The following is a 72,089-nucleotide window of genomic DNA, read 5'->3' as shown; positions in this document are numbered from 1 at the left end:
GGCCTAGGTAGCCAAGCACCAAGCAACACGTACCTGCGCTTCGCTCAAATTTACCGCAGTCATATTTTGGACGGCGCCCTCAATACTTCGTTGCCATGCGAAACAGATTTTTACTGGCTTACGAAAAACGAATACGTGTGCGTGACGTATCCGTTTTCGTTATCGTATTCGTAAGATTGCGAAAACTCCCTAATATCTGAATAAATGTTATCTGATTGATTGATTGACATGGGTGACGTCACAAGTTTAAATCTCAAATTAACTTTATCTTCAATATTTTGCAAAAATAATAAATAGCACGCCTAGTTGAGCAGTTAAATATGCAAATGAAATTCTACAATGTGCAAGTCATTTTTGTTCAACCAAATTAGTTTATTAAAAATGATTAATTAAATATTAAATCTAAATAGTCACGATTTTCTAGCAATGTTTTCAAGATATAGCCACTGTGACATACTTAATTGTAGTACATCTAAAATCCATTAACAATCAATCTATTTTTAAAATTAAACTAAGGAAATATCTTATCGTTGGTATTCCTATCTGATTTTATATACTCCGGTTTGATGATATTGTTGCTCTTCACTTTTTATATTTTAATTGTACTTTTTTTATATTATCTTTTATGCATTTGATATGTATTTTTTTATTATGTCTTTCACACTTCCATAATATGTCCTTTTTATGATCCTTGTTCACTTTCACATCTTTGATTTCTCTTGCAATGGACCCCATTGGAAATAAACTGACTTGTTGATTTTATGGGTCGTCCTTGAATCCATTCACTTTGGTTTTATTCAATTTTAATATTCCAATATTTTGTATTATTTTTGTTATGTATTTTAAATGTATTGCTGAATGGATGCTAAATGTATAAATAAACAAAAATAAAATAAATCAATTTATTGTTATTGCTAGAAAATCAAAAGAAATTATATTGTATATTATATACTTCATGAACATCAAAACTATTTTTGGAAGAGTTTCTTTTCTATTAAAACCGTAAAATGCTAACGATTATTAATTAATATCAATTTTAATTTTAATGTAGAAGATGAAGTTACATTTGGAAAAAATAAGTTACTTTTCTGCTGGATTCCTGGTAAGCTGCTTCGTCACATGGCTTAGTAGTCCAATGATGTTTCACAGCGACAAGAACACAACCAGGTAAAACTTTAACAATGCATACAAAAGTCAATAATAATAATTTATCATTTGAATATGAGGAGAATATTGTTACTTAGATTAAAAGATTACCGTTTGATAGCCTCGTGAATTTAGTTTTGCATTGTGTCTTGTTGATCGTTATCCTCGGCCACCCCAAAGAAATTAGGAAATTGTTGGTGGGTCAGGGAAACGCAATAGAAAAAACAATTCCTGTTATTGTATAAAAACCTATAAGCTAAAATCTCTGTGGGCGCTGTTTTCACATTAGTGGGTAATGCGTTTTTACATTTGTGGTTATTTTCACATTTGGTGGGTGATGCGTTTTCACATTTGTGGTGATGCGTTTTCACATTTGTGGGTGATACGTTTTCACATTTGTGGGTGATACGTTTCACATTTGTGGTTGTTTTCACATTTGTGAGAGTTTTCACATTTTTGGGGTTCAACAAGGTACCAAGTGAACTAATTAGATAGGCAGAACAAACGGGCTTTTGAAAGTGCGGCCGTTAACGGAGGTGTCCGCTTACGGAGGTTCAACTGTATAGCCTATTTCCTATAAAATAACTTTCCGCCCTTAAATTGAGTCCCAATATTATTGTCTTTCATTTATTTGCATTGGTCGAATAGGAAGTGTGATATCGTCCTCTACACTATCTTTGTTGTTGTTGTTGTGCGAACAACCAAGCTATTTAAACGCCTTCAGCATCCGATCAAACAATTGACCTACATAATCGTCGCTCCAATTACAAAAACTAATGTAACCTTTCAATTTAAACCACATACTTAATTTAATGTAGTAGCGATATAACTTGTTGCAACTAACTTACAGTTATAATATTTCTAATATACATATGTTTCATCATTTCTACAAATGCGTGATACGAACGATAGTTACATACGATCCACCCTGCTTTCACCTTGATTCAGAGGTTAGGTAAGGTTATTCATAACTATTTAGAGAGCCAATCGTTTTACCGTTCATTATAACAAATAATAAACGGCACTTGATAAAATATTAAACAATCGGACAGAAAGGAAACACTCAGTTGTTATAAATACATTATAGCCATATTAAGTGGTTTTCAATGGTTTAATGATGACGTCACCGGCAAATCATTCTATTATAACAATTTTAAGAGATAATTTCAAATGCTTATAGAATATTGTGATAATGTTTTTGTTCAGATTTCAATTTTATAATACGTCAATTTAAATAACTTCAATGTGCGAAGATCCAATGTATTCTTATAACGCTAATTAAAGTTGAATAGAAGATACTGGAGAAACTTAAATAATCCCAGATTGCTTTATAGCTATTTCGACCAGAAAAAAGGTATTCAAAAAGTATATAGGTATCCATATAATAAATATGTAGTAATTAAATAAATCCGCTGTACGGAAAAATAAGGTGAATAAATATATAATCATTATTTTATTTATGTAATAACTAGAAATGTCGAAGCCGACATAAGGACTCTGACAAACACAATGGATAGTAGGCCTACCACACCTAATAGACAACCTCAGAGAAAGATACTTCTAGATTGTGGCGGTAATGTCGCCTCTACTGTCAAGATGTTTCGTGAGACTTATCCTGGAGGAAAAGATTTCATCATCCATTCTTTCGAAATCGATGACCGTCTCTGCCCTTATTTTAGCCCGTATCATAACAATCATCATCTACACTGTCCTGTCGGGGTATCGGATCATGACGGTAGGTTATCATAATGTAAAACACTTATAGAATTCCCCTATTAAAAATTCGTTTGACTCCTATTAATATTTGTCACATTGACTTGGCGTCTTAATATAATTTTTTGTCTTTACAGTGGGTAAGTACTGTAGGCTCTTATTAAAGAGATTCAAATCTTCCTTGTCCAATAAAGTATGCGTATGTTTTATGGAAGGTTTTGATTTCCGAAGTAGGCTGATATATTTTTGTTTGTCACCTGGACCTAAAATACATAAAGAATGTGGCGCATGTTCTTTGAATGTCCAGGTAACAAGATAGATAAAAAAAATTTAAATATTGATGGTAGTAAAAGCTCTTTTAAAGAGCTCATTCTTGGCAGTGGAAATTGTACAAAAAACCAATTATATACCATCGCTACCTATTCTATTTATAAAATAAAAATATATAATGAATTAAAAAAACCGTTTTGTCAAAATCCATGGGTGGTCTTTAAATCTGTAGTTGATATGACTGCCGTAGGTTTGATTTAAATGTGTTTTATTATATTTATTTTACCATACAATGTAGCATAATTATATGCATGAATTAATTTTAAATATATTCAGTTTATATTACACAACAAAAGAGAAAAAAAAAGAAATGTATTTATTAAAAATAAATATGTAACAAAAATATGAAATAAATGTGAGTGAATCTCACAAAAGAGAAAAAAAGACTGTTTCCAATTCAAAAATTAACCGATAATTAATTGATAATTAACCGATAAACTAGCTGTGGAAACGGGGTTTAACCGATTCCAACGATTAACCTATATATATCTCATTCAAATCGAACACTGTAATTATCGGATAAATGCGATAATGTTTAGCCTTTGACCTGAATGACAAATCGATGCGCTGTGATTGGGCTCTTGGTTGTTCAGTCATGTCTAATCATGCGCAGAGCATTTTTTTAATAATTATCTGATTGGTTAAAAATTAACCGATAATTTTGTTATGGCTGCAGAAACACGCCAAAGGGACACTTTCTCATTCATTCATTCATAATGGTATATTTATTAAAATCATCTTCACAAACAAACTGATTGTGACAAATTTTTAAATTATTTTTATTTATTCATTTCCCAACCAACAGTGAGCTCATGGTTCACCACTTACAGGAGGGAACACAGACAAACACAGACAAACACGAACATATACAATAACAAACATTAAACTAAACTACTAACAATGTTACGAAACTTACGGAAATTATTACTAAAAATATCTAACTCAGGGTAAAAGAGTAAAAGAATTGTAAGTTTGACTTAATCTACTAATAAAACCATTTTTTAAAACATTTACTCTACTAAAAAGGAATATGAAAAGTAGCATTTCTTCTAAGACGACGACTAGGGACTCCAAGATAAAAATTACTAACTAAGTTACAGTCAAATAAAGAATTAATACATTTATACAAAAAAACAAGATCAAAAAAGGTTCTACGAGACTCAGGAGATCGGACATGGAAATGAAAGTCAGGATTCTGGTTGTGGCTGATGTAGCCTAAAAAACGGTTATGCAGACGCTGAATGCGCGTAGACTGAGTTTTCGAAATAGAATTAAAAATAACAGAACTGAAGTTGAGAATGGGATGGATAATTGGAATAATAAAGGTGGATTTTGGTTTGCCTGTCAAAATGTTTACAATTACGCCACATCAGCCCAAGCAGTCTATTGCACTTGCCAACAAGATAATCAATATGAAAAGAAAAACAAAGAGAACTATCAATAAAAACACCAAGATCTTTTTGCGATTGCACCCTATTAATGGGATTGTCATTAATTAAATAATTATAAAATAAAATGTTCTTTTTCAAAGTAATAGTTAAAATATTGCACTTTACTGGATTGAGGGACATACCCATAAAGCAGCCCAATAACATAGCTTGTCCAAATCCACCTGAAGCCTGTCAGCATCCTCAACACTACCAATAATTCTGTATAGCTTAACATCATCAGCAAACATAAGACATCTGGAGTGGGTGAAGAGTTTTGGGGTATCATTGACAAAAAGATTGAAAAGGAGAGGACCAAGAATCGATCCCCGAGGGACACCGGACTGAATAGGAAGCCATTCAGAGGATATACCCTCAATGACCACTCTCTGGAACCTACCATTAATATATTAAAAGGTACTTTAAATATTTTTAAAAGATGGCATAAAATAACATATAAAAAAATGAGAAACATACAATACATCATAAAAAACAATAAAATAAACGAGCACAACATCAAAACTGAATTGACAAAATTACCTAATATATTTTTTGTTATTCTTATTACTTCAAACATAATATTATACAGTGGAATAAAATTATTTCCAATACAGTAGTAACGAAACGAGGCAATATAATGGCTATATAGCACTACAACTATAGCAACCTCTAGGCCTATATTCAGTCGGATAACAACTAGGCCCCTGTTTATGCTTGGTTCTAATTTTAGAGGCGTTACGTTCCAATAATTTGTTTCTATCTTTCTATTTGTTTCCTAAAGCTCACGAACATTTTTTTTCTGTCATTAAAAAGGCAATATGACAGCATTTTGTGATGCAACATGGACGCCTACAAAATCTAACAAAATGCAATGGGGAGGAGGAAGTATGTTTGTCCGTAAATCGGAACGCGCCAATAATATAACTGGAGGTCGAAGACTATATAGTTACCGCAAAACAATCCCAACGATCAATCTTTCAAGATGGATTAAAGAAAATTTAAGAAAAGAAGATTATGTAATTTTTAAAATTGATATCCAAGGTGGTGAATTTTGTGTTCTTGACCAAATGCTGAAAGATGGGACATTTACGTGGATCGATAAGTAAGTAAGGGTAATTCTATTTCAATTCAACCAAAATGAAATTTGAAATCGTTTAAACAATATTAAACAGTTTGGATTGCCACATTTACCATTTTGGACTTTTGGCACACTTTGAAATGATTCTGGCTCACTGGGTATCATTGGTTAAATTCTTTGATCGGATTTTTGTTGACTATATACAGCTGACAATGGAGGTTGGGTGTTAGTGTCAGTCTATCATGTGACCACAACAAAAAACAGTTTTACCTTTGAATGGGACGAAACTAGCAATTCTATGTATTACGAAACCAACCAATCAGGTGTGATTATAATATTTAATTTTTTTGTATTTTCAGATATTATGGAGAATATCATTTAAGTCATCACGTGGGTTATAGCAAACATGAAAAGAAAAGGATTGTTAATGATGTTCGGAATAACATAGACATGGTGTTGTGGGAAGGAGAATTTCGTAACTATGTAGACTTTGATAAATTACATCCAATACAAGTAAGAGCAGTAGGGAAACACAATAATCCTTAGGCGGCAGAAAACACTCGGCATTCCCTATACCTACATTTAAGAAAGAAAAACTCCATAGATATTAAGGGTTAAAGAAACAAAAAATAATTCGAACATTAATAAAACTGCAATCTTTATCCACATAGGCCTAATGCCAAGTTGGTTTAGTTTTTATGTCTATAAAATAATTTTACGAGCCTAAGGCAACGTTTATGGCTTTCGCAAACAATGGATGAAAATAAATAGTTTTGGGGGATGGGTGAGGAAGGGTGGGAAAATAGCTCATAAAAATTCACCACAACTTACTACACTATATTCGTGCAGATAATCCTTTTGTTATTATGATTCGACCATGTGATGTCTTGACGCGATTGTTTTAAATATTGGAATCATCTGCATAAATCCTACCCCCACAGCCAATGGATGCCCCAACAAAATAATAAGCCTAACTACAATAACTTACAATTCCTACTGCTAACTCTAACATATTCATGATTTTGTTTAGATACCAGCATTAGCTGTAGGTAAAGCTGGTTCCACATACAAGAAATGCGTAAAAAATAACGACCTTGCTATTGTAATAACTATTGGGATGTGTAAGAAAGAAGCCGTAAAAGTAATGTCAACTTTAGCATCTTACAAACAAAAAATCCCTGTCACCGTGTTTGTGTACAGCGAGTTTGCTGTGCAATGGCCAGAACTGGTAACATCCTGGGCGAAAGTCGATGACATTGGTCTCCGAGGAACGCATCAGTATCCGCCTGGACATTTTGATCGGTTGCAGAAAGCATGGGTTAGAGAAGCTATCGTTACTGCTGAAATGCGGCTTAATGAAATCGGCATAACGCCAACTTACTTTCTACCAGATGAATTTAAAGAAAAGAGTGCGTTGCATACACAGTTAAGTACTCGAGCATTTAGAATCGTACAGCCAGCTTCGCAGTTCCCTCTCAAGAATGCTGGTAAGTGATGACATTTATTGATATTGTTTATAAATCAAAATCACGCTGGCAACATAAATGATTCGATAAATAAAACTTAATGGAGCATAATATGCGGTTAAGACAGTGGAACCATAATACCTTGCCATATTAACATCGGCAAGGGTTCGAGCCTCACTCTCTCCATGGTTCTGGTGGTAGAACAAGTCTTCTCAGATAAGGACTATAAACCGAAGGTCCAGTGTACACATCTGGCTCATGTGCACTTTAAAGAACCTATTACATCTTTCGAGACGGGTAGGGTGTACTATTATACACAGCCACTGTCACTCATTAAGAGGGCCCCTTGAATGTCATCATATGCTGTTTAGGGTCACCCTCTATAAATAAGGTGTAATAAAAAAAAAGAGATTGCCGGTTTAACAACTTAATGGAGGGAAAGTATGAACCGTCATCGTTTTAATACTACCATGCATTATTACCTTTTTATAACATACCTGATTGTATTCTTCTATTCTATTCAATTGATTGGATAATTGCGCATCACGTGCCGATCTGTATTAGTTCTACCTAACGGAAAAATTTTATCTTATAAATTAATGGGTTCTAAGACACGTTTAGCTTTTTTATACATATTTTGCGATTGTTTTGCCATGTGCTGTCTATAACTATCATACTCGTCCAAAGTTGAAGCACTACATGTCTTTTTGAATGGCCTAGCATGCCGGCAGGCTTATTTTTTTCCTGTTAGGTTAAGGCAGAAACTATAGAGGGCCTGAATCCACACATGAATATTTATGATGTGACGAAAACCCCTGTAAATAGTTGTCACGCGATAATCGAAAATGATCTCTCGTCGTCGCGCTGCTATGGTAGCTGCTGCAAAAAACACCCAAGAACCATGTAGCCGCGCCCTACGTACATATAGTATTAACAATTAAATGTAAATGAAATAATTGATTAAGAATTTGACACTAGTGTTTTAACCCTTCTGAAAAAATTACATACATGTTTTATGTTAGTCTAACATTGTACTTTCAGACATTTGTTTGTGAAATAATTACTTTATTTGACAAACAAAGTACATATATAATGAATTAAATTGATTAATTAAAAAACCACATATAACCTTTAGAATCATCAAGAACGGTTGTTACCTTCCTTTAATCATGGATAGGAGGTATAAACTACATGCTTTAATTGTATTCCACATTCATTGTTTATTATTTATGTTTTACTTTTTAAAATGACCTGCTACACACATGGTAACGAATGTGGTGCAAAATTATGACAATTAATCATGTGTTTTTAATTAGTAAATTTTTTGTTTTTGTGGTAATTAATTTGTATTTAAAAGCTCAATTTCAGGCAATATCATTCTCCAATCTCCAGTGTATACTGTATCACATGTATGTAGCTGATATGATGTGATCTAAGATCCTATGTTTGATGTAAAAGACTTCGTATGCAGATATATATTTTCTGTTCAAACCACATCCTATTTTTTAAGTTTAAAAAAATATCATAAAAAATCTCACCAATGAAATAAAAGATACACATTAGGCCTGGTAAGTAGGCCTATAGGCCTACAGTAGCATATAGTGCAATTGTGATTACACAGGTTTAATTATATTATAGCTAGGCCTACATACATATAAAACTATAAACTTTGTTGGTCTAGGCCTACACCTTATAGTAGTATAGTTAAAATAAAAAAACACCAACAAATTAAGTAATGTAGGATGTGCTATTATATATATTAAATTATGTTAAAATACCTGGAGTAGGCGAGCAAACAACTCAACAATAACATTACAACATGGAGAGAAAAAGAGTAGGTCTACAGTAACTTGCTCCGATCTGCACTACGAACGTGCATCACATCACCTTTCGAAAGGCATTGTAGGATAGAATAGAGCTAATGGGTGGCGCCATTTTGAGCCATGGAGTAGCGCTCCCGCATCAAATTAGAAAGCCAAAATAATAGAGGGATCTGCTAATACTATATGGGGATAGAGCAGAGCCATATATAAAAAGTTTCGACTTTGAATGGAGCAGAAGCCAGGTTTGTGTCCAACTATTCCTATTATATGTAGAGTATGGAGTTGAGTCTTTTGTTTTGAAAATGTATAACGTTCAAAAGGCTTTAACTATCGAATTTAATATCCAAACAATCAATTTGTTTAAAGGTTTTTGTTAAAATAATAAATTACAAAGTTACTGCGAACATGATTATAAACAACAAAAATATAAATTTCGGAACGGCTCTGGTTGTGCGCTTCATGCACGCTCTACGCGTGCGCGTTTAGTTTGTAAAGCGCGATGTTCGCAGTAATTTTATGATTTCATAATTATCTTAACAAAAACCTTTAAACAAATCGATTGTTTTTATATTAAATTCGATATTTAAAGCCTTGTGAATGTTATACATTTTTAAAGCAAATTACTCTTTATATAATTATGGCTCTGGGATAGAGTAATTGACTGAGCCCTCTATAGAAATTAATAGTTTTGACTTCCTAGTTTGGAGAGGGCGCTGCTCCGTGCTGTGAAATGGCGTCGCCCAGTTTGACCTTTAAACCCTGTACTTCCGATACTGTGTTTTGAATGCAAATTGAAGAACAGGAGATTCTTGTGTTATAAGTTATTTGATCACACAGACAGTGTGTGTTTGCAAGTATGACGTCATGAGCTCACGCATGCATCATGAATATCTATGATATATGCACGCCCTCTATAGTTTCTGTCTTAATCTAATTTAATCTCTCTGCATTCTTATACAGCGCCCTCTATAATGTTCCCTATTATGTCATAATTAATCATGAATTATTCATGATTTCTGCCCACGTTCGTCCTGGAAAAAAAATTACGCTTCCCGGCATAGTCTTCTGGATAAATTGAATACAATTTTTTGGAACAGTAGGTGCGTAATAAATGTTTTGTATTGTTGAATTGAGATAATATTCCATTCGAATTTCCTCTCTGTTACTGTAAGCATATTATATTCTAAATTATGCAAATAGGGGATAGGTCCTTAGGCATACGTATCACTAATAATATTGATTTCTTATATTTCCAGGTCTAACTGTAGACAATTATGATAAACTTCCTGATTTTACAAGGGCGGCGAAGGCGCTGGAGTTTATCCACGAACAGCTAGAAACCGAACATGGTGGAATCCTACGTTTGGACACGGACCTACCGGATACTCATATGATCATAGTTTTTTTGTTGGACTATCTGTTAGTCAATTCTGAATATAACATCATAACCTTAGATAAGTGTATTGTGTAATTTTGGTGTGGATTTTCGAAACGTCCAGAAGCAATATACCTATATATATTATATCATTTGCGTGTGTAGGCCTATACTATTATCAGGGACCTGATAACTTATGACGTCATAATGTATTTTCGTGTCGGCCAAAATATTGAACTTTTTGATATTACTACTACAGTATTAATTACTTTAAATATACTTGCCGATTGGCTACTTTGGATAATTTGCAATGTTTTAACAATTCAGTGTGGTGGCGGAAAAAGGGTTGTTGGAATATGTTGTATGTATGTAATTTTTAAATATACTCAATAAATACAATAGAAATTGTTCAGTTGTCGGCTAATAATGATGCATAGAAAGAGTAAATGCATAACAAGAAAGGAGGTGGTTGAAAGAATCAAGGAGGGCGGGGGAATAGATGTTAAAACAAGGCCATATACATGGCTGCACTGGCGTGCTCAAGTTAGTGTTTACCAACCGACCAACATAGTGAGCTGTAGCTCTAGGGATATGGTGGTTGTTAAGGTGAGGTTGATTAGTAGATTGATACTATACTCTGGAAAGAGAAATAATCATGTTAATAACTTACAATTTTTAAATAATGTTGTCACTTATTGTCACACTTTTTCCCTTATGTATTAAAATGCATATACCGTTTTTTTTATGGAAAAAACATTAAAACTATTATAATGAAAGCAGAAATAGGATAACATACTCGCAGAAACGTACGTAAAATGTACTTCCAGTAATAAACGTACTTACAGAAATGGAGAACACAAAGACGTGCACATAACGTATTCGCAGAAATAGCCATCCACTTAAAACGTACAACGCAGTTTTTAACATAATTCTGCAAAAATGTGTTTACAGGTGAACTACTATTTACTTTGTTAGGCAACATTCTCATTTGTAGTCGTTGTAAACGTATACATCGTATGTAGAAATTAAAATAACCGTGATTGCTGCCCCCTATCAATTGCGTGAACAGTTTTCAGAAATTAGCAGCAGCAGATCCAGAATAAGTCCCAATGCAGTATAATGGTCGGCTGGTCCGCCCCCACTCCCCTCCAAAATCCATTGAATCCGCCTATTTCATTATAATATAATAACTCACACACACACACACACAGAGAACAAATAAAGGTATATAAATTATACTTGATTTCGAAAAATCGACGGAAATCCTCAAGCTGATTTATTTAACATTGATAACAACCCCACTTTTCGTCATCGGTAAACAAACGTCGTAAAATAAACCTTAGACTCAGTGAATAAACGAAACTTAAAATTATATCAGCTTTCGTTTATGACGTTACTTAAAAAGTAGAAAGCTACAAAATTTCACTCTGGAACAATATCGAAAACGTTGATATGTTTTAAAGGCTTGCATGTCGAATAACATTACAACTTTCAAAATAAAAAGACATTTGGAATTGGATGATAGACAACAAGTATTTAACTTCCACACCTGGTCGAGACTCATTATTTAAATATTTCCGAAATATGCAAAAGCAAATAAAGAGAAGGCCTAAGGATACGAAAACAAATCATATGATCTTAGTAAAATGGATATAGGCCTAAGAACCAAAACAAAACAAGGTCAGTAGATATACAAGCAGATGTTCGTATTACATACGTATTCTGTTACTAATTTCATTACCTGAAAAAAGTATTATCTTGAGAAAATAATAGGCTTATTCGTACAGTTCTTCCGATAAAATACTATATGACATAATTCTCAGTGCTTTATCTCAACATACGACAATTTTGCCCAGTAGGGATACGATAGTATCGGGTGGATAACATACGTAAAACCTGTTGAGGCAGGTGTGTAAACTTATGACGCCACACATGTCATAAGCTTTTAAAAACATACTACTCTTTGCTATACATTTTATAAAATAATATCTAAATATTGATTGGTAAACACACATTTCACCAATAATGTGAAATAAAACTAAATATTTCTAAAGGAGATATACACGTTTATATATATGGGTCTTCGTATTGACTTATTAAGACAGTTTTATCTATTTCTTCACATAAAATGGATTAATTGTAGGCTTGATCATAATTTCGGACAAATAGTACATTTTGATATCCACAATTATAGGCCTACCAGCATTACGTATAGGTACTGTGCACTGGTAACAACCTCCATCCATCTCTCCTAAAGTCGCAATGCAAGGACGAAAGCGCAACGCAAGTAATCATTGGTCAACTGGCTTGTGTTGCGCTTGCGTTGTGTCCTAGTGGGAACCAAGCTTAAGGGCCTCGTCATTTTTGTCAGCTACCACTAAACAACCGACAGTGACTGACAACATAGGGACTTTCTGAATTTTCGCGTTGACTATTTGACTTCGACATAATTTTGAGAGGTGCGCATGCGCCAGGTCGTCTTCCTTCTCTTCTCCACACGATCTGAATTTCCCTAATATAAACCAGAACACCGTCGTCACCCATACGATTGGTTATAAAGTACACAGGAGTCACGTTTGTACACTAGACTTCCTAGTTTTAAGTTCTTATCCAAGAAGATTCGCCACCAGAAATATGGTCGAGGAGAGCCTTGAACACCGACTATGGTTTACGGTGCCCCTGTCTAACCACCGGCCTAAACCACTCAAATCGAAATAGTTATAGCTTAGTCATAGATTCACCTTCTTTCTTCCTGTGCATGCCATCGCATACTTACATTATTATTGTAAAATATATTTAGGCTCATTTCACTCATCTTCACAATGCATGTTTCATAATTACTAAACATTGTTCAACATCGATAAGGTTTGTATCATGGTCAAATCTGTTGTCGGAAACAATTATGTAGTGTATTTATTGATCTCGATATTGAAATAGCTAAATGAAATAGTTCACCTTCAATATACAACAACATAAGTGTACACAGAGTAGTAGAGTCACATAGTGAATGTGCATCGATCCCTTTAAATTCGCACCAACAAAAGTGTTTAAAAACTCGACGAAATAGAACCAATGTTGTGAAAATGCACATTTTAACCTCGTGAAACTGCGGTTCAACCCGTCCCTTCATTTTCGAAATGTCTATATATAACGGTAACATTTACTAGGCAAATTATACATATATGCCTTTACATTATACACATACCGTTACTGTAAACTCTGTAAACTAAATCTTAAAATAACTATAACATTATGACGTCATTGCAGAATTAAAATGACTTGAATAAAACAGAATAGACAATGAAAATACATTGGAATAAAATATAGAACTTACCCATGAGTTTAATCGATGAAGTTAGAAGCATTTGTCAAAAAGTATTAATGAAGTTTAGCACATCATTTTAAAATCTGGAAGCCGCTAATTTCAAAATCTCGATTCGTCACAGAAGCATTGGAAATGCGACACGTAATAACATAATCTGTTACGGTAAATAAATTGTGAAGAAAACAGGAAAGAAAAGCTCAAGAATATTGGTACTGTAGTACACCATAAAGCGTGGTTCCCACTAGCGACGCAACGCAAGGACGTAACGCAACGCAATTGAATTGACCAATCACAAGCGATGGCTTATTCGCTTGTGATTGCTAACTGTATATAACTTCGCTTGTCATTGGTTAAAACGCTTGCGTTGCGTTTACGTCCTTGCGTTACGTTCTAGTGGGAACCAAGCTTTATGCGTGTTACGTCAGAAATACAATTGTCAGTTAACATGGTGATCATTATTGCTAAATGAACTACACCTGATTTCCGTTCATATGCATATTACATCACTGAATAATGTGTAACTAAGTATATGATATTAATTTCAAAGTCAGAATGTTTTCTTTTGATTGCTCTCACTCTTATTCTAGCTTAGTGTTTTTATTGGTTTTCCACTTTACTGTCTTTTCCAATTAACACTAAAACGAAGCGTCACTTGTATTATTTTTTTAATACAATGTATGCAATTATTTTTGTTACTATTCTTTCTTCATTAAACTATTTAATTTCATCTAATAATTTGATCGTTTATTTGAATAATAATGACGTGCCATTAACTATGCTAAACATCTTATAAACATTTGGCTGGGCGAAACCTGTTGTATTTTATCTATTTCCATGCTTATAGCGAGCGACTCCTATTCTGATGTATGCCAATATTAATCACATGAAAATATTTATGCTTTCTGCCTTAACCTGATAGGAGAAAAAAACATACCGGTAATAATTGAATAATGAAGGGTAATTTAATGAATAAAAAACACACGGTTATGGTATTTCAAATGGGTTTATTAGGTCTCTACATGTTTATAGTATGATACATAACGTGTCATCATTGTCAGAATGATCAACGTTGAACGTAATTTATTTTTCTATTTGACAAACTTACCAACCTTGAGTTGAGCGACCAATGGTCAAACGTAAATGTTCAGGTTACTGTATTACTATTATCTAGAATGTTACCCACAATTATACTTACAGTTAGGTAATATAGACATGTAGCAAGTCTGCATATTGTACGTGACGTCATCCTATCAAATTAGATGTTAGAAGATGTATTGTCCCCCAAATGGATATTGTAACGTTTAATATAGGCCTATCATTAAACGTTAAAAGATCAAATTTCAATTTTTAGTCTATATTTGGTACCAAGGTTATTACAAATGCTTGAACTATATTTCCAAACAAGTTATTACGAAACGTTATTACGGTACATTATGCGTCTTCAATTCATTGCATTACTTGTGTGGTATTAAAAAAAACCACAGTAGGTCTATATTATATACAACACCTGAAATTGGGGAGACCCAATATAAACGGTACACAGTATGAAGCGTTAGCCGTGTCGTCACAAAGTACAGTACACGCGTGTCGTGCGAAATAAGCCTGGTTCATACTCTAGAGCAACGGCTGCGGTTTACGTAGCTATATTAACAAACGTAATCGTTCAGTCTAATTCTATAAAAGAAAACATTTTTTTCTTACATAAGGGATAGTTTATAATCGATTTTAGCTACTATCATGATGTTGAGGAATTGTTAGAACCATGAATCGGAGTATCGTATGAATACCGGGCGTGTCAATCGCAATATTATCTATTACTGTAACATACATCTGCATGTGTGTCGAGTGCAGCTAAACATTGTAAACGGGACAAAACACATGTTAGTTCTAGCACCACGTTTACATTGCATTACAACACGTAGCTTGAGGTCCGTCACAAGTCAGTCCAATACCACGTCAAATAATTGTGTACATTTTTTCAGTCAAATAGTCCAGTCCCTGCATCTGTTGAGGTCATCAAGGTAAAAATGATTTTAAAAAATAACTTCACAGTACCCTATGGAGTACTACTACATGTATGCATTAATTGCACACACTCTCAGATAAACCAATTAATGTATTAATAGGGTTTCACGTATTACTATAAGTTTTAAGATATAACATCTATGGAGTATCACCATTGCTGAAGCACACATACTCTTACTTAGCGTATCCTGTATCAAATACCATTCGCGTAGGCCTATCTGAACAAGCTGAGAATGTTTGAATACATCCTTAACAAAACTAAAGGTGTGTTCACACGTAAGGCTGTCAGTGTAATTAAAGTACTGTGATGATAATATACTGTAATGGCTTACGCCTAGGCCTAATTAACTTATAATTGTCTTTGTGGACACTTGAAATAACGCGTGCTTTGCTCACAGTTGCGACGTCAGTCACCTTAAAAGAACCACTCTGAATTCCTTTAGTCGATATTAAATATAGTGGAACAATGGGGAATGGATGTTTCTGATTTTAAAATATTCCTAATCATCTGTGTGTGATTCTACGTGGTTCGTCGCCTTATTCAATGGATCGTACTTCTTTGCGTTTATGCGTATTGTCGATAAATTTACCGTTTGTGGTGACGTAGTGCTAGGCGTCATCAACCGATTTCGCTTGCTATGAGTGTAGTCCGTTTGCTTGTTTGTCTTTTGATTGGTCAAGCCGAAATACACAGAGATACGTTTCTTTAAATCCGATATGACATTTCCACTGAATGACAGATATACCCATGGGTTTGTACAGCTGTTTAGACTGGCTAGCAGCAAGATTATAACGAACGATGTGCCTGAAAAAACAAAAAAATACACGCACCAAAATATTAAGCAATAAATTCACGAATGTTCATGATTGCATTACTAAGATATAGAGGGCGAGCTACATCCGGTCCTAGTTAAGACACAGGTGGAATAGCACAGTTAGTAGTGTACATCATTAGTGACCCTTGTTAGATTATTCCATATTGATTTTTTCCCCGAAATTGAGTGTCAGAGTGATCTTTAAATTGTTATTCCATATTTATGGCCTATAGAATTGGTTCTCATTACAAATGCGATTATTATTTTACTTATTACTTTTTCGGAACGAACACTCCTTAATATGTAATAAATGATATTATTGAACCTCGATGTTTAAGAACCTGGTCGAATTGATTCATCGGCACAATTTGCTTCCACATGTGTTTGGTATGCCACACAACAGGAGATTAATTATCTACTTTGCAAAATATGTAATTGTAACGTATCGGTATTTGTCGTTAGCGAAACTTAAAGAGTATTTGTGACGTACCCGGTGACCTAGTAACCTTTGGATTGAGACTAATTTTTTAGTAACAGTTTGAAGGATTTAACTTGAAATCACAAGTTTAACTTAACTTCACATGTTTTATGTTTTAAGTTCTGTCTACACTATCAAACTTCACATGTTTTCTGTTTTAAGTTCTTTCTACACTATCAAACTTCACATGTTTTATGTTTTAAGTTCTGTCTACACTATCAAACTTCACATGTTTTATGTTTTAAGTTCTGTCTACACTATCAAACTTCACATGTTTTATGTTTTAAGTTCTGTCTACACTATCAAACTTCACATGTTTTATGTTTTAAGTTCTGTCTACACTATCAAACTTCACATGTTTTATGTTTAAAGTTCTGTTACACTATCAAACTTCACATGTTTTCTGTTTTAAGTTCTGTCTACACTATCAAACTTCACATGTTTTATGTTTTAAGTTCTGTCTACACTATCAAACTTCACATGTTTTATGTTTTAAGTTCTGTCTAGTATCAAACTTCACATGTTTTATGTTTAAAGTTCTGTCTACACTATCAAACTTCACATGTTTTATGTTTTAAGTTCTGTCTACACTATCAAACTTCACATGTTTTATGTTTTAAGTTCTGTCTACACTATCAAACTTCACATGTGTTATGTTTTAAGTTCTGTCTACACTATCAAACTTTATGCGACGAAAACGTGTGACTAGTTTGATAGTGTAGACAGAGCTTTAGTGTGGTTTCAAACAGACGATGTTGATGATAAAGATGTTGATGAGGACGTTGATATGACGTTGATGAAGATAAGAAATTTATGATAGGAAAAAGTAATGAGATACAGTAAGATGATGATACGAATGTTGATAATGATGATGAAAGTTCATGATAAGGGTAATGATGGATGGGAATCATGAGGATGATGAATGTTGATGATGAAGATAATGATAAATGAGAATATAAGCATGACGATGATGATGCTGAAGCTAAGATTATGATGAATATGATGTTGATGATGAGATCATGATGACGTTAGGACGTTATCGATGAGTTGATGATAAAGAGGACGTTAATGATTGTAAGGGGACGTTGATGATGAGACTATAATAAGGAGGACGTTAATGAAGAGGACATGATAAGGAAGGTGCTAATTATTTAATCATGATAAGGATGATAAAATCATGATAAGGAGGATGAGGATGATAAAATTATGATAAGGAGGATGTTAATGACGAAACCATGGTAAGGAGGATGTTGATGATGGGATCATGATAAGGAGGATATGGATGATCGTATCGTGGTAAGAAGGATGTTAAAATGATGAAACCATGGTAAAGAGGATGTTGGTGATGGTATCGAGGATGTTGGTGATGGTATCATGGTAAGAAGGATGTTAATAATTAGACCATGGTAAGGAGTATGTTGATGACGGTATCATGGTAAGAAGGATGTTAATGATGAAACAATGGTAAGGAGGATGTTGGGGATGGTATCATGGTAAGAAGTATGTTAATGATGACACCATAGTAAGGAGGATGGGGGTGATGGTATCTTGGTAAAAAGGATGTTAATGACGAAACCTTGGTAAGGAGTATGTTGATGACGGTATTATGGTAAGAAGGATGTTAATGATAAAACAATGGTAAGGAGGATGTTGGGGATGGTATCATGGTAAGAAGTATGTTAATGATGACACCATGGTAAGGAGAATGTTAGTGATGGTATCGTGGTAAGAAGGATGTTAATGATGGAATCATGGTAAGGAGGATGCTGATGATAGTATCATGGTAAGAAGGATGTTAATGATGAAACCATGGTAAAGAGGATGTTGGTGATGGTATCAAGGTAGGAAGGATGTTAGTGATGAAACCATTGTAAAGAGGATGTTGGTGATGAAACTATGGTAAGGAGGACGTTGATGATGGGATCATGATGTGAATAATGATGATTATGATGATGGCATTATGACGAGAATGAAATTATAACTAAGTTTCTTTCTAAACAGGAAACTCTATCCAAAGTAGTCTCTTCTTTACAGAATGAAACTCCGCAGGGAATTTAAATATTAAAATGAAAAACTATACCCTGTTATTTAATGAATCATATCTTAACAATGTATTGCCTCTAAGATGACATATAATGAAAACATGTATTCCTATATTTACATGTTATGTAGATTATTGATATATTATTATAATTGAAATATATATGTTATCACTGAACATTTTTAAGTAGAGCCCAACGGTATTCCTCTAATTGATTGAACATGACTGATGGTTGCCCGTGGATATAAACGTGCCGCGAACATGTACAAGTAAAATATTATTTACTTACAAAGCACTACCGTATTCATAAGCTATATAAATTGGAAGAGTATTTACATAATAAAAAGGCTGATCACGGAAGAGTGAAATTACAATTAATTGTAATTTCACTATTCTCTGGGCTGATGTTATGTCTATTTTCTGTCATAATCTATTATTATTTTTTAACATGAACATGAAGATAACAGTTTCGGAAGATAATTGTCTGAGCAAGAACATATTACAATTTATGATATTTATGAATATATCTACACGTAGCCCTACACACCATTCTTGTTAAAAGATATTCAGCAGGCAAATATAAATTGAAGTGTTCGATGATGTGTATCCAACTCATAACACAACAGAGCGACAGGCTTCTTGATATTAAATTGCTTTTAAATATTATCCTTTTCAGGGATAGTTTGAAAAATAAAAAGGTAAAAATGAAACACGTGAAGGCAAACTATGTACATAGACATGAAGGACAATGACATTGCTACCTCCCTACCTTTTCAGGTTTCTTTTATTTATAGATAAGTTTTCCGTCTATAGAGGGCGTTTTGACTTGAGATTGGCAAAGATACCAAGTTAATGTAAACTGCAATTTTAAAAATTAGAACTTACTATTAATCGGTGCATTTTCTGGATCTAAAGATAACCAAAGTTGGCATACGAATTGGGGAGACCAGCAAATAATGTATAATGCCACAATCACAACGGCCATTTTTACGGTTTTAGTTTTGGCGCGTGAAATCAATCTTCCGGCATTATGTCGTCTGCTGTTCTCCAGACGAACAGAACCAATGTCAAGGCTAGTCTGTTTTGTTTTTCCAATGAAAGGTTTTCTATGTTCTTGCTTTTCTCCACCATCATCGAAATCTTTTTCCTTCATTTCTTTCAAACCAATAACGTTCCTCCAGATGGTAACAGAAATGCAGACGTAACAACAAATTAGAATAATTACTGGAATTAAATAAATGAAAAAAAACACAAAAATCACATAAACCAGTGATCCTTTATCACTTTTAAAGTTGTCTTTACAAATTGTTTTCTCTCCGTTCACTTGTAAATGGAATAGAAAAAATTGTGGTAAAGCAAATACAAACGAAATTGTCCAGGCCAACATGACCATACGACGTGACCTACGCTCGTTGTTTCCACGCAGTGCAGCCATTGGATGACATATGGCAAGATAGCGATCCATCGACATCATAACTAGCATATACGTCGACAAGAACAAGGGAAACACTTGTCCAAACATAACGAAACGACAGACTACATCGGGTGCATTAAAAGACACGGTAACGTCCATTATAATCTGCGGTAAGATGTTGAAAAATGCAACGAGTAAATCGGCCAAACACAAGTGCACAATAAAATAATGCATTCGCGTGAAGTTTCGTCGAAACTGCCAAAGCGCAAGTATAACTGTAGAATTGCCTACTATTGTTAGAACAAATATGACACTCATCATCGCTATTTCGATTCGTGCCAATTTTTCATTCCATATGACGGGAGTGATTTCTGTGCTATTTTCCGCAAAAAATGGCGTTGTAAGCATTGCCTGCGTTGTACCTACCATCTCGACGTTTGGTGTGCTTCTTGCTTTTTTACACAGACCTACTTACACAACCATTCGCACGTTTTATACAACTATTGCAGTGATTTCGCGAAGTATGTTGCGGTATTGTATTCAGTCAGCAGAACGTTCTTTCGATCGTGATGTTTTTTCAAATATAAAGGGCAATGCCCAGATGTCACAGTAAAACTACAATTACATCTTCAGATAAATCACGTATCATGTCGACCCCTGTAAAATTGAATAACACAAATGAAATATTATATTTAATCTTTGAAAAACATAGATATTAATACATTTAGAATGTCACTCTTTCTTGTTAAACAAGACAGAATTATTTCATTCAAAACATTAACAAATATAATTAAAGATAACATAGTAGTAGGATTAACTGGCTCGTCCTGTATTTATTTTGTTTTGTTGTAATTTCTACATTTTAAAAATAAAAACAAACAAATAAACAAGTTTACTTAATAGTTTTACTATTGTTGTTTGTGTTTGAAGTAAAGATACCACACACATCATAATTCAAAATTCATATTCACCATGCTTGGCCACAACATTGCTCATTCTACCACTCTTGAAAATAATGACACCCCTTCGGAACATTCTGAATCGTCTTCGCATAAAGTCGTTCATGGTAGAACACACTGATATAACTAGACCGGAGTCACGGACAATTTCCCCAAACTCAATAACTTAGAAGAAGTACATTACCAATGATAGAATTACAACATATCTCAAAATTAGCTATAAATATTCTAACAAAACGATCACAGATACCGCAAAACAATACATGTTGCGAGCGTCACTGGGGCTGTAATGAGTAGTACGTGATAACGTAAAATATTGCTGTCCAGGTGATTCTCTAATTTGTCAATTTATATTCTTCTGTCGTTTCAGTGATCAATCAAATCGTTCTACAATAAATTTACATTGTTATTACAGAAACATGAATATTATTGATGTGGTGTAGTAATCATGCATATCTCAATGTCTTTAACACACTACGATGAAAAAAGTATTACCAAAATGTACCAACAACATTGCCATTTAAATAATTTTCCAATGTACAAGTCCATTGGGCTTAACTAACGAAAAGTATTTCATCTAAATGTTTCTTGCATTTGAAAAGATCGTATCCTTTTTTAAGAGAAAACCTAACATAGTATTATTTTGTATTGGCATCATTTATTGGCGAAATATAATTTGCACATATACTAAACCTAAATTCTCTAAAGATAGATTTTAGTTCATTCTTTAGTGAGGAAAATGTAATCAAAGATTGCATTATCTTAGCATTCCACTGGGACTACAGAAAATGTCTAATTAGAAGAAATTCTAATTTGGAAAATACTTAATTTTCTCGCAACAGATTACCACATAGATGAAACTTGACAAAATCTACAAGGGAATAAATAACAGTACTCTTTATTAAACAATAATAATGTTATTTAAATAGAAAACAATTTCTGAAGCTCGGTGTGTCACGTGAGAAAAATGTAAAAGGGTTTCATAGACTAGACGATTATCGATAAAGAACAAAACGTATGCCGCCGTTCCGTGATCTGAAGTGTAACACGTTATGACATGCTCATATAAGTACATACATACACAGATCCATCGATATAGAAAGCCTACCTGACTATACTTGGGCATTAAATTAGAATTAATATCATAATACAGGCCTAATTGCCTACAGAAGCAATAGAACAATGTGAGAAGGCAGGATTAGGGATATACATACTTATATTATTTGAAAATGTAAGGCATCCATGCGCCAGACTTATGATAACCATTATTTATAATGTATCGTAAGATGGGAAGAAGAAAATTGGAACGAACTAAGGCTAAGAAGCTAGGACATGCTATCAAAGTATTTTCTGAGTAAGCATGATTTTAAGCCGAGGGAATGGACGATCCTGATAGATTTACAGATGCTACGACGATAGTTGGATTTAAAGTTTAAATCAATAAAAGCACATGTATGTGAATGGTCGAAAAAATGTAATAATTCGCTACATAAAAAGCATTTAAGATAGACTCGAATTGATTTCATATCAGGAGTAATCTAACGCTGGATTTATTTCTAGTTTATGCAGTTTTCTAGTAAACATTACATTCAGGTTTTAAGGTGCATAACGTGTTATGGGTCTCTGGTGAGTTGCACAGATGCATTAGAATATTTGTTATTAGGCTTTATGGATTAGTCGATGAGAAGAGGTTTGCGTAGAAGTATGTATGGAAGGAAAAGGTGTACAAAAATATTTGCTCAAAGGGGTCTACATGAGCAGTAACAAATCGTTTAGGTGATCACTGATTGGTTGTGGAAACATACATTTATTCGTGAAAACGAAAAGTTGATAATAAAATTGTACGTGCAATAGACGCGAACCTGAACTGGAGTCGGAGCCGGAGCGCAGTAGGTAAGTGTGGAGGAATGCAATACAAAAAAGTGGGAACCATCAAAATAAAATGAAGCACTTCAGGAAGAAGAATATTAATCGAAAATATACAATATACAAAATGCTTTGAGCATCACTCAACCCTCCTACACGGTGTAGTGGATGCTATTAAAATAAACTGTGCCAGATCTAAAGGGAATGAAAAATTATCTCGTTTATGAAACTTAATAAATAGAGCACAGAATACACCATTGCTATGCCTCGGTTAAAATGTTGCAGAATCAAAATAATATAAGCACGTTCGTATCAATCATTCATTATTGTTAAGATTTATAACACACCGGAGTGTATCGTTGCCATTTTACGGGTTAATTACGTATTACACGTGCCGTAATGAGTGCAATAGTTCTCCTGAACGAAAATGTCATATTCAATGGTGATATTTAACGGTACTAACGAACGTTCATCTTTTTGCTCATTTCTGAATAGTTAGGTGTGTTATAAAAGGTTATGAACGATGCCTCTGGCAGATAAACGAAACAGCGGTTTTGACCGTTTGTCAGGCCAGTCACTCAACTAGAATCATTTAATATACAAATAATGAATGTTTATGAGTGCAATGGTAAAACTAATTTTATGAGGTAAACAGATGAAAATAGAACATTTTTAACGGGAGGTTAGGCCAATGCCTAAGCTATTCAAGAAAGCAGAAATCCAAAACAATTTACAAATCAAATATGTGATTTAATTACAGAGCTTGTCCATCTTAACGTCATATTCCTTAAATTAAGAAATATTCCACAAACGTACGCATTTTTTATAATAGTCAAATGACACAAAACTGTTGACCTATTCAATGTGTCTCTATTATTATCCTTTCGGATTCACACAAAGTCATTAAGATTAATTAAGTAGGTAATTGAATAATGGGTTTCGTATAAACAGATTAATTTTGCAGACAAATAAGATAATAAATAATAAAATAAAATAACACTTTTGATTCTTAGAGCACAATGGCTCCTTTTGTCTAATTTACAAACGTCAACCTCTGTGTTACATATTCAAGGATTTTAATACGTCTACCCGATAAAATTTACTCAAACTGGCATACTTAAAGATTTGTGACGTAATTAATATTAGTTTAATTAGTTTGTTGTTAAATGAGAACTTTCTACAGATTTAAAAAAAATGATATTTTTTAACTTAGATTGAATTTACGTGTACGTATACATACCAGTGGCGTAACGGCTACGAGCGCTCACTGGCTAAACCCAGGGGCCCGGAGCTCAAGGCGCCCCTAAAAGCAGTGCCCAGAGGAGAAAAAAAAAACAGACATTAAAATATGTCGAAAAAGGCTAAAAACACCCAAGGTTTCCAGCGTTGGAGGACCACTTATAGTTCCTAAACCAGGGGCCTCAGGCCTCTGCGTTACGCCACTGATACATACTATAGTTGTATTTCATACTCAAGTATCTGGAACGATTCTATCTGTGTAACCTCTTTAGCCTATGATAAGAGAAATCAACCAAGACCTATTCAAAACTATTGAATTTGACACAATGGAATCTATATATAAATTATGGTTAATTCTGACATAGGCGAGCACAATGCAAAAACTTCGGTCGGTAGAAGTAATTTCCGGGTTCACGGAACGTGTTGGTTTCAACCAGGGAGTTGTAAAACAACTACCTGTTTCAACTAAGTTGGCCGTTGGTGCTTGGTGGCGATAGCCATTTTGTTTTTTTTGTTTATTTTCGGACCGCGCGTGTGAAGGTATAGTAGTACATAAAGATCAAATTAAATACATTCACAAAACATAGGAGTAAATTGTGGGAAATAATTATATAAAATTACATTACATCGAGAGAATTGATGATAAGAGCTTTTGTTTTGAAATCGAATGAAACCCCGATAGCCGAGTTGTTGAATAAGCTGCCAGGTCTTTATGTATACTGTGCGCTATCTGTGTTTCATCAGGACCCTGGGATACTTCTCCCCATGTTGCAAGCCGTCTAAATGTCTTCCTTCTTAGGCCACTGTGTCGCGGAATAATGTATTAATTATACCAATTAGGATGGTATTTATTTGAATAAACGCCCGGAACACCTCCAGAATAAAACATAAATTAAAATAATTATCTCGCTACTCAACCCCCCCCCCCCTCCCCACCCTAAATACATCTAATAAACGCCCATCCACATTTATACACACAATATTGCATTATATTTACAACACAATTATACTATTTTTAGTAGATTTCTTCGGACTGTTTTACAATTTACCAAGCATATCTACAATAAACACTATACGCCTAAAACGCTATTAATCATCTAAGACACTTAGGTTAGTGAGTACGTTTAGTTTTACGAATATCAAAAGCATTTAAATAATGGTAACCAACCGAAATTGTCCAGGCCAGAATGTCCTTCTAAAACTTTTTGCGTCCCGAGTCATTATCATTCCGAGAACCATCATCTACACTTCCTAGAGGGGGAGCGAGCGAAGCGAGCTCACCCTCTAGTAATAATAAATTACTACGGTACAGGTGTAGCCTGACTCTTAAAATCCACTATCCTACTATAACAATGGGCCAAAATCTCTCTAAAACAGAGCACTAGAATCAAGATATAATTAGGCCTAAAGTACCTTACTCAACCTAATGTTTCCAAAAGTCAATTGTGTGCAGACCTCGACATATACCGGGTTTTAAACATCAAAACATGCCATTGAAGTGCATGAAATTTTAGTGCAGAATTATTACCTTTCAATACATAATTTTCATCTACAGGTTTTTTACATAACGGGCAACATTTAAGGTATATTTATTTACTCATTCATCAATTAAAATCATACAAAGTCAAAAGTCTAAAATGCATACAAGAGATACAAACATGGAATAATTATAACTACAATTAGAAAACTAGTAAAAACAAGCAAGGCTAAAACGAGTAAAATATTTACAGAAACAAACAAAAAACACACAATATTATTTAGCGTTACTAAGCATTAAAACACTACGCAGTTTGGTGTGCCAAAGTAATACAATTGTAGATTATGTGGAAAGATTTCTACAGTCGAACGTAAAAAAAGTAAAAATGCTGAGATAATAGCACAGTAAGACAATAAAATATCAATGCCGCAATGTTTCTATGCCGGACTTACTGACTATCATATTTAGGGCATTAGATTAATAAAATTGAATTCACCACTAAATATCAGATTAAGGATTGGATCAAAGGATCGATCAAATTGTTTGATAATACTCTGTCACTTGCTGAATTATATTATATAGAAGTCGTTGACTGGTAATTGCCATACAGTGACAGATTTATTAATATATTACTAGTAAGAGTTGGTTCCGTAAATTGTCTATAAACAAATTTACAAAATATATATTTTTTTCTATTCAGGTCCTATGTATTTATTGAGTTATTTACGGGATTATAACTTAGACAATTAATCACATAAAAATATATTGTCTCTGAGCAGTGACAGAAATTTATTTCTTTTAACAATGATTCTGTGAAATTGCGAAAATCCTATTTCACACAAAGAGGCTGGCACAAAATGCTGTCCAATTGTGACAATCCGTACTGTCACAAAAATACTGTCAAATGATGACAGTTGATACAGAGATACTGATCTTCACAATCCGTACTGAAACGAAGATACTGTCGAAATTGTGACAATCCTACTGAAAAAACAGAGATACTGTGGAGTACAGAAATACTGTCGAATTGTGACAATCTCTACTGACACAACTATACTGTCAAAATTGTGACAATCCTACTCACACAAAGATACAGTCGAATTGTGAAAATCCGTACTGAAACAGAGATACTGTGGAATACAGAAATACTGTAGAATTGTGACAATCCGCACTGACACAAAGATACTGCTGAATTGTGACAATCCGTACTGACACAAATTAATATACTGTCGAATTGTGACAATCCCTAGTAACATACAGAAACTGTGGAGTAAAGCAATACTGTCGAATTGTGACAATCTCTACGACACAAAGATTCTATGAAATCAAACTCACACAAAGAGGCTGTCGATTTGTGAAAATCGGTACTGGCACAAAATGCTGTCCAATTGTGACAATCCGTACTGGCACAAAACATACTGTCAAATGATGACAGTTCACACAAAGATACTGTCGGATTTTCACAATCCGTACTGACATAGAGATACTGTCGAATTGTGACAATCCGTACTGAAACAAAGACACAATCGAATTCTTACAATTCATACTGACATAAATACCATGTCTTATTGTTTACAATTCGTACAGCAGACAAAATTGTTTCAATTCGTATTGACACTGTTGTTTTTTTTAGTGAGTCAAATGGCCGAGCGGTAAAGGCAGGGGCGCCGTTTACCGTACCCGAAAAGCCAACAAGATCGGCAAGGGTTTGAGGCCGACTTGCTCCTAGTTCTGGTGGTGGAAAAAGTCTTCTCGGATAAGGACTATAAACTGTAGGTCCAGTGTAAACAGTTATAACCCATGTGCACTTTAAAGAACCCAGTTCATTATTCGAGAAAGAGTAGGGCCTTACCCCGGTGAACTGGTTCACTAAAAAGCCCCTGTATCAGGGGGATTTCCACCTATCTGATAGGACAGTGATTAATTTACTATTGGTAATCCTTGGCTACATTGCCTAAAGACATACAATAAAAAAATAAATAACTGTAATAAAATATTCTAACATTCATACTTGAACGAACAGCCATAAAGTAATTACATCCAACAACATCACATCATTTAAACATCTGATTGACTTAATTAGAACTGATTTCCGTTTCTGTTCAGTGTAGCAACTATGCCGAACTAATCAACAAAATAGGTTAATTACTTGAAACATTAGGTTTCTCTTCCAACGATCTACAAGCCTTTTAGTTATCACTCCCTGTGTTAAATTCTGTCTGGCTTAAGGGGTAAGCTCATTACCGGTACGGATATAAAATGTTAGGCTTCCATACATTTCTTTAAATTAAATTTATTTTGATTTAGGCTATATTACAAACATGTATAATTTTGTCACAATGGGCAAGGAGTACAACAGTTTTTCTTCAATGAATAATGTATTTATAAAAATGTCGTAAACATGACATGCTGTTTACTCTATAATACTTCGTAACAAATTAAGCCTAATAAGGATTCACGAATGCGCGCGGTTAAATCATGTTAGGTCTACTTTGGTGGTGAATCTTAATGTCTAAAAATTAATTCATCCTTTGATTTAGCGTATATTGCAATTCATTTTTAAATGTGTCAGTTCAAGGAGAATATCAAAGAAACTGGCCAAGAATAGCTGTTTGCTCTAACTTTTTTAATATGAATAATTCATTTAGAAAATGGAGAACGTGAAAGGTTGTTTATGTACTGTATTGCTTCGCAATAAATAAAGCCTAATTGGGATATGATAATTAATATTGAAAAAACTAACTTTATGAACATTTCTTTTGCCAAATCTCAACCCATTGTTAAATCATTTACGATAAATAATATAAAAATAACCAATGTTGAATGCTTAAAGTTACTTGGGGTTCAGATTACTAATGATCTGAAATGGAATATGCATATCCACGATGTTGTTAATAGAGCTAGTAAGAGATTACATATGTTGACATGTTTAAAAAGATTTGGAATGCCTTGTAACCATCTGCGTCAAATGTATATTAGCCACATAAGACCTGTAACTGAATATGCGTGTCCGGTATGGCACTCTGCCTTAACCATAGCACAATCCATGGAGCTTGAATCTATACAGAAACGCGCATGTAGAATAATTCTCGGACAAAAATATGCATCCTATGATCAAGCAATTAAACTATTTAATCTTAAATTTTTAGATCAAAGAAGAGAAGATATTCTTCTTGATTTTGCTAAAAATCTTAACAAAATCGTTCCTAACGCACTTCCTAAATTGAGAGGCGAAACGTGTGGCAGGATACTTAGGAATGCTAAGAAGCAAAGTGAAATATATGGCAATACTAAAAGATTCAACAACTCATGTTTCCCAGCACTGTGTAGACTAATTAATAAACCAAAATAAACACAACAATAATAATAATAATAAGTAATAAGTACTTTCATCAGTTTCTTCCATGTGTAATATCTCCTTTTTAAAAATATTTTTTTTTTTTTTAACTTTTTAACTTTTTAATGTTGTAAATTTTGATGTTTGAAAGCTTGTACCAATTTTATATGTAAATCTCTCGCAATTCAGTTTTATTTTATATATACTGCAAAGAGAAATATTGAATAAAAGCAGAATGAATGAATGAATGAATTCACGAATGCTTTTAAATCTCTTTAATGAACTTTAGTGTATTAAGGTAAATTCTAAAGCTGACAAATTAGAATGGATGTATCTAATCAAGATCAGACTGAGTCAAGTGTCAGCGAACATCTTGCGAATCGAGTGGCCAAACTGTTAAGGCAAATCATTGGCTATACACAATCGGCATGAGTTCAAGTCTGTTCTCGATCGCAGTGGTAGAAAAGGTCTGAACAAATTACATATGCAAGCCAATGAACCAAATTCCAATGAGCTCGAATAAAAAATAAAACAATACGTGATTTTCAACCATTATTTATAATATCAAATATCATCATAATAGAAAATGGAAGGCCAAAAAAAATAAGCCTAACCAAGAACTAAAACGAAGAATAATGTTTTATAAAAAAAAATCAAGTGTGATCAGTATCAGTATTATGAGGAGATGTAATGCATTGTTTTATTACTTCTGGTCGGGATAAAGCCGAGTTTGTTAGCCAACATTGAATAGATATCGGGTACAAGGTATTTTTTAATAATATACCAATACAACATAGGCCTAAGAGATATGCGACGTTCACCTACATAATAAACAATGAGATATACATCTAAATTATGATGGGGAAGCGATGTGTTCAGGTTGAAAAGTGTTGATTTAGGCCTAAATATTGCACTCGTATAATAAACGGCAGCCAAAAAACTACCATAAAGAGCCTAAGTACATGTCTTCACCATCAACAAAAAGTAATTTCACTTTTCAACACAATCAAGCAGCTTCAAATTCACCTGGATATTCATCGTTGAATATACACTTAATTTGAATCCAATCAAACGGAAATGAAAAGAGTATCAAGGATGTAATAGAGGACTCAACACAATAGAACAGCTTCTAAAACCAGAAAGATTGTTACAACATTGATTAAATCTTATTTGATTCGGAAATGTCTATTTATGAATAGTATAGATCAAATAGCTTATGAAATAATGTCAATTGCCCATAAAATGGTATTTATTTCTTAACCATTCTTACGGACGGAAAATATATACTTGTGTATAATTATCAAGCATAGTTTTGAAAGCTACATCAGATCATGTGCACCATCGACATCCGCCTCTAAATGTGTCTAAATGTTTGCAATCATTTTAAAGATTTTTATTTTTAAATTATAAAATACGGTAGACCTATCAAAATGTTGTAACAATATTGACAATAACCCACTTAATTTTCATTAGCAATAAAGCAGACCTTTACAGGAACTGTTTTATGTTATAAGAACCACCAAAATTGTAATTTACAAACAATGCCATGACTAATTTCATTTTGGGTAATTCTAACGATTTTTGTCAACGATCACCCATTGATTTAAATTGGACAGAAACGCGGTCTTTTGTTATTTTTAATCCATTTTAAAATAAACGGTAATTTTGTGTTATACAGCAGACCCTAAGATCTAGAGAGCTAGTACCAATAGTAAACAATTCCCAGAGCATGGATAGATTATTGTTGTTTAGTTCATCTGTAAGGTTCATGAGTATTGGTTGTCTTACGTACTCAAGTCTTTTGCATTCAAATACGAAATGATACAGTTTCCTTTTCATTACAATTACACAATAAGCATATACCTGCATTTTCTGTTTATGTTAAGGATTATATTTCATAATAATAATATTAATAAACTATAGAAAGTGTATAACCGGAGCCAACCTTTAACATAAAAGTTGTGGTAATTAATAATATAAAATTATTAACAAAAACTATCCGTAAGCATCAGCCTTCTCGACTGCGAGATCTTGAAGACCTCAAGTGGAATTTCTGATGAATAGATTAGAAGATGACACATTGTCAATTACTGGTTATAATGAATGATTAAACGAATGAAGAATGTTCATTAAGTGAACAACGATAGGAGAAAACTGACCTTACCTCTAAACGAGTGATTTTGTACAAAACCCCCCATAATTGCCCTTTTTCTGCTATTAATTATAAAAAGTACAGACTATTCATAGTGTTCCTTTCATAGCATAATAAATTAGCATTTCATCTCTTTAACTAAGCAACTTGTAATTAACGAGCTTAGACTTCAATCGATAATTTCATCTGATGAACTTAAACTAAATTAAAAGTACGGACTCTAGCAGATAAAATAATTAACATCAATTCCCACAAGTAATTCTAATGAGAGTTACAAATTGTAACAATAATCATCAACCTAATATTATTAGGTTTTGTTATAATTATTTCCAGAAGACTCCCCCAGATTTGGTATTTCAGTAATAATAATAATAATAAATGAAAACTTATATAGCGCCGGTATCCTCCACCCATGTGGCGCTCATGGCGCTTTGTGCATTAACAACGTGCGAGAACATCAGCGAATAGCGACGTCTTTAGGTTGTTCTTGAAACTGTTTAGACTAGTTGAGCATTTAACTGTTGCTGGTAAGCTGTTCCATACACTTGCGGCCGCAACGTAAAAAGATCTCTGACCCCACTGATTTTTCGCTCTACGCTCTTGAAGAAGGTTTTGTGACAATGATCGTAGGCCTCTGCGGGATGATTCGTAACGATCCACAAGGTCAGATAAATAAGCAGGAGCACTGTCATTTAGGATCTTGAATACAAACAACGCAAGTTTGTACTTAATACGTTGTTGAACAGGCAACCAATGCAAATCCATCAGGACAGGAGTTATGTGAGCGTTTGATTTTGTATAAGTTACAATTCTAGCTGCCATATTTTGCAAGCGCTGCAAACGTTGTATTTGAGATTTTGGTATGCCAAACAACAAGGCATTACCAATGTCAATTTTAGAAGTGACAAATGAGTGTACAATCAATTCAGCTGTTTTCTTGTTAAGATTACCGCGAATACGACCAAGGTTCCTAATCGATATGCATGCTGCTTTGGATACAGTTGTTATTTGTGCTTCCATAGTGAGATTACTATCCAGCATGATTCCCAGATTCCGGACCACCGATGAGGGAGCGATGTTAGAGTTTCCGATTCTGATGTGTGTGATGTTGATTTTGGAGATGTTACATTTAGACCCGACGATAATAAACTCTGTCTTTCCATCATTCAACTTTAGGTAATTTGTTGTCATCCAATTGCGAACATCTTCTATACAGGCTTCCATCTTACTGATTGCTGCAGCAACATCCCTTTGCACTGGATTTACTGACACATAAATCTGTGTATCATCTGCATAGAAATGGAAATGTAGACTGTGTTTGCGAATAATGTCACCAAGGGGAAGCGTATAAATGGAAAACTGGCCAGGCCCAATTACTGACCCCTGTGGTACACCATATTCCAGGCAAGCTTCATCTGAGAATGCATCATTGATACAGACTAGCTGACGTCTTCCTGTAAGATATGACTGGAACCAGTTAAGAGCAACACCATTTATGCCAATGCGATTTCTCAGACGGGTTATCAGTCTTCGGTGATCAACTGTATCAAACGCTGCTGACAAATCCAACAACACCAATAGCGTTATTTTCCCATCATTCATTCCTTGTAACAAATCATTCTGTACCTTTAAAAGGGAACTCTCCGTGCTATGACATGCACGATATGCCGACTGGTAATTCTCATTTAAATTATGCTTTTGAAGATATGGAGTAATGCGTGATGTCACTACACGCTCCAGAGTCTTTCCAAGAAAAGAAAGATTCGACACCGGGCGGTAATTTTTCAGCGTGTTATGATCCAAGTTTTGCTTTTTTATTAAAGGACGAACGTGAGCAATTTTCAGTTCATCTGGCACTATGCCGGTATTAAGAGAATGGTTAATGATTTCCGTTATTATTGGAACGACTGCGTCTATACACTTCTTCAGTATAGAAGTAGGAACTGGATCTAACCTGCATGATTTTGTTGGTGATTTCATCAGAATGTTGCGGATCTCATCTTGAGATGCTGGTGTAAATGTTGTGAGATGCTGATGAACAGCTGTCACAGGCTCATTAAATGGCATGTCATCAATCTTGAAGTCGTCTCTGATGATCTTGATCTTGTCTGTGAAAAACTGACAGAACCTGTTCGCAATATCTAGGTCAGAAAGACTATCTGGGAGAGGTGATACCTGGCGATGATGAAGGAGTTGGTTAACAATTTTAAAAAGTCCTTTCTGATCTGCTGCATGTTCTTCACACAAGCCAATGTAGTAGTTGGCCTTTGCCTTTCTTACCATGGAATTTACATTCCTCTTCTGTGCAATGTAAGCTTGACGATCTATTTCCAGATGAGAGATTCTCCATTTCTTTTCAAGCTTACGCTTTGTTCTTTTCTCAGCATAGATGTCACTGTTATACCAACTAGTGTTTGGTCGGACCTTTACTGTTCTCTTTTTCGGTGGTGCGTGTTTGTCAAGAAGTTCACTCAAAGTGGTGACATATAGTCGTACTTTACTTGATAAATCAAGATTTGAGAGCGAAGTTCCGAGATCAGACTGTGTGATATCTTTACATAATGTCTCAAAATTTATAGCATTCCAATGACGAGTTTCGATGGATTTAGTGATTATGGGTGGCTTCTTGATAAGGAGATTACATGTGATTGCATAGTGATCTGATATACCATCAATGACATTAAGGTTTGAGAAAACAGAAGGATCAGATGAACGAGTGATCAGCAAGTCTAATGTATGACCATGTCGGTGTGTAGGTGTAGACACATGCTGTTGAAGACTGCTTGCTACAAGTAGATTCCGAAAATGTGATTCCGAAATGTTAAAGTCTCCAACGAATAGTATGGGAGCCGGCTTCAATACATAGTGATCAACCAAAGTTGAGAATTCTTCAGTGAAAACATTTAGACTGCAACCCGTTGATTTGCTTTGAGGACGATATACTGCTACGAGGAAAACTGAGGATGCATTGCTGACTATTTCCACATTTAGCAGTTCAAATGATTTTGGTAATAATCCCGTGTCATAACATTTAACCGCTATGCTTTCCTTGTAAAGAAGTGCAACTCCACCACCTCTTTTAGTACCAGCACGGGGAGCATGTTTGAGAGAGTATCCGTTGGGTGTAATATTTCCTATAACTGATGTAGGACTCAATTCGAATGGTCGAGAGATTTTCAAGTGGTTTAGGGTTAATTCAAAGGTGGGAGGGGGGGGGGGGAATCTATATCACTAAAATTGGTAGCAGACTTGAAATCTGTTCTTTGTCATTTTTCTGTTGGTAGAATATTATGTTCTTGCATAAGAATCGATGATGATTTAAATCAGAAGGTCCAATGTCCAATTTTTCGTGTGCAAATATTAGAAGAAGCTGATGCATGTCTTATGATTGGTTAGTGCCTTCGAACATTGTTCCTCCTGTGTTTAAACCTCTCCTGTGGTGAGGTGTTATGTGCGCTTTAAAGTCATTAAAGTAATAGGGAATTCCACTCCACCTCTTTCCCCGCAGGTCGTGGTTGACACATAATTGATGTTACCAATTTTATAATGTACATACAGTATTTAGTTTCTGGATGTTTCTGGTCCGTGTGTATGTAAATGCTTTCCAAATTGAAAAGCACCCGCTTTTTTTGGTACTATTGAACATACAAACAATTGATTGAACAACAAAATTGTGTAAATAAATAAAATATACTGCAAATTACATAGTTCGAAAAAGTAGGGTTTACCTTTGGTCCTCCATCTCAGCACCTATCGTTGTGGACAGACGAATGAGTGCCGTTTGGTGACAGCTGAAAGATATGAAGAGACCCTTCGGGAAGATGAAATGTACAATTACAACTGACCTGAATCCAGATAGTACAAAATAAAATAATTTATGTAAAGTGATACGAAAAAGTTACCGATGTGTGAGTTTCAAGGTTACATGGTGGTCCAGAATGCGATTTTAACTATCTATAATATATCTATATCTAAGTATGTATTGTATTGTTTTGCATTGCACTTTGATGAAGAGGACGTTACTATAGAGTAACAATGATTGAAAACAACAAGGCCATATACCATGGCTACAGTCAAGTGCTCAAGTTAATGTTTACCGACCAACCGAACGACCGACTGACCAACCGACCGACATAGTAAGCTGTAGAGTTGTTTAAAGGGAAATGGCAAAAAAAAAAAACGTTTAGCCTACAATAATTGAGTTGGGTATAAAATCATAACACACCGTTGATAGGACTTATTTCCTTTGTTTTTACATAGAAAACTTAGTTTATAATCATTCCTAGCGTATTAGTTTAGGCCCAGTGTTTGCGATACTCTTTATTCATGTTTTAAGTTACTACACATTTAAATATGTTCAGAGTTACATTAGAATTGTACAAGGGATTTTAAATGTATGCAATTTTAAAGTTTTGGCACTTTGTACTCCACCACATACAAACAAATTGTTTCTATACCCGGTAATGTGAGTGTCGAAAACGTGGGTCGCTATTTCCAATAGAAAGTAACTGAACTCATGTATTACTACGTCACACCTCTTTTTATCCAGGATATCCAATAAATGTGGCATACGTTGGGATATAAATGCTCTCTAAAGTATTAAAGTGCGACAGCGCAATAACAAATATCAAAAGTTGATATATATTTCCGATAAACCTCAATTTGGAAAATTCGTCGTACGTAGTAAGGTTAGTAAATGTAACGGTAAATCACTGAAACTAAAATCTCTAATTACCTAAACTAATAGTCGTAAATTTACAACATATTAAAAAAATGTTTGATGGTTATGGACATGTTTCTGACTAAAAGTGTTTCAACTTAACGTAGGCCCTAAATAAAATAATTTACATATGGTAATTAGTGTAGTCATTGTGTGTACAGCAAACCTGTCACGAAATGTTTAGGCCTAAATTTAATAATGCAATATCGTAAAACCTCGGAATATCTTCTTTGTTTTGGTCTCTTATGTGTATTTTATGATGGGCTTCTTTTCTAGATTAGGCCTACTTTTACAAACCACAGAGGGGGGTTCTTTTCGAGGTTCCCAATTAATGAGATGCTGATACAACTGCATTAAAGATAATCAAACGATTGCGTATAAATGTATGAATTATTGATTGTCATGAATATTCATGTATTAAATTGGTATAACCAACAAACATATATAAAATAATAATAATTTGTATTTATATGTTAGATATGTCTGGTGTGTCAACCTGCAGTTCGAATTATCGCACAGATAATTGAGTAAAATAATTTGAGTTATCGCCATTACTCTGTGTACAATAATTAACCTTTTTGTGCGCATTCAGCTAGATCCTTTAAATATATTATACATACCAGAACTCAACAACTGTTCTTGCAATAAAGAAATCTCACAGGGTCCAAATGTCAATAAAATTAAATTATTTTGATTTCTTTCTATCTAATCATAGGAAAACCGTGTTTGCATTGTTTATTTTAAAACTTGATCAAAACAATTTATCATAAAAAAAGCAGTTGATGATTTGTATCAAAGGCGAATCTTGTTATCACCATTTTATTGCACCAAGGTTTTGTCCGCATCGCAAAAATAAAAACAATAGCATTACAATAATAACAACAATAATACACGGGTTTTTTTCTCCAAATACTATGGGAATTCATGGATCGCTGACTAAAATACAAATACAATTGGAAAGCAATGCACTTTTTAGAACACGTGGCAATGAATAGTGGACATGTACTCTTCCCTGGTGAAACTAACAAACCAGTGAAACAAAACGGAGATTGGAATAATAAACAAATATTATGTATATGTATAAAGATGTTGGTTCTTTTAAGTTGAATGAGAGGAAAGATTGAACATACGGGACCAAATAGTGACAAATATATTAAATATAGAGCAGAAGCCCAAATAATAAGTATAAAAACAGTTGATATGAGACATAACATAATACATAACAGATATGGATGTATGCCGCGTGTGGCCCTTGGATAAAACAAAAGAAGGGGCTAAAATGTGTTAGATTAAACATTGGGAATACATGAAATAAATTTAAATATTATGCCACACAGAACAAAACAGGCAAACAAATCTAAACTAAATCGAAATGTCATTCTATCCCAATGGGAAAATCTATTGGACCAAATAAGCCAAATTTAATTTGGTTAATATTATTTTGAGATATTATACAAATGTCAGGGAATTGTATATGTATGTATTACGTCTAGAAGAACAGTAGTTGTGTGTAAGACTTAAATAAATAATTGTAGCTTGGAGATATATCTACTGTATGTTTACAGGTACTTAAATCCCATAATCTCGGTAAATATATGGCTGCAGATTTTTTTTAATTGCTTAGCAAAAAAAAACTTTGCCTTAAGTCAATCATTTTGCTTAAGACAGTCCAAGCAATATAATATTATTAAAAAATATATTGTCCCCCTTTTTGGATACATTTTACACACATAATAGCATAATAAACAAGGCCAACAGCCATTAAGTCGCGTGCTACAATGCATAGTGATACCGGACCGACAGACAGACCGACAGACCGACAGACAGACCGACCGACAGACCGACCGACCGGCATAGTGAACTATAGAGTCGCGTCCACGCGACTAAGAAGGCATAATTTTGACAAATTTTTTAACTCTTTCATCAAAAGCGTGCGCAAATTATCCAATTCGACGTGCTCGTATGACGTAATTTTAAGTCGAAATTGTTTAAAAGTTGGTAAAATTATTAGAAAAGGCTCCAAAAACATAAATCACGAGAAAAAAGTATGTATTTAACGCTACGTGCGCAGCGCGCGTAAACATTTGCGCGCGTATGGGAATTTTTTACATGCTCAAAATGACAAGAAACGCGTAGAAAGTTGATTAAAAATTATTTTGCGCATTTTAAAATGTTAAATGCGCGCGCGCGTAACTTTGTATAAAACACACATTTTTTTTTCAACAGAAAGTTAGCGCCTGATATAAATTAAACTTTTGCAAAGTTTCAATTTAAAATGTTATTTGGTTTTTGACCTATGTTAAATACGAGAAAATCGTTAAATCGCGCGTAAATCACGTTGCGCAACTCTAACGGCATTCACAATAGGATGTCCACAATTTCACGTAAATGCCCACATGTTGACAGTTCAAAAAGTACAGAAAAGCAATAAAACGCATAGTGATACCGGACCGACAGACAGAGCGACAGACCGACAGACAGACCGACAGACCGACCGACATAGTGAACTATAGAGTCGCGTCCACGCGATTAAAAATATTTACCTGCAAAAACTGTAATTAAAGCTCAGGTACAGGCATGAATTTTAAACACAATATCTGGTTAATTGTACATAAATCTAATATTTGTAACAGAAATCAAGACGAAAAAACATGAATTTCCCCTAATATGGTCAAATACAAAATTTTGCAAAATTCTGCCAAAAAAACTAGGAAGACTTTTTTTCAGTAGTTAGGTAGTTAACATAATGTAATAACATGTCTGGTGACTCCCTAGAAGGTGAAAAAAGATAGTGGATATACGGTGGATAATTTTTGCTATAGCATGAAAATAAAATTCTAAAAGTTGAATAAAAATACCAGAAATGTAAAATTCAAGTTATGTTACCTATATTTAGTCATCTGATAACATTTTTTACCACACCGTTTATTTTTCATAGCTTTTTAAAATGCCTCTCTATTTTCAAAATTTGTGTACAAAAGAATAGAGATTTTACTGTGTAATTTGAACTATCCCCCCACTGATAAGAAAGTGCTAATTTTCAAAAAGCTTGTGTAACACAAATAAAATCCCAAAAATTATGAAACATAGGGGAAACTATAGATCGATAATTATTGGAATGTATGATCAATAGAAATTTTGTGCCCGCACCTGGCCTTTAAAGCGAAAAACAGTCAAATTGGCTGTCAGCCAAAAGGGTTTTGGTTGGATTTAACCGTTAGTATTTTGTCATTTTATAAGTGAAAACTTTATTTTTCGGATGAGTCTGATATTATTCATCCTCATTTTCCATGTTTTGTTAGACAATACATCTTTAAAAAAAAATAGCAATACTATCAATTTAGGAAAACCGATTTGACTTTATATTAACAGCCTTTTCTTTCATTGTGCTGTTGATAAATTAATAAGGTATAAAATCCACCAATCAATAGAAAACCCAGTACTAAATGATTATTAATAACTTTTTGTTGGCCTTTTGTGCGTATAATTTTTCCGTTTTTCTTTTCCATATAACTCCTCATTAGAACCAGATAGTGTTGCTGGGTTTTATGTAAAAGTTTTATACTGTATATAAAAAAAACTATTTTATGAATTTTAATTGTCTTATTTTCTAACATTCTATGCAGACTTAATGCAATAGTAATACTGTATTAAAATATGCTGAAATTAATAATGTATGCTGTGTTACAGCATTTTATAGGTTATTGATTTTATATATTGTTATTCATATGGTATTTATAGTCCCTTCGTATTATATAATTAAATGTGTTCTTATTATTCATTCATTTATTTCGTCTTACAGTATTATCCGTTTGATGGATTCCTATAGCTAGAGATTTACTCTACTACTAAGTCCTACTACTAAGTCCTAATGTTGACCAACACAACAAAATGCCTATGTAAATTAGATGGAAACCAAAACAACATGTTCAAACAATCCTATAATCTACAAATAACAGATAGGAATTGAATTAAGCGTTTAAAAAACAGAGATAAGTAACCGATAACTCATATAAACCATTTGACGTTGTGCAATTACTTTTTTTTCTCACATTTATGCGATATCAGGGAGGATTTATAATACCAACGCCGTAATAAATGTTTCAAAATGCCAGATTCCTGGTAAGTTTCTATCATTAAAACACTGAATGATATTTTATTTGGGATTAAACATGAAGAAAATATAATATTTCGTTTTCGGTGTCATGTTTTTATAAATACTAACAGGAATTGTCGTTATTTGATCTATTTTTGTTATTTATCATTTAATAGCATGGCTTTAAATTGATTTATTTTCTTTTTACGGTCTAAAAAAGATAAAAATGTACAAAAACTGTTTAATATCAAAGTACTTTCTTAAATTTCTGATAATGTTAATACTATACGTTTGACTGTACTGTTTGATTCATCTAATGTAAGGGTGCAGAAATTGTTTGATCTTTCATTTACATTTCTAGCTATTATTCATTTGTGTAATTGTAAAGTAATATTTATACTCTCTATAAAATATTACTAATACTTTACTGATTTAGTCAAGTTAACTGTTTATTTGACCAATGATTGCCTTAACACATTGAATTTCTTGCGAACTAGTTCCCTACTCGTTTCGAATGATGAACTGGATGAACAAGAGAATGTTGTGTACACTGGTCCTACGGTTCTTCAAGAAGAATGTTCCGCCACAAGAATCAATGAGCAAGTGAGTCAAAACCCATGCCGATAGTGTTATTACCGCTCAAAACATTGTAGATTTAACTATAGTTAAGTGGTTTGGGGTTTATGTAACCATTTAATTTGTTCCGAAGGTAGGACGGGATTAAATTAATCAAAAGGATGTTTTAAAAGACAGTATCTAGAATAACTTTCTTCTCGTCAACGTAAATCAAACACAAATAAAACAAATGTACTCATCTAGGTAACATGTCGTACAATAAGCAAATACAATTATCATTACGTGATATTATTAAATGATCTACTAGGGAATTCCTAGTTACATGATTATCGGTAATGTATCCTAACCGTCTATAATTAGTTCAGTTATTACAGACAATCCCGGGTCAGATACAGTATGTATCACATGTGACGCCTGTTTCATAGGCTATCATCCTAACGATAACATTTGTGAGACATTGTATTACATAATTTTGCCTAATGGTACTTGACAATAATGCCGTTTGTGAGATACAGTACAGTGACCAGTCAGTTCTGTTCATTTCACAATACAAAAGCACGATTATTTTGATCGGAAAATGAACATACAGTACAGTGTGCTTACATATGCTTGACAAAAACAATTATCTCTAAAAAATGGAAAAACGCCTGCTTTCTAAAGAATCAATCCAATTTACGTCACAGGCACAAAATGTGTCGACCTGAAACGGTCAACAATCTAAAATTAACCCTAAACTTGCTGTAAAAGAATATTACGGTAAATTAGGGACGACAAGTTTGAGGGAATACCGGTACTTTAATGATAATGTCTATGTAATACTAGTAATAGGGACATAATCCGAGATACAACGAGGAACATCACGTCATATAGGCAAGCCTTAACTAGCTGCACACTTACAGGTTTGTAAAAATGGTTTCTGTACGTCATTGAATATAGCTTCGAAATAGCTTGAGGTAATATGCCATAAATCAACCTATAATGATCTGTTGTAATCGATGATCCAAACCAATATTTGTTGTTGAATTCCTTCAACGAATACAAAATAATTGAAATTACGAATGTTGAGAATGAACGAAACCATGTTGATACATTGTTAAATATTTTAGTAGACATTAAATTGTTTTTAAAATTATCTTTTCTTTACGATACTATGGTTAATCCGGTTGGTAAATCCAAGTCATGTGACATGACCCCAAAACTAGAGCAGTCCTACATTTTAAGCTTCTAATAGCTTCTATGTTCTAATTGATAATACCGTAATAACTTTTAGAAAAATGTTTTCATACTGAATAATAAGTTTGTAATCCATCACGACCCTAAGGCTGGTTATCTTAATATTCTAATGTTATTCAATTCAATTATTGTAATAAATTGGAACTTTAAAATCATGCTTCTTTGGCTAATTAAAGATATATTATTTCCTAAAAAAATAATTGAAAATATTTTTTGTTGAATACAAACCTTGCCATAGTTTGAACAAGAAATGGATCGAACTAAAGATATTTACCTGATAAATCTTAATCTGTTTTGTTCATGTTGATGGGGGAAAGGTCAATAACATTTAATTTTTTTCTTTAGTTTTGATGAAAAATACTTCTTTAAGGGCAAAACAATTACTTATTTCTTTCAGAATGAAAACCCAACGATATGAACAAACAAAATAGAAACCGGAACACGGATAATAGAAACAAGCTCTCGAAAAAACTCGAATATAATATAAAAACCTTATCAAATTTGGAACATGACGTAATCATATTGGTTTTTAAAAAGCCTTTACATTTACAAACATAAATTTAAACATTTTTATAATATTCTTATACAATATTATACAATTTTGAACCACTGGGTGTCGTAAGGCAATCTTGATGTACACCTTTCAGGCGAGTAACATCCGACACCTGGCCTAAATTTCGAAAATCTCAATGCAAACGATAGGCTAGGTTACGTTCACCACTTAATTTCAAATTGTTTAGGCCTTCGCTTTAGTTCATTCCTCCATGCACCATTAGTATGTGAATACAGATTGGTATCAGTTTTAGTAATGCTATAAGACTTGCTACGCTCTCTTTTCGTAATGACAATGACAAAAAATACCATAAAGAAATATCACAGAATTAGCTAATAACATTTAATAGCTATCATAATAAATTCGGTTAAAGATGATTAGTTAGTCCGGTGAATAAACCAAAAACAAAATCATAAAAGCGTATAAAATGTCTTTGGTAAGGTCATTGGTATTCCCAGCGAGTCCTTGTTGGAGGGGGAAGAAAGTTACTCACGAACCAAACCAAGGCACTTGCCCTTGTGGTCCCCGTTGGCCCTCCGCATACCATCGCGGCAAATAGTTGAATAAAACCATTCGTATTTTATTATTGAACAACATTATTAAATCTAATTACACCGTTATAGCCTTCAGATAACGAGTGTTTCTACTATAACAACTCAATTAAATTTAATAATTGATTTGTACATTCACTTAACTTCTAGAGCTAATGTTGAGGTAACCACAATGGATTACATAAATTGTTATGTTGGTAATTTACGTCGACGTTTGACGCAATGTTTGTTCAATAAATTGTCTAAAACAGACACAATCGAGACCTTACCTCATCAATATCAGTAACACAATCTTCATATTACACAGCCTAAATACTATTTTTAAAATCATCTACGCTAACAGATTTGACATTCAGAATGTTTGCTGCAAAACGTCAATAAAAGCTTGGTTCTCTGAAATTACTGCGCGTATACGTAAGCGCCTTACTAACCGATTAAGACAGCAGGCTATAACACGGCTACAGCTAAAAACAACTACTCCTCCTCAACAGGCGTAATCAAAAGTGAGATTAGTTGAATAACTCGACTGAGTGTACGCTCCTCGGGCTTTAATCAAATATATACCCCAATGCGCAAAGTACTGCGCATGTTCAACGACCAATTTGGACCAATGGATTGGATGATACATACTTCACTACTATATACGGAATATGTACTATATATATATAATATAATTCAAGAAATACGCAGGAAATATTATTATAGAACTTTTCAATACTTGAATAGGCCTAGGCCTACTGATTAATTATCGTTGCACCCGATTCTCTGTATTATCTGTGACACTGTCACAGGTACTACATGTAGGTTGGGCTTGTGGCCTATGATACCGGCTTCATGTGTGATACATATGTGATACTGTATCATAGGATGTTGTACAAGTATATACTGTAGATAAATTACAGATAATTGTCGACACATTGCTTTTGCTTTTGAAAAACATATCTACTGTTACATAGGCCTATATCAGCCGTTTAAAATAATTGAAAATATGGCTTTTAAATTGTGATTTCCAAAAACACAATTAGACAAATGCTTGAATAAAAACAATCGTATTTTATTATTGAACAACATTATTAAATCTGATTACACCGTTATAGCCTTCAGATAACGAGTGTTTCTACTATAACAACTCAATTAAATTTAAGAATTGATTTGTACATTCACTTAACTTCTAGAGCTAATGTAACCACAATGGATTACATAAATTCTTATGTTGGTCATTTACATTGACGTTTGACGCAATGTTTTCAATGAAATTGTCTAAAACAATTGTAATTGTGATAATTGTGATTTCCAAAAAACACAATTAGGCGCATACCGCCATGATTCCTACAAGATACTTTACGATTTATTTCATGTGGTAGTTTATAGCTTTATTTACTGTTTACCTTGACTTTAGTAAGCTGCGCATGTTAAATCGTAATACAATCACGAATGAACAAATGCGCAGCGGTGTCCGAAAATGAAATAGCTGTCACTAAATCATTAAGACAAACAATTTAAATAATGAGTATCAACACCTTTTCTGATTTTACAAGATTTCAAGTATCCTCCTATATTCTTACAGAGAAAAGAATGGATTATCTGTCTAAAGTACACCCGTTTGTCACGCACAGCCGTGCACCGTTGTTGTAATATATTATGCTTTATATAGAATATAACAATTATACAATTAAATATCCAAGGGTGGAAGGTCATTTTGTAGTAATTATAGTAGGTTCACACAGCGGTTTGCTGCTGATTTGGAATGTATAGATGTATGTTAGGCCTGACCGGTCTGACCCATCGTTTAACCCGTGCATATCATTAAAATGCACTTTTTACAACACTGTTACATCATTGATTAAGTAATAATACGTATCGTAAATTATCTCAATTCCTCTTCAATGATTGGTCATTTAAACTGTCCATTCTCACAAGTTCTAAAAATGATAATTTTATAGATAGGCCTATTGATAGATCGATATAAAATATATGTGCTTGCGGAACTATATAATAAAATCTACTTTAAATTTGTGCCAGTTGTGTATAATTCCTGTACCCCAAAACGCACTATGCGTAAATGTTTTTGTAGAAGGAAAAACTATTTAAATAAAATATTTTACAACATATCTGCAGCCTACGTCAACACGACCTATTTTGGTTTATATTAATACTATAGATAATAATCGTTAGTCAAATGGCCTATAAGGAATATAACCTGTAGGCCCATTCGAGACGAGTAGTGGTTCACATAGCCCCTGTATCTGAGGGATGACCACCCATACGAGTAGTGGTTCACATAGCCCCTGTATCTGAGGGATGACCACCCATACGAGTAGTGGTTCACATAGCCCCTGTATCTGAGGGATGACCACCCATACGAGTAGTGGTTCACATAGCCCCTGTATCTGAGGGATGACCACCCATACGAGTAGTGGTTCACATAGCCCCTGTATCTGAGGGATGACCACCCATACGAGTAGTGGTTCACATAGCCCCTGTATCTGAGGGATGACCACCTATACGAGTAGTGGTTCACATAGCCCCTGTATCTGAGGGATGACCACCCATACGAGTAGTGGTTCACATAGCCCCTGTATCTGAGGGATGACCACCTATATGTTAACATAGTGATTAATTTACTATTGTTAATCATTGGCCACATATGTATACAGATTTTTATTTATATATTTTTATTTTCGAAATAAACATAAAGGTTTTCTCCATATAAGCCCTTTTTAACAGATTTTAGACCAAATATAATCTCTGGTATTTTCGATTAAAGAAGCAGACATAAAAAGGTAGCAATTCAAAAAACCACATTACAGATGAATCATTATACAGATACCCTCGAATTCAGTCCATATTGAACAATAAAAAAAAAACTATAAAATGGTGAGTTGTTTAAATAGATCTACGTTATTTGATTTGATGTTTTAATATACATATACAATCTTGACATGGAATACTCATAATGTTGTTATTTTAATGATGATCACTTGTGTATAGTATAATACAATTTAATACATTTTCCTCCTGTTGATTACTATTATAAGGCCTACATTACAAGATAATAATGGCTTTACCAAAATTTCGTATTATGCTATAGAACTTTAGAATTGCATACGGTACTTAATTCAAGTGAAAATGTTTTAGTCTCAACGATAATAGACAATGTCTTTATAAGTAAAAGATGCTCTCCAGGTGGAATGCTATCCTGAGACGAGAGTGCATCGTCTTGTAGTAATGAGTCAGTAAAGTTTATCTTAATTTTATACGTTATTGTTATTATTGTTTATTATTAGTGTTATTATTATTATTATTATTATTTATTATTACTTTTTGTAAAAGGGTATAGGCCTAAACTGTATTTGCCCTTTTTATGTGTGTTTATATTTATTTTTTGTAAGATACGTATATGATGATATTACATTACAATATCGTTACATACCTCGGTATATAATTTCAATTTTATTATATCACAGTCGTAAAGTCTACCCTTACCCCACCAGGTCAGCCACCTTGCTGAATATTCACCTTGTAGTAAATTGTAGTAGCAGCTACCCAATTCCCTAACGAATAGCTGTTATTAAACTGGTCGTAAAGAAGACCATTTCCCATGGAACATTCATTTAACCCATGCAACCTAATGTTCTGTACGAACGTCATCACGTTATAAATGCATTACTTCTTACTGATAAATAGCACATTTACAGCACGGTATACCTTTATGGGTTAAAACTCAGTGCGACTCTTCTTAAGCTCTTGCTGTCTACACTATCAAACTAATTGACAAAGAGGTGTGACGTGCCAAAATATGATAGAGATATGACGTCATCGTGTCCATAGTGGGAACATCACATTGGTCACATAAAGGTTGAAAATGTAGACAAGGCTTAAGTTCATGTTATAATTTTTTTCTAATTTGTGCCGAGACAGTGTAACCGTAATCATTTCATTTATAACAAGGGTTTGAGGCTGCTCATTTCTGGGGTAGAACTAGTCCTCTCGGATAAGAACCTAGTAGGCCCTACATCTTTCGAGACGAGAAGGTGTACTAGCGAGCGTCAAGAGATTTTGTAACATCTGAGTCTACGAGTATTCAATCAATCAATCAGTCATAAGATGATTAGCATTAGTTAATCAGTAATATATTTTTGTAACTCTAACATCTTCAAAAAAGTCGTAAAAATCACGATCAAGCATCAAATCAAATAACATTTTAATGTATTTCAAATAGTAAAAATCAATTTAAATTTGAATCATATATAAAATACCACCTAATCCAAAAATCCTACATTCAGCATAAAAACTAACGTTGTGACATGTTTGATGTTTTAGTTTAAGTTTTACTTTACCATTATTATGTGTGATGTCTCGGATTCAAAGTTATGACGAAATCCTTAAACTGTGGACTGAACAAATCATAACTATTATAATTATCTAAAACCATATAAAACACCAATCGGGACACCAATGCATTGCTAATTGTTAACGTTCCTTTGAATATGCAAATCACAAAGATCGCTAATTTAAGTTTTCTAATAAAAGATGGAGGAACTATAAAACTGATGAACCTGTCCCGGTCAATCCATACTCTCAACCGAGCAGACTATCTGAACAACAATTAATTTTTTTTTTACGTAGGTAGTACTTCTTCTGGTTATTGACATATAATGGTACTTGATTCCATTGATTTAAAAACATGTTTATCTAGGCTGTGTGTGTGAAAAGAATTAGTTTTCTAAATGCAATTTACAAGATAAATTATTTAATATGGATATAATTTAATGTACAAGACGTATTGCATTTGGTCTAAGCTATAAATGCCCTCTCCCTGAACGGTGTATCCAAATCGTAATACTGTAAGTAGAAATTATTTGGTAGCCTGTGATACATCTCCGAGATACATTATGTACCCTCGATAAAGGGTACACAAGTATGTGTTATTTTTAGTTAAGGTTTTCATTGTTCTAGAAGGATCGTGAAATACCAAGAGCCTGAACAAATATTTTATTTCAAGACAATGGAAAGAGTAATGTCGCTTCCTTTTTTGTGAAATATTAATTAACAGACAAATTCAATAATTGTAATTCTTAATTCTAAAATAGTTGATTAAATCTAATAATTGAAATGTTAAATGAAGACCATGATAAACTAAACAAATCGTATGCCTATGATAAATCAAAGCGTATATATAAAACAAATAGGCCTACTAATTTATCTCAGCTTTATTAAGCGAAGTGAATATTAAGCAATACACATTCCATACTTGGTGGTAGTTGACCAGAGTAACAGAAAACAAAATAATGTTACAGTTAAATCAAATTGACAGCGCTTTGCTCTAATTGCTTATAATTTGTTGTTTTTCATGTTTTGTTTTTTTACATAATCCTCTTTTTGGAGGAATCATGTTCTTTAAAAATACTGTAGTGATGGGAACGCACCGTAGGTGATGGATCAACTTTAATCTATGTTAACTTGTACTCGTGTTGTGCTATAGACATAACACATGAATATGAATCTAACACCTCCAGTGGTTTGATTTGGAACTGTAATATGCAATATGCATTTTTTTTCACACCAAGAAAACTATACCGGCTTGACCTGTAGCACAATTATAATAGACAGGTTTAGGGATCTCCAGTGGCAATTTCGTTTGGTATGTTTATTTGGCGGCTGAATATAGTGTGACATTTATTGCTTGTGGATAATTTCTGCACTCTTGATTCAACACTGACGCCGCGGCCGCCCCTCCTCAACCCCTATTTTAAACAACCTAACGTAAAATTCACAATACAGAATGTAGACTATTATAGGAACGCTGGTGATTTTTAAATGACATTATTTTTTTAAGATTTAAAAACTTGTGAATTATACAAATACAGCGTTCTGTATTAATCAAGAAACAAAGTTATATAATAACTGCATTAGGAAGTTCAACAACACACTATTTATAGTACCGTAGTTTAAATAATTAAATTGTCATAACTCATGCGGTATTAACGTTGTCAAACCAAGTCACGTGAATAAAACATGGGAAAGGTAAATTAAAAAAAAAAAAAAACAAGCAAAAACAAGTGTCTAGACGAGAATATCTGCGAAAAACGTCAATGCATAATTTGTCAAAAAAAAATCACAAATATTGAGTTCCTCTCTAACTTATTTGCTGTAAAACATTCAAATACAGATTTTGTTACCTGTACATATGATTGGCAAATACGACATATATCTGATTACTGCTGGATTGAAACGCCACTTAAATGCACGACCAAATAATAATTTGTCCTTTTTTATGTATAGCGATTAAGCCGCGTGCTTAGGAAGATTCGAGAAAAATAATCAAGTATTAAATCAAAAGGATGTGTAGTAAGCCGTCCATAGTTCGTGACACCAAAAAAGTAGAAGTCCGAATAAACCATAAGATTGAAAATGGATCCCGCCTGCTTATGTTTCTGTGTCACATATCCATATCCGTGGGTGATAGGCCTACATTTAGCACATTGAAAGTCGAGATATCAGGAAAAAGCAAGACAGTGGTTCATTCCCTACTAGATGCTAAATTATTTTCTTTAAATAAATGTATTTATCAAGTAAACACACTATTATTGTAATACTCATTTTATTTATTTTCTTTACGATCAGTTGGTACATTTGAGGTTCAAATGGTACATTGAAGGTTTTTTTTTGGTTTTTTTTTAATCTCAAAATATGAGATTTTTATGCAACGACTTTTCAGCTTTTAATCCAGCCTGTAAGCTTGGTCCTCATTTGGACGCAACGTAAGGATGTAAGTCGTAATGTAAGCGAATTGACCACGAACAACAATTTACGGCTCACGAAACCAATTTTAAGTGCGCATCGTTTATAATGACTCTTCTCCGCGGCAAAATTCCGAGAGCCGTATCTTTTCTATGGCCTAGTGTTCACAGTAGGTGTTTTATAAAACGAATATTAAATATGAATGGACATTCTACCCATTAGACTAAAACGTTCATGATTGATTATACCATTCTCGTTGCAGGCAGTGGGAAAATCATGTTACAAGCCCCAGTTGATTTGAGTGAGTGGATTGATCTAAGAACCTCGGCAACACACACTTTTCAATATTTATCATATTCATCTGTTTACTTGATTTCGTCAAATAATGACATTACATATATACACATACATAGGCCTATTTGAATTACTGCCAAAACAGATGTGATAAAACATGAATATAAAAAAGCTGACGCATGTGATATGGATGGGAAGAGAAAGGGGAAACAAGATAAATAACATTTACTGATGTTGCACTAATTTCTTATGAGAATTGGATCTAAGCTAAGCAATGTTCTTCTCTCGTTGTTCCTACACTGTTGTTTACAATATGGCGCTAGTAGCCTACACGTGGTTAATTATTTTAAAATATTAACAATTCTATTTTCGTCAAATAATGTTTTTACATAACAAAAATATAGAAATGACATCGTTCATGAGCACTTATTAAATCGAAAAATTCAGTAGACACGCGATAAATATGAACATCTCAGTTATAGCTCTTGTAGTGGAAATGGTAGTAGAGCGCGAATAATTTGGTCTAGTGGAAAACAGGCTTTACACTATAAACAATTGGTGGTATGGTGTCTAAAATGAAAGGGTACTGGGGGTAGGTCTATCAAAATAATTATGAAGTGACTGACAGACCACAATCTGTAATAAGTTACCTCCTAGCTCAACCAAAATTATCTTGACTAGATCAATGTTTATGACGACGAAATTTACCATGTAGGCAATTTATGGGTGATTGATGAACTGAAGTTATGTTTGTTTCTTAAAAATAGAAGAAATTCATTTCAAATCATAATAAAGATCGTTAGAGATTTTAATTATTAAGATAATCGCTGTAATCTTCCAAATGTAAAACCAAGTAATTTCACTGAATTCACTTAACATGTACTAGGCCATGTTCTGAATGTTTTGCGCAATTTGTTCATCATGCTAAATTTTGGAATAGTATATGAAACGTTGTATATGAAAAGGGTTTGTGTCACAGTGAGATCATAGGTTCGAATTCAACGCTCGTCGCAAGACAGGCTACCGTTTTCCTCTCTCCACAAATGGCGTTGCGCGGATTACTGCATAGCTGCATTATGGAAGTAAGTTTCCATACACGTTTGTTCCAAAAATGATCGGGGTAAAAATATGTACAGTGATTAGAGGTTTCACAACATTATGCTTTTTATCAATCCAGGATATTATTATTAAAATCCCGCTTCCCATAACAACTTAATATAACCAAATTACAAATATTGTACGTAAAATGATCTTAGTTGATTGAGTTGGTTCTCTGAAGTTACATGCAGTTAATTTGTGAAAGATGACGACTGAACATTGAACTAATGATGTAATGCCAGGAAGCATAATAAAACGAACATTGCTGATAGTAATACTAACAGTCACATATTTCCTCAAGAAGGTTCATCCACGATAATAGGGTGGATATATTATCTAGTAGTGTACCGGTATTGTAATTCCGTTCACGACAACCATAAATGTGATGTATTGCATTACACAACTGATAAAATAAAAGCTTAGATTTCCAATAAGAATTACGTTACGAGCAAAATATCCTATAGTACAATTCACAAAGTCAATGAAATGTCAAACACTATAACACAAAACTCATAAAAAGTGAAATATAACATTTAAGAAAAAGATACTCGTTCAATTGTAAAATCTGAAAATACTGTAATTCTACTTTTGGAATTAATTCTACCACTTAGATTTTGATTCACTCTGAAAAAGGAAATGCAAAAACAAATAATAGCATTGGTATACTTACTACATCATGTGTACAGTAAAATGAATAGACCAATTCATTTCTCCATCTTTCAATCTTCTGGTCTATAGTTGCTATGTATGTCAGAGGTTTACATTATACTATTTGAGATAAGTCGGCTCTGTGACGAAATTGTGTTATTCTTAAAATGAGCTGGTTCACAACTAATATGTACTAATAAGATCCAAGCTGTTGACAACTTTTAAGTATATACACGGCAGCTTTCATGAGACTATGAACCTTTCATTTCAAAAGTATCAAGCTTTCCCAACTTTATAATCCGAAGGATTTCAAATATCACCATTTAGGTTAAGTGCAGTGTGGTATATGCATCCACTCCGGATTTCGATAATAGTAACACCAAACATTCTTATAAATGAAAATTTACAAGTTATCGGATTCACAAGGACAAACTTCACAATCTTTTCCATTTTCTTTTATGTCATACAATGGAATTAAGAGTGTCTACATTTCAATGTTATTATTTACAAACTACACAATTGTTGTCATCTTACAAAAGGCTGGAAAGGAATCTAGTAGTCTAGTTGTCTGGTGTTTAATGCATTGATTCTAAGACCACAGTATCTAACGCAAACGAATAATAAAAACAAAAGGTTCGGATCTATTTAGGTATAGTCTTGTTGTCTTTTTACTGCCCATATAAATTGCAACATTGACAAAACAGCAGATTAATACTGTCAAAACTAAATCACAGGTAACTGACACACCATACCTGAAACCTTATTTTTAAAGATTTGGTACAGTAATGTACCATCACTTAAATGATAGACTGTAACAAAGCAGCTCCAGTGTAGGGCTACACACCAAAAGCAAGAGAAAATGAATTCATCTTTAATCGTCCCGTAACGAATGTTTGCTATTGATAAAAATTGTATTGCTGTAAAAACGTGATATTTCACTCTACGTTAACGTTTCGTAAATCTGTTGACAGCAATGCATCAATCACAAATTTGTTTATTTCGTCAACATTTAAAAATTAACAAAGTAATATGCAGTTCATTAAATTTACCTTAAGTATAAGACTTTCATCTTCAGTTTAATTTACAACAACATAATTATATACCTGAATATACATTCGAATTTAACCATATTTTCAGACGTGACCATCATATGCGCATGCGTAGACTGTACTTTGTATTTCATTATTGTTCTAAATCTGTAAATGATTGAATAAGCGCCTTAGTCGAAAAAGCGCCGATGTCAAAAAAAATGATGCTTTCCTGAGGCTTTTAAAAATATTTTCTTGTGATTTCTATAAATTAATATGCATATATTATGTAAATAAGTTAATTCAATAAACAGCGTATAATCTCTTGTAATATTACGTCTTGACATTATAACATAGAGTTATTCTCAAATTGTGACTCCCTTCATCACTCAAATCGCAATGAATTATCATGTAGTCTAAGTATTATAGTCTGTTTTTATTAATGGATGATATCCCATCAAAAGTTCTTTATCAAAAAAGGGTTTTTCTTTTAAATTGATTTATTCAGTTATGTGTAACTATCCTTTCACTTAATGTAGTTTTTAAATGTTGCATTTTTCGGTACTCTGAAAGTAAAAGTCTTTATTACAGTTTTTGTCGGTTATGGGCTGCCTCATACAAGCCTCATACAAGCTTTGCTTTTTTTTAAATTTTGCCCCTCTTACTTTATTCTAATTATTGTTAACCTTTTCACGCTGCTGCTCTAGCCAGCTACGTCCAATGATGACTACTCATTCATAAGCTAAAGCACACAGCAGTTATAGTATCTAAGGCCGACAGTTTTGCGACTTTGTAAACTCGACTATAATGTATAGATCCCAGCTGCTGGACCCAAAAAACGTCTGAACAATTTTGGATTCTCGCACCTTGATTGGTTGACGCGAATCAGCAGACTGGGAAGAATTTTCGTGAAGTCACGTTGTCTCTAGAGGGTATTCAGTTGCATGCCAACAGGTTGAGGTCACACAGCACAAAATTGACCATTTTATAATGGGCATGTGAATCATAATTAAAGAACTATCTTTTATTTGTATGTATTTTTGCGATTAAAGGACATCTTTTTAATAATCATCAATATATCTGAAGAAAGAACAATGATTAATTTTAAAATGTCGAGCAGCGTTTTTAGTAAGAATTATTTCTTGTTTATTATTAACTTTATAAAGAGAAATAAATGTTACTTTGAATGAAATAATTGAATGAAATGAAAAAATGTATATATAATCGATTGACGCTTGAAAAAAAAAACCACAAATAGATACATTGGCATTGATAATGGCAATGTGAACCATTTCTTGTGTGACATTATAATAACTTTCATTTACTATAAACGGCCATCTATAAACTCAATTATAATGTGGATAAAAAAAAAACAAGAATTCGTATATACACATATATGTCAAGTAGAAGTATATTAATTAACAGCTTTACTTTCAAAGCTGATGTCATTATTTTGAATTGTTAGAAAATTTGACAGTTTGATACACATGAAGCAGAACAACATAAAGCAATATCACTGTACACATGCAATGTTAATATATATTAATATACAGTGCAATTCTTATTAAGGAGGCATCTTAGGGATTAACACAGTGTCTCGTTAATAGTCCCTGAATAGAGGTTGAACACTCGTTCATTTAACTGGAAGATGTTGTTTGCTCTCAAACTCTCTCTGGTTGCCGGGTTCTAACCAATTGAAAGGTACTAGTTTATCGATGTAAGTATACGATGCCAAGGAAACACGGCTCCAGCAGTTATCTGGTTACTTGTTGCAATTGATATTTTCTCCATCAGGATGTGTATCAGTCAGAGTTCTATTTTATTACGCCACGTCATAGGCTACGTCACAGCAACATTGTATTCATTATGATGTATGTTTGTCACGTGAAAGGCTTTTTTTAATTGTTCTCAACTGTGTGTTTAGCCCAGGATAAACACTTTGAAACGAAGAAATAAATGTGTGTATGACAATTGTTGTACTTTTTATACTTCAATAAATGGGTTTGCTCAGTACACAATTTATAATTTTCCAAATCAAAAATATTTTCTTGGTCATTGAACAATACATACAGCATATACTTTGTGTAATCGATGGAATTTAACTGTGAAAATTGTAAACAAATCATAATTACATTAATAATATTATTTCTTTATCAAATAGTATGATTACTGAACAATACAAATAACAACACTTTGTGTATATTGATGGTAATTATTATTAAATTTGTGAAAATTGTATTAACATTGATCGTAAATCATCAATACAATAATGTTATTCGTTATTCAATCCTCCAAAAGTGGAGAAAGGAAAAATAATAACCAATTCAACAAATTCGTAAAAATAATATATAATCAGCCAAAAAAATGTTATTCTTCTTCTGAAATGGAAATAAGAGAAAGAAAACAATACAATTGTTTTAATAGTTTTATTTTAGATTGATGATCAGTAAACTCAGTAGGTATTTAGATGCTTTATTTTCAGATAATGTTGCATCAAAAACTTCCAAAACTTATAGTGTACAGTACCTGTATCTCAACCAGATTTGTTTGTGGAATGATAACTGATAAATAATAAGAAGATTTTTAAAATATAAATGAATCACTTTCAAGTTATCATTCTAATTAATTAATTGATAATTTTATATTATATTCACATTATGTATGTTTTGAGTGTGAGCAGTGGTTCTCTAACCTATTCCGCCACTTACTGCACACTCAACATAATGTGCTGTTTCAAAATATTTGCATGAATAAAATAATAATGAATGAATAAATAATTACCAGAATATAAACGTCAACAGAACATTTACCAATAATACTAATTAAAAAATTAATATACGTAATGCAACTTAAAGGGATTAAGACAAAATAGAAAACAGTAGTTACTGATTTGTTTTCTTGCGTAATAATTTTATATTATATTCACATTATGTATGTTTTGAGTGTGAGCAGTGGTTCTCTAACCTATTCCGCCACTTACTGCACACTCAACATAATGTGCTGTTTCAAAATATTTGCATGAATAAAATAATAATGAATGAATAAATAATTACCAGAATATAAACGTCAACAGAACATTTACCAATAATACTAATTAAAAAATTAATATACGTAATGTAACTTAAAGGGATTACGACAAAATAGAAAACAGTAGTTACTGATTTGTTTTCTTGCGTACTTTGCTTCTAAGATTAATTTAACTCCGTTCGTTATTGAGGTTTAGTTCGTTTATGACATAAGTGGAGCCCATAGCAGCTGTGTAACGAGCAGTATGGCAGATTTTTGCTAAAGGCATACATTGATCTACGACATAACACAGTCCAACCAATGGTCGTCTGCTACTGTCATATTTTCTCTTACGATATTTTATTAAAATCCCCGTAAGTGATATTAGAATTCATCATTGTGAAGACGTTTTCAGCTCACTGAACGCAGAGTTACATTTGTGAAACAAGGAATTCATACCTAGTCGAATAATTATGGATTTTTTGTGGTGAATTATGCAGTAAGTGTGCACATGGGAGAATGTTCTTACCATTTTGAAAGCATACACGGAAAGAAAACAATATGATATGATATTATGTCAAAACGACAACAGACAAACATAATAGATGAAACGAAACATAAATAAATACTTAAATCTAATTATGGAATTTCGCGTACGATCTTGAAAATATTTGTAATCAGCATAAACTAAAACCCTAAATAATAACTTATCCATTGCTGGGTAATCTGTAACACTAATTTATTGTAATAGAAAATGGAATTAATCATCTTTAATAGTCAACAATAAGAAGACATTCTCAAAACCTTTAAATTTGCCGATTTGCCAATTGTGACATACAGCAAGAAGAACCATTGCATAGGTGGTCAACGATTGTAATCATTTTAAATCAGTAAAATTAATTTCTTACAACATTACAAGAAAGGTAAGACCAAGAAGATGATGTTTAAAGTGGGAATTATTTGGGATGAAAAATGTCATTATTGATTACTTTAACTCCAATTAACCCTAGCTTATTCGTGCTTTGCCAAGTAGTTTTTTTTTTGCAACAACATAACGGTGTTATTATTTGATATCAGCATAACTTCTGCCATCTAAAATAGAATGAATCATTTGATATCAACATAACTTTTGCTATCCAAAATAGAATGGCTCATGTAATATAAGCATAACTTTTGCTATCCAAAATAGAATGGATCATTAAATATCAGTCTAACTTTTGCTATCCAAAATAGAATTGACCATTTAATATCAGCCTAACTTTTGCTATCTAAAATAGAATGGATCATTTAATATCAGCCTAACTTCTCCTATCTAAAATAGAATGGACCATTTAATATCAGCCTAACTTCTGCTATCAAAAATAGAATGGATCATTTAATATCAGCCTAACTTCTGCTATCCAAAATAGAATGGATCATTTAATATCAGCATAAATTCTGCTATCCAAAATAGAATGGATCATGTAATATTAGCATAACTTCTTCTATCTATAATAGAATGGATCATTTGATATCAGCATAACTTCTGCTATCCAAAATAGAATGGATCATTTAATATCAGCATAACTTTTTCTATCCAAAATAGAATGGATCATTTAATATCAGCATAACGTCTGCTATCCAAAATAGAATGGATCATGTAATATCAGCATAACTTCTGCTATCTATTATATAATGGACTATTGGTATCAGCATAACTTCTGCTATCCAAAATAGAATGGACTATTTGATATCAGCGTAACTTCTGCTATCCAAAATAGAATGAACTATTTGATATCAGCCTAACTTCTGCTATCCAAAAAAGAATGGATCATTTAATATCATCATAACTTTTGCTATCTAAAATAGAATGGATCATTTGATATCTGCCTAATTTCTGCTATCCATAATATAATGGATTATTGGTATCAGCATAACTTTTGCTATCCAAAATAGAATGGATCATTTAATATCAGCATAAATTCTGCTATCCAAAATAGAATGGATCATGTAATATTAGCATAACTTCTTCTATCTATAATAGAATGGATCATTTGATATCAGCATAACTTCTGCTATCCAAAATAGAATGGATAATTTAATATCAGCATAACTTTTTCTATCCAAAATAGAATGGATCATTTAATATCAGCATAACGTCTGCTATCCAAAATAGAATGGATCATGTAATATCAGCATAACTTCTGCTATCTATTATATAATGGACTATTGGTATCAGTATAACTTCTGCTATCCAAAATAGAATGGACTATTTGATATCAGCGTAACTTCTGCTATCCAAAATAGAATGAACTATTTGATATCAGCCTAACTTCTGCTATCCAAAAAAGAATGGATCATTTAATATCATCATAACTTTTGCTATCTAAAATAGAATGGATCATTTGATATCTGCCTAATTTCTGCTATCCATAATATAATGGATTATTGGTATCAGCATAACTTTTGCTATCCAAAATAGAATGGATCATTTAATATCAGCATAACTTCTGCTAAAAAATTGAAATTCATATTAGAATAGCCCTAACACCTACTAGATCAACGTGTAAACTATTTTAGATTAAGAATAGAGACAAGAAATGGGAAAGTTTAATATTAAGGAGGAAGTATAAAGTAAAACAGGGACATTGCACCAAGTATAATTTGAAAGTAAAAGTTATACATTTCCGTAAAACTTCAGGCTTTTGAAAATCAAACAAATCGCCTGGGCCTACCAATACGTAGTTCTCAAATCATACTTCATGATGACGTCTAAAATTGCTAGGCCTATTTGACAGTGTAATACTATTTCACTGGCACAGTATAAAACATTTAAAAATGAACTGCTACGTAAAAATGAAAGTTAGGCCTAATCCAATATTGACCTTTTTTATATTGATATTGAAATCATGCTTTATAACTGGTGTGTAATACTGTTAATCACTCCACAGCTGAATGTTATTAAGAAGAAACAGGAAACGCAGGGAAATAGTTTAAGTTTGAAAACAACTATATCATAATGTAATTTTGTCTCTGATTTATATCAGAACGCGTATCAAAATACGGATTTAAGAGATATACAGTTGTAGTCATAAAAGAATGCGGTCACAGAAAACAGAATCTAAGCTCAAGGTGAAGAAAATCATGAAACAGCTCCTGTTTATCAACTAATAATGCCACTGATGACAGCATATTTTCTCTATGATTATTGTAAACCTGTCGAAAGATGATAGTATCAATAACATGCGCATTTTGGTACTAGTGTCAAAAGACTTGTTTTTAAGCATACGTGGCAACAAAATCGGTCACAGAAAACAGAATCTAAGCTCAAGGTGAAGAAAATCATGAAACAGCTCCTGTTTATCAACTAATAATGCCACTGATGACAGCATATTTTCTCTATGATTATTGTAAACCTGTCGAAAGATGATAGTATCAATAACATGCGCATTTTGGTACTAGTGTCAAAAGACTTGTTTTTAAGCATACGTGGCAACAAAATCGATATATTCAAGATGGGATTTGAGAGATTTGATTTATAGAAGCTACAGGCTTAAAAAGCTACAAATAACAGCGCTAAGATGTTTTAAATATACTTTTAAAGATAGATAGAAGATTTGTATATGATTACGATACTAAAGAAAATACACGTCTAGGCATAAGACCAATAAAACGTAATGATGCACAGCCAGTTAGAACTATGGAATATTTAGCCTGGACATTGAATCCACTAAAACTGTACAGTAATATTTTGAAGAATGAAGAATACATTAACATGACGTAACTAGAGTTCCTGCAAAAGAAACTAAAGAATAAGTTCAATACAAGTACAAACGGGTAAATAAATGTGCCTCACCCAGAACGTACTTGTAGTTGACGCTATCGTGCAAACAAATAAACATGTACATTATAATCAGTCAAAACATCTCTATTCAGGGACATCCATATTAAGGGGACACTTTACCATAAAACGAATGTATGCATACATGTTAAATGTTTTAACACTACATGTAACCTCTACACAGGGGACACCCTTATTAAAAAGTCACTTGGTTCCGTAGATATTCCTTTAATAGAGGTTTTACTGACTTACGAAACAGACAAGACATTTTAGGGGTCCAAAGCAGGTGAAGCTGAAGTAAGCTGTTTCACTGCAATGACGTATGTCTAAACATTCTTTTAAAACTATTTCAATACTTATCGACATGTTGAGGTTAGCGACAATCTGACGATCATTAAAATGTATACCAGAGGATTAGAATTTGATCAGTTAAAGTCAGATGACAGGATGTGGAATCGATATTTTAATGCACGACGTCGCTGTCGACAGGCTAGTTGACTTATCATTCATCATTACAGAGTAGGCCTACGTTTTTATTTTCGTGTTTTCAAAATGAAGAACGCCGATTGTACACTTGCCTCAAGGAAAGAAACGAACCATGGGAGAAGAACTATAACACGTGTGCGAACTAAGTCCTGTAGGCCTGGAGAGACAGGTTATTATACTACTTTCTCATAGGATATATTGTGTCTGACTGCCAATTTGTGCTCCAAATGAACAACTCAATTGTAAAACGTCTACTAACTCCTTAGGCCTAAAAGAGTAAACTACAGTACTTAATTGGTTTATTTTAGCTTATTCTATCTTAACATTTCGAGAGTATAGTAATGCATTTGTACCCGTTTCTTTCAATATTTAGGAAAATTGCCAATGATAACTGATAACCATAAGCGAATTCATTAACTATCCTTATTAAAGGTGGCGATCCTTAACAGGACAAACACAGTATATACAATACGCCATACATAAACAAAGTCTTCAAAATTAAGTCAGAGAGTGGAGTTGTTTTTGTCATGAGAAAAAATATCCTACTTGATTCGAACCTATAACTCTGGGATTGGTAGCCGAGCTTATTAACCAACAACCTCCACTCCACCTGTACATTGTAGATGTAAGGATTATATACATTTCTAAGGACAATAACATTTATGACGAAATGAAATGAATCTGAAAGCGGAACAATATTTTTGACGGGTGTATCATTGGAACAGCTTTTATACGCACGCGTCTAGTTGATGATGTAATATGCGTTCAATCAATTATAATTCCAAGCGCGCGCAAAATGAATTTTGGACTTAAAAATTACATAGAGTCACATAGTGAAAACTGAAAGTGAATAGTGACAAAACAGAATGTGTCCACCAACTATGCCTACTGGTGATTATATCTTTTTCATTCAATTACAGTTCTCTTTGTAAAGTTACAACAAAATATGACATACATTGATATAAACGATTATTTTACTCGTATGTACGTAAACAATTAAGAGATTGTTCCTCACATTACTCTTTTTTCTCAAATAAGATGTTCAAAGAAAAAAAGTCATACGAATCACGATAATGGATTTGTCAGAATGACCTGACCTTTGTTAAGTAACTTAGTTGATTTCATGTATTCATGGATTTAACTCAAGACGAAAATTAAATTACTGAAGTAAACCCCATTAGTATTTCAAAAGATCAGAACTGACGTAAAAGCAGTTATCTGACTGCTAAAAATTCAACATACACGAAATATAGAAGTCATTCGTTTCAGTGATTGCTTATATTTCCTTTGTTGAACCACTAGTAGTCAGCAAACTATGGCAATTAGATTGGACGGTTTGTTTTAGGCTTATAGGCTACATTTATACTCGTTTACCCTGAACGTCAAGTATTAGTATTTACAAAAGTTAATTTAAATTGTTATTTAATCGTCTAGCCTGGACATTTGGCGATCGCCAGCCTAGACAAAACATCGTTTAAAGTATAATACTTAAATTCTTTTAAATCAATTTTAAAATCACAAAATACCAAAAGTTCCAACAATATTGTCATTCTATAATTAATCGAGAAACTATTCATCGTAAACATTTGTTTCACTTCATCAAAGTGTTTTGTTAGGACCTGACATGTGATGCCACGTGTTTTGTTTATCCGTAAGATCAATAAACTAATTTGCGTGGACGCATTTTGGTCTCATGCGCATGTGCAGAATGATACGGTATTTCTTCGTAGTCATATTGTTCATATCGTACTATATTTCCTCCTTGATCCTACGAACGACTAATTTTTAATCTTAAGCCCCATTTACGATCAAAGCTACGTTATAAAAGGTAGAAAAAATTACGATTTTGAATGATAAACAGTTAACTAAAGTATTTCAGAAAAATGTCAACTGGTATGACTATTTTATATTACTATGCAAGTTCGACTGATGTAGGCCTAATTAAATATTCAGTAAAATGTCAACTCATCATCAACGTGTCTGACTATTTTGTATTGATATACCTATCCAATGATAGTCATTCTATCATGTCAAACATAGTATAAAGTAGCTATTACATAGAAATGTGTCACTTTACGTCTACAATATAATCCATCAAACGGTAACAGCCATTCTACGACATAAGCGGTATGTTTTATCCGCCAATTTTTGTTAACATTATTTTCTTAACGTTTGTTGGCAGCTCAGTAGAAGCTTTTATCCTACACTGCCAAGTAAATCCAGGATTAGTTCAAGAGCCTAAAACAAAATAAAAGTATTAGCATTTTAGTGTTTCCGCTTAGTAGGTTAAAACTTGTGATTTGTTGCAAAAGGTAAAATTAATTTATGATCCTTCTTATCTCCACCACAATGTTCCTGTCATGATTAACTTAATATTAAACGCGACATATCCGCCTTAAATGCCCGTATTGATTATTAATTTCGTAGCATAAAAGCTGTAGTGTTTTTTTTTACAATTAGCAAAGACACGTTAGCAGGAAAATGAACGGCAAAAAAACAATTACAATCGGGAGGTATGGTAACAACAAACTCTGACTTCACACAAACAACAAACCTGTACGTCTCGAAACAAGATTACAAGTAGGCCTAACGCTACATTTACACTTTTCACGGAATCTAAGAAAGCGCCATTCAATAAAATGATTTTCCACTTAAAACACGTCACAGTGTGAATGTAGCTTAACCAATTGACCCCTAAGTTTATTAATTTAAGTGTTAACTGAAAATTGTAAAAAAAATGGATTTACCACACAATTAATTATCTTTAGGCCTAAATTCAAATTGAAATACGATGAAATTGTTTTATGTGTTGATTTTGTAAATATAAAATAAAAATAGATTATGACTGAAATTAACTTTATAAGAGAACAAGTAAAAAGGGGGTATGCTTGTGAGAAACAATTTCACTTTTTAAAAATTAGTTTATTTGTCATTGATTAACAAGGCCATATACATGGCTGCATCGCGTGCGAAAATTTGAGTTAGTGTTTACCGACCGACCAACCGACCGACATAGTGATCTGTAGAGTCGCGTTCGCACGCGACTAAAAATGGCGGACAGTAACGGACTTGTTTGTATGTCTTTTTCGGATTTTGGTCAAAATAAATGTTTCGATTGAATTGAATCGATTTTATTTCAATCTTTCCTGATCAATCTAATCCCTAATTAATAACCATAACCCCTAAATAGTCAGCATAGCTTCTAAATAATCAACCTAACTCACAACAATCAACCTAACTAAACATAACTCTATAATAACTAACCTCTTAAACTCAACAGCAATATGTAGATAACGATAGATATCAAGGGTATACTTCCCCCTATTAATTCTCCAAAGTGAATTTGCCTAGCACTTTACGGGAAATCCTTAAATAGTATTGACTGAAACACTAGTATTGAAGAGAAATGTATGGATTTAGTGTGATTGGGGAATGCGGCCACGGGGGTATTTAGCGAGATAATCGAGTACAATTTTTAGATAATTTCGATGATTACTTTTATAGATAATGGTTTATGGTTATAAATTTATGAAACGCAAAAAAAAAAAAACTAAAAGTCTCGAAGGGCTGTGAAAACAACATCAGGTCTTGTGCATCGAGATTGGTTGTCGTACGAGTTGTGTTCGAATGTTAAAGCTGTATTGTCCCCCTGAAAAAAATAATTTTTTGTATATGCCATATTAATGTTACAATACTAGTTATCCACTTTGAAAAAAAGTTACAAATAGGCCTAAATTCTGAACAAAAATTATTATTTTCAATTAACCTTAACAAAAGTGTATTTCATAATATAGAGCAAATTTTGATATGATAAAAATAGCATGCTACGCAAAAAATACGCGATTACGCGTATTTAAAATTTCAAAATGCGCAAAATTAATTTCTTTTAATCAATTTCGCGTACATTTCAGGTCATTTTGAGCATTTCAAAACTTTCAAAATTTCTAAATATTGTACTGGTAGGTATTTTTTATGAATTGTAATATTCAACTTTTGAGTTTCGTACGAGTTTTGTGTGAATATTTTGCGATTGTCGACTTGTGAGTGAAAAATTGGAATGATAACTAATATCCAAACACATTTAATACAAAATGAACACTTAGGCTTGACAACAAATAAATGATGACTTATATAAGTAGATAATATCATGGATGTTCTAATCTTTATGATCGTTCTATATTATTTATTTCAATGTTACTGATGGGTGGTTTAGAGGTTCTCTTGCCATTAACAATTATTAAATTACAAATATTTTATTATATGATACATTAAACATGGGAAAAAAAAGAATATATTTACAAATGTAAAAGGATCTTTCGAAGAAGGAAGGTATTTCTGAAAATGTGTAGGTATAAGCCTATAGGTTATTTTTGTTTACTTTTTTTTACTTAGGACCTACTGAAAAAGTCAGCCACTACTGGTAGGGTATCATGAATATCGACAATACACACAGTAGGCCGTAACATGGTCTCACTGAATAGGGCCCCTATACACTATACATTTGGTGTTAAGATTGGTTCCAACTAGAGACGCAACGAGAATCGGCAGTACGGATACTACAGTCAATAGAATAAATGATACAAATAAACAATATCTAAGAAAATGTATGTTTCTTGATGAACAATAGCTTTCTTCTTGGAAATTGTTGGCAATACACACTAATTACGAAAAATAACATTTTTTTTCATCTTCTCGGTCTTCTGTCAATGTCATACAGTTTGATTTCTATATATGTTTTATAAAAATATTAATATAAAAAACATGCATTAATAACGCGGGTTAGCTGAGGCAGACAAACAAGCTAAATCGACCCTAAAGTTAATGGAAACACATACAATCTTCAGACTCATCGCAATTAAGTACATCGCCCAGTATTGGATCAGAAACAACTGTTCGAAAATAACTAGAAAATGAAAATTGCAATCACGGCCAATGTTTAACCGGTAATCTATATTAAGCCATCGTGTCGGCGTACTTAAACATTTTGAATCTTCATTGGCGTATTAGAGTTCTGATTATGAATCGTGTGTGATACTCTAAATTGGTAAATAGATAACGTAGACCTAAAGTAAAGTAAAATTAGTAAAAGGTACCGCTGGCAACAACAGTAAGTCTAACATGCATCGACAGATAACAACAATGTTATATTAGTTAGGAAGCCTAACCAAACCTAGATATCAATTTCTACCCCTTGTGTAATACCACCTTCCCTACATTGCGTGAATGCAGTGAATGATTTAGCTAGGGCATGGATGCATAATGAGGATGGTTTGTTCAAATTGCCACAGTACAGGGACACCACAAAGTAACATGGTGGACAGCGCGTACACACGCCGTAATAAAATCATCTAAACACATATAAACAGAAAAATAAAACGGCAGAAGTCAGTGTCTATGAAGACCAAAAACTGCATGGATCATCGAAGTTAAAAGGAAATAGGAAATGTAAAAAATGGCAAAGCGGCATGTCACAAGACGGACGAGAGACTGAAGATAATGCCTATTATACCCTTATTCTGATAGTTGAAGCAAAGATATAATTGCTGTTTGGTTTCAAGTACAGTACTTTATCAACAATAAATAAAAACACGCAATAAACTAAAATATCCGCCCATGCATCAGCAAACTCCCCATAACTTATGTTACAGAATGAACTTCAAATTCATTATTCTCCAATGCCTAGTTATTATATATTTCATTGATCAAATTTGAAATCCATCAACAGTAATTAGATTTGAATTCTTAAGTAGCATCAACTTATGTATTAAATATGTTTTTTTTAATCCATTCAACCCAATTCTCTAAAGAATTATCTAAATAAATAATGTACTTTAAATAGGGTTAGTCAATATAACGAAATTAATCTTTAAACTGTTGACGAAATAATTTCAATCTCTAAACTTTATAATCCTCCTAAAACCTCCTAAAACGCTAATCGTCGTTAGACATTGCGCGTCTCACTTGTGTTCGCCACTCAGTACGTTTTTTAGCTAGCATGTGTATAGGTCCGCGTGTAAAAAGTTCTGTTTCCTTTTTTATGTTTGCCATCCATGTTGTTTTTGGTCTTCCTTTTGGTTTTTTGGTCTTTCTCTGAGCCTCTCCGAGTGCGATCTTAGCTGGTGTGTTCTCATTTAAACGGAGCAGGTGACCATACCATGTCAGCCTTCTTTTCTTTACGTTCTTATTCCACTCAATTTCTCCTGTTCTTTTGTACAAATCTTCATTTTTTATTTTCTCCGGCCACCTTATACCTATTATTCTCTTTAGGAATTTTCTTTGAAAGACATCGATTTCGCTTTTTAGTGATGCTGTCATTGTCCACAGTTCACAATTATACAGAAAGATGCTTGTAATGTATACGTTGAAGACTCTCATTTTCAGGTTTATTGTTATTTTTCTATTTTGGAGTATGTGATTTATCTTGCTGAAAGCTGCTAATGCGAGACGTTTTTATTAACATCCTCTCTGGTTCCCAATTTACTTCCAAGGAATTTGCAGTTTCGCCAGTCTTCATTTCCTTTCCTTTTTATTTTAAAATCTTCGGTTTTTGACGGGTTAACTTTTAGATTATAGTCTTGTAGATACCGTGGAATGTCTGTATTTATTTCATTTATATATTCTTGTGAGGTAGATACAAAAGATATGTCATCTGCATATTGAATGTTTAATGTAAATTCAGGTGTATATTGTTTTTGTTGACGTTGCTCTTGTTCATATTTTTGTAGGATATGTGCTAGATATGTAATGAAAAGGATGGGACTAAGACAGTCTCCCTGTGGTACTCCTATGTTTGATTTAATTGGGTCGCATATTTCCTTTCCAATCCTTACTCTAAGATCTACTTGTTCTATGAGGATTTTGATAATATTTAGCTCTTCTGGTTCAAGGATGTGAGATATTATATCAATTAATTTTTTCCTGTCTACAGTATCAAAAGTACTGCTCATGTCTAACATGAGTACATTTATTTCGTAGTCTGATGATGTGATTGCTTTTTCTGCTAGTGTTCGGAGAGTAAACACATGTTCAGTGACACTCCTTCCTTTACAGTATGCTGCCTGTGAGGGTGGTATAATGGTCCTAAGCTTATCATCAATTCTATTTATAAGGCAAATGGCCAAAATTTTTCTAATGATATTTAGGAGGACAACTGGTCTAAGGTTCTTTACGATACCCTTTTGTTTGCCTGGTTTATGTAATGAAACTATGATACCTTCTAACTTTATAATAATACATTCAAAAAGCAAATTACTACAAAAATAACAATGCTGTGGCTGGATAGATCTCAAAGGAGATACAAATAAAATAAGCTAAACCTCTAAATCAAAAACGATAAGTTATTACAACCAGAAAAAATTATTGTATACAAAAAGGCCTACACTTATTAATGTTAAAAAGATCAAAAAAATGTTTGAAACTTCTATAACAAAGGTTCTATTAGAACGCTTCTCATTGGATAACAAAAAACCTCCAACAGACTATGCAATGTACAGTTTCGCCTGCAATAAAAGGGGATCAAATTTCCGTCTAGAATATAAATAGCTACAAACTGGATATATCTATATTTTTCGTATGGGGTAGAATAAACAAAATGTACGTAAAACGTGTAAAAGGACAGCATAAGTGGAAAGCTCGAAAGGCTGATGATAAGGCCTACTAATCACAACTTTATTCTGATATCTGAAGCAAAGAAATGCCAACGTTTTACGCACATGTGGGTTATGCAGTTCCTTGTCTATAAGTAATTGAATAATTTAGGCTACTTATTGGTGGTTTGTTCGGTTTCAAGTGCAGAAACACGTATCAAGCACAAAATATGCGCCCATCATGAATCAGAAAACTTCCCGTACAAACTTGTTACAGAAGGAAGCCTTAAAATCCATCATTCTCAAATGCCTATTGATTTCATTAATCAAATCAACAGTAATTTACTGATATTTGTATTAATTTTTTTTTAAAGAGAATTTAAATATTTTCAGGTAATCCTGTTATTGATCTTTGACTGTTGGATGTAAATGTAAAAAGGTTTTTATTTTAGGGGTTTGTTTTATACAGAATGTTAACACTTCCACAACGAGCCTTCCTGATTTGTATTATCTAGTGATTTGTATTATTTTATACAAATTAAATAAGTTATGTATTGATCAACAAACAAACAAACAAAAATAAGTGTGTTACTTACGTTTTCCATCCTTCAAAATGGTGTGTTCGATTATTGATATTCCCGTTAAGAGAAGCCGTTACCAGGAGTATAAATAGGTACTATAATTTAATGATCATCAAAATGACACTTCAACAATTATCAAAGGTTGTTATTTCTTCAACACGTAAAAATTGGTACGGTAAAATCGATGAATAGTTGCTGCAATATCACGCAACGTTATTGTTATAATGAGTAAATCGTGTTCTTCTATACACAATTGTACAAATAACATTAAGTCTTATTGATAACAGTGCATGTTATAATGATTGGAAGCATAATGAATTTATCAGAGCAACAATCTGGTTTTATTAAATCATGGAATAATTATAAACGAAGAGAAGAGTAGGCCTAGAAAGCTGAAGCAAGTTGTTTCGAGTAGTCTGCATCGGGAGGAATCGTCACGGGTTAGCATTAATTGCGTGAATTTTGTTTGTTTGCGTACAGCTGCGACTGATTGGACAAATACACATTTCGGGGCCCTTAGTATTGTTATTCAATATTCTTCACAAGTCGCCAGCTGTTTATGATGTAAACATCGTTATGTATTAAGGACATGTTTGTAAATTGTTGTACTAAGCTAATTTTAAGTGTATGTTTACGTAATATTGATGATTTGAATCATTTAGAGGTTATTACGAGAGAACGCTAAATTTGTTTGTATATGTTCACTTGTAACTGAATTAATTGGAATTAAGTGTTTTAATTATTCAATAGTAAAACTTTCACTAATTGCAGCTGAAATATCACTAATTAAATGACTGACGAGTTGGATGATTTAGAGTTGTTTGCAATTGAAATATAAATAATTAAAACCACGGGATAGTTAAAATGATATAGTCCATGGGCTGGAGGGGGTTTACCGTGCACCCCCATCCCCCCACAGTTAAACTTCTTTGGTATCATTTTCTTCCCACGGATATATAGAGTGAAAAAATCGATGTTAACAAGAAAAATATAGGGATGCATTGTATGTATTTGCGTCATTTGTAATGATCATCAGTGTTTTATCTTCAAATGTTTTTTGGGGTAGGGGGTAACATTTATCTTAATAACCCAAGAATCCAACATCTAATTAGTATTATCCTAGTAACATTGTGTAGCATACATCTTTTAAAATCTTTTAAAATTTAAATAAAATTAATCGGAAGATTATTAAGGTCAGTAGAGGTCAAAAGGTCATTGACCTTTTGCAAAATGCAAATTTTTCCCAAAATATAGATAAATTTCAATATCGTATCTACAATTTTCAATATTTTTTATCTTAATTGTGTTTTACTTGTGCTTACTGACATACTGAATAAGAAAATATATGTTAACAAGATAAAAATTGCAGTTCATTATATACAAATTGTTATTTTTTATTGTTAAAAATTGCAATAAAAATACATTTTTTGGGGTAGGGGGTAACAGTAATAGCAATAACCCAAGAATCAAACATCTAATTAGTATGATCTTGGTGTCGTTGTGTAGCATTCATGTTTTTTAATCATATAAAATTTGAATAAAATTAATCGAACCATTTCTAAGGTCAGTAGAGGTCAAAAGGTCACTGACCTTTTGCAAAATTGCAAATATTTGCCATAATGAGACACATTCAATATCAAATCTCCAATTTTCAATATTTTTTATTTTAATTGTGTTTTACATGTGTTTACTTACATATTGAATAACAAAATATGTGTTAACATGAAAAAAATTGCACTGCATTAATACCATTGTCATGTAATTTTGTTATTCTTCAAAATTACAATAAAAAGACATTTTTTGGGGTAGGGGGTAACAATTATCCCAATAACCCAAGAATCCAACACCTAATTAGTATTATCTTGGTACCATTGTGTAGCATACATCTTTTAAAATCTTATAAAATAAAAATAAAATTAATCGGACTATTAGTAGGGTCAGTAGAGGTCAAAAGGTCATTGACCTTTTACAAAAATGCACATTTTTGCCAAAATATAGATAAATTTCAACATAGTATCTATAATTTTCAATATGTTTTATCTTAATTGTGTTTTACTTGTGCTTACTGACATATTGAACAAGAAAATATATGTTAACAAGATTAAAATTGCAGTTCATTATACACAAATTATCATTTTTTATTCTTAAAAATTGTAATAAAAATACATTTTTTGGGGTAGGGTGTAACATTAATAGCAATAACCCAAGAATCAAACATCTAATTAGTATGATCTTGGTGTCGTTGTGTAGCATTCGTGTTTTTTAATCATATAAAATTTGAATAAAATTAATTGAACAATGTTTAAGGTCAGTAGAGGTCAAAAAGGTCACTGACCTTTTGCAAAATTGCAAATATATGCCATAATGAAATACATTTCAATATCAAATCTCCAATTTGTTCAATACTTTTTATTTTAATTGTGTTTTACTTGTGTTTACTGACATTGAATAACAAAATGTGTGTTAACATGAATAAAATTGCAGTGCATTAATACCATTGTCATGTAATTTTATTATTCTTCAAAATTGCAATAAAAAGACATTTTTGGGGTAGGGGTAGGGGGCTAGGCAGATGAAGCCTCTATTATGGACAGACTTCACCAACCCAATTGACCGATGGTGAAACCATACCAAATGTGGGGTTAGGATGAGAGATGGAAACAAGACGTCAAAATGGAAAAAAATAAAAGTCCATCATTAAACAGTAAGGATTCGAGCACCCTCTCTAGATACACTGTTTGTATTTGACAACGTTGCTCTTTATATTCTATTATTTACGGGTAAGAAAGCTTTTGAACTTTAAAGTATACTGTACGTTCACCTTATTTAACCTTGTTATTAAGTCATTAATGATAAACGAATACATCGCACTCATTCATTCTATCAAGATCTAATCCATGTTAAGCTACTGTTTATTGAAAGTACAACTGCCGTCAATTTTAATAAAAAAGTACAGTATTTGCAGAGTGAAAACGAGTATTTACAGTAATACTAATTACCATTTATAGTAATATATATACAATGACAGTAATATTACTACTTGCGATGTGACAATAGAGTAGAGCCCCTATCAGAGGGACCTAGAAAAACTGTCCCTTTGTATCACTTCTTGTTCTTTGAATAGAGGTTAGCCATAGTGTTAAAACATATATTCCCCCTTTCTCGGGTCAGGTTTGACCTTATAAAGGGACCCCCAATAAAGGGCTCTGCTGTATAAATTTGTAAGACGTGACCTACAGTAGTTATATGCAGCGAGCGTAGAGACGCGACGATTTTTGTCCGACTCAAAGTATGAATTAATGCATGCAGCGCATTAGACTCGTCGATTAGTTAAAATGTAGGAATTAAATTATAGCCTTGTGCATGAGACTCGACGATTGTTGAAAAACGTATGGATGGATAAATGTTTTAGTCCATAAATTACAATGATCAGACGATTATCGTAACAGGTATAATGAATAAGTGTGTATTGCGTGAAAATACGATAAGTTGTAGCTACTCCTGCTCAGTTATTACATAAACACATTAAAATAAATAAATAAATTCACAGTTGAAATGTAAGATATTGTGTCTCAACCAGACG

General features: G+C 33.1%; 3 protein-coding genes across 3 annotated transcripts; 1 reads left to right on the top strand and 2 right to left on the bottom strand.

The window, feature by feature from the left end:
• The first annotated feature begins 1,054 nt into the window (after nt 1-1,054).
• Nucleotides 1,055-10,828, top strand: LOC140039395 (uncharacterized). The gene is made up of 6 exons (XM_072084997.1): nt 1,055-1,167; nt 2,619-2,881; nt 5,430-5,718; nt 6,054-6,207; nt 6,725-7,181; nt 10,240-10,828. The coding sequence occupies exons 1-6, from the start codon at nt 1,055-1,057 to the stop codon at nt 10,452-10,454; spliced, it is 1,491 nt and encodes a 496-aa protein (XP_071941098.1). The 3' UTR covers nt 10,455-10,828.
• Nucleotides 10,829-14,674: 3,846 nt separating this feature from the next.
• LOC140040839 (isotocin receptor-like) lies at nt 14,675-43,722 on the bottom strand. Its single transcript, XM_072087080.1, has 3 exons — nt 43,485-43,722; nt 19,928-21,113; nt 14,675-16,513 (listed from the first exon to the last, which is right to left on the bottom strand). The coding sequence occupies exons 2-3, from the start codon at nt 20,883-20,885 to the stop codon at nt 16,209-16,211; spliced, it is 1,263 nt and encodes a 420-aa protein (XP_071943181.1). The 5' UTR covers nt 20,886-21,113; nt 43,485-43,722; the 3' UTR covers nt 14,675-16,208.
• A 22,548-nt stretch (nt 43,723-66,270) lies between these two features.
• LOC140039394 (uncharacterized) lies at nt 66,271-66,654 on the bottom strand. Its single transcript, XM_072084995.1, has one exon. It carries the CDS (start codon nt 66,652-66,654, stop codon nt 66,271-66,273), a length of 384 nt encoding a protein of 127 aa, XP_071941096.1.
• Nucleotides 66,655-72,089: the final 5,435 nt, after the last annotated feature.

Source organism: Antedon mediterranea, chromosome 2 (assembly GCF_964355755.1).
Source record: "Antedon mediterranea chromosome 2, ecAntMedi1.1, whole genome shotgun sequence".
NCBI lineage: Eukaryota > Metazoa > Echinodermata > Crinoidea > Comatulida > Antedonidae > Antedon > Antedon mediterranea.
The sequence above is the reverse complement of the archived record's forward strand: the minus strand, read 5'-3'. Positions and strand labels throughout refer to the sequence as shown.

Bases quoted from the DNA above. Each gene is read 5' to 3' on its own strand.
- LOC140039395 (XM_072084997.1), top strand. From the start codon at position 1,055: ATGAAGTTACATTTGGAAAAAATAAGTTACTTTTCTGCTGGATTCCTG. The intron at 5,719-6,053 runs GTAAGTAAGGGT...TTGTATTTTCAG, and splicing joins ACATTTACGTGGATCGATAA to ATATTATGGAGAATATCATT. The intron at 6,208-6,724 runs GTAAGAGCAGTA...GATTTTGTTTAG, and splicing joins ATAAATTACATCCAATACAA to ATACCAGCATTAGCTGTAGG.
- LOC140040839 (XM_072087080.1), bottom strand. From the start codon at position 20,885: ATGGTAGGTACAACGCAGGCAATGCTTACAACGCCATTTTTTGCGGAA. The intron at 16,514-19,927 runs GTAAGTTCTAAT...TTGTTTTTTCAG, and splicing joins AGAAAATGCACCGATTAATA to GCACATCGTTCGTTATAATC.
- LOC140039394 (XM_072084995.1), bottom strand. From the start codon at position 66,654: ATGACAGCATCACTAAAAAGCGAAATCGATGTCTTTCAAAGAAAATTC.